Source organism: Gymnoscopelus microlampas (assembly GCF_963454915.1).
Source record: "Gymnoscopelus microlampas genome assembly, chromosome: 7".
NCBI lineage: Eukaryota > Metazoa > Chordata > Actinopteri > Myctophiformes > Myctophidae > Gymnoscopelus > Gymnoscopelus microlampas.
Genome location: NC_139944.1, coordinates 56,423,707 through 56,488,064, shown reverse-complemented (window position 1 = coordinate 56,488,064; position 64,358 = coordinate 56,423,707). Strand labels below are relative to the sequence as shown.

The 64,358-nt window shown below is 40.9% G+C and overlaps 2 protein-coding genes across 2 annotated transcripts; both read left to right on the top strand.

Moving 5' to 3' along the window:
- Window positions 1-8,391: 8,391 nt before the first annotated feature.
- LOC311048668 (UV excision repair protein RAD23 homolog A-like) lies at window positions 8,392-9,279 on the top strand (the record flags this gene model as incomplete). Its single annotated transcript, XM_084061929.1, has 1 exon — window positions 8,392-9,279. The coding sequence occupies one exon, from the start codon at window positions 8,392-8,394 to the stop codon at window positions 9,277-9,279; it is 888 nt and encodes a 295-aa protein (XP_083918055.1).
- A 5,093-nt stretch (window positions 9,280-14,372) lies between these two features.
- Window positions 14,373-59,033, top strand: LOC311048667 (uncharacterized protein; the record flags this gene model as incomplete). Its single annotated transcript, XM_084061928.1, has 4 exons — window positions 14,373-14,459; window positions 14,651-14,813; window positions 49,059-50,020; window positions 58,809-59,033. The coding sequence occupies exons 2-4, from the start codon at window positions 14,651-14,653 to the stop codon at window positions 59,031-59,033; spliced, it is 1,350 nt and encodes a 449-aa protein (XP_083918054.1). The 5' UTR covers window positions 14,373-14,459.
- Between the last annotated feature and the right edge of the window lie 5,325 nt (window positions 59,034-64,358).

Here is a 64,358-nt window from a genome sequence, read left to right as displayed (position 1 = left end):
GAGCGAGCAGTCCCCACAACATGATTTACCATTCTGTGCCTATCGGTGCATTATAACTCAAACGTCGCTGAGTATAGGCTCGAGCGAACGCCACAACGTTCGGGACGGCGACTCGTTCGCTTTAGCTCCCTCGGTGGTCCCTCACGTGGCTCCATTTCGCTTGAGACCGCGCTCCTCCGAAATGGTTTAGTCAATGGAGGAGATGCGAGGCGGCTATGCACGGATTTTGGAGTTTTCCAGGTGTCTCTGTACGGAATGACATCCGCGCAAATGTATACAAGGTTGTGTGAGATCGGGTTGAAAAAAAAGTATGAAGGCCGGTTCATACTTCATCGCCCGACGGTGTTGTGCGCTGAACATCGCCGAACTACGAGCTCTCACAACAAACGTGCGGTGGAATGCGACGCGTCGCGAGCTCGGCTGTTTTTCTGCGCGCGAGGCCGTTGCGCGACATTAGCATAAATTAGGCACGATTGTCTCTCTCAGGATGCTATTTATTTCCTTGCCTATAGCCACACTGTGGCGCCGATGCTGCTGCGGCGATGCTGCGTTAGCATTTGGCGTCTTTGATGGCATAATGTAAAAAGGTTATGGGTTATAATGTTATAAAAGGGCCTTTGACTGCAATACCTCCGACCAGAACACAAAAAAAAGAAGAAAAGAAACAAACATTTCAGACCAAAAATGAGGAGAGCAATAAACTGAAATGTTGTGACGGCCATATTTACCTCCAGCACAATCACTGCTACTTTATGAGCTGATTCCAGTACCTCACCTGACTTTGAGAAATGAATGTTAACCCCCCCACACAGACCTGCCCTCCCTCCCCCCCCCCCCTTTTGTTTTGCTCGATCTTATTATCTTTATTTGATTTCCTTTCTCTTTATATCATTGCTGTTTCTTGTCTTTTATTTTGTTGTTGTTTTTTTTAATCTTCACTACTTTCAGTCTCGTCATTCTGAGCCACTCATCAAATCTCGTTGTGTGACAATACGTGAAGCTGAACCTTTGACTCGTTTTTAGGCCACGTTTTGGCGACGACGGTCCCAGTGTCGTTGCGTTCTCGCCTTTTATTCTGGGTTTGAACGGAGGGCGCAGCAGTGATTGCAAACGCTGCAGTGTGCATGCCAGGTGGCTAGGTGGAGCTAGTGTGACGCGCTGCCAGATAGACCAGTCCACGCCATGCGTAGAACAACTTCCGTTTGGTTGCCATGTCCGCGTATTATAAGCGACTTTGGGCTTGTTTCTAAAGTTTAGTTGCTTATTTGGGCTTGTTTCCTGATGTTGTTTAAACCAGTGGTTATTAAACATCTACAGGGCAAATTATGTATTTGTCCACAAAACCCCCCCATTTCTTCAAAATGTTCCAAAATTACCTATTTTTATTTTCTGAAGATAAATAGCAGATCTACAAGCTCACAACGCCTCGCATCGCGACGCGTTGTGAGCTCGGCACAGAGACGCGACGCAGAGCGTTTTAAAAGATTTCCACTCTGGAAGGGGGGGGGGGGGTGGGTTTCACTTTATCGCGCTTTCAACCCCTGATAACGCGTTGCCGTCTAAACGGAATAATCTGAATCTTTTATTTTGCCGTTTTCTCCAGAGAGCGTTGTGGTCTTAACGGGGGCGTGGCCTCGGTTGTAAGGAAAGGATTTGAACTTCGTCCTAACACCTTGTGACAGGATCATCTCCAGAGCGTATGCTATGCTATTCACGTGCAGATTGTTCAGCCGCCAATCCTGCAAAATAACAGGTACATTTTCAAAAGGATGCACTTTTTTTTATCGTAATACCAGCTGCAACCTATAATCTGCGCTCATCGTCAATAAATCGTGGCCAGACGTCAATGCAATCTTCACAATCTGACAAAACACCAGAAATAAACCAGTCAGTAACTTTGAGCAAAAGTAAAAAACGTAACCAAGACGGTGCTTCCATGTTGATCTTGGACTTTGTGTGGCCAGTCAGTGACGCCGGCTTTGACATCAGTCCTCCGTGACATCATCCGTTATCTATGACATCAGTCCTCCGTGACATCATCAGTCAGTTATCTATGACATCAGTCCTCCGTGACATCATCAGTCAGTTATCTATGACATCAGTGCTATGATGTCAGTTATCTGTCAGCCATCTCCATATTTGGGCAAAAGTTTCATCCCAATCCGACGTCCGTTCACTTCCAGTATAAAATGTACGGATTTCAAAAGTTAAATGTTTTAAAAAAAAAAATATTCAGGGATTTATTTATACGTCCTTGGCCTTCTGTCAGCGTGCACCAGACAGACGTTTGGTCCTGATCGCTCCGGTGATTTGCGAGATTAGCCGCGGACACACACACACACACACACACGCACACACAGACCCTCTTCTAGATGGCCCAAGGGCCACGCCTTAAAACAAGGCGTTAACGAAAGAGAATCCGTTGCCTACCCGTGTTGGGATGTGTGGATAGGTGTGGATAGGTGTGGATAGGTGTGGATGCTGGAGTAGAAGATAAATGTTTGGAACTGGGTATTATAGGGCTGATGGGCTTTATCAATATCGTGATATCAGACTAGATATCTGGGATTTAGGATAGTGGAATATTATGATTTGGCATAAGTGTTTTTTCCTTCTGGTTTGAAATCACTTCAGCCTATATCTTATACTTTCCAAAATGTCCGGTCCAAGCTGTGGATCGGCGATTTTCGAAACATTTTTGAAAGAACTTTTTTTCTTTAATCGTCACAATATCGAGGTATTTGGTCAGAAAATATTATGATATTTGGGGTTTTTTCCGCGCCGAGCCCTACTGGGCATCACTCTCACTATTATGTCGGACATTACATTCATATGGAAAAAATCTACCTTTTTGCTTGTCAGTATTTCTTTTCTTTTTAAATATGCATTCTTTTTCTTTTTTTGCCTCTCAAAAGAGTGATTTATAGTCTTGTTATTGAATACTCAGGAAGAATATTGTTACCTCAAATTGAAACAAAAAAAAAAGAAGAAGATAAATAAGAATGTATGTGTTATTATTACCTTAGGGTGTTTTTGTAGGGAGCTTTAAGGAGGAGGATTGTAAAACGGAGTCTTTTATGGCGTCGTTGAAGATTAGCATACCGCTGTTGTCGGGTAGAATAACCAAGTACGTCCATATTTTTTTTGTGTAAATTATAGCTCTACTTCATCAAGAGTGTCGCACATAAGTAGTGAGACTTGCTTATAGATGGGCTATTCTCACTATTGCTTAATGTCAGTGGTGTAAAGTAACTAAGTACATTTATTCAAGTACTGTACTCATCGCAAATATTGTACTTTTTCTCCACTACAATTATTTGAAAGCTTTAGTTACTAGTTACTTTGCAGAATATAATTATTACATTATAAAACATACATGAACCACTTTAGCCCTGTTTTATACATATTTGAAAATAGCAGATCTACAAGCTCACAACGCGTCGCAATGCGACGCGTTGTGAGCTTGTAGATCTGCTATTTTCAAACATTTTAGTACTTTTGCTTTTGGTACTTTTAAGTACATTTTGATACCAATACATTTGTACTTTTTTTTTTTATTCCGGACTTTTACTTTTACATTTAATTACTTTTTCCACCACTGTTTAATGTTTTTTTTTATTTTTTATAATAATTAAAAAGTACCGGTTTTGGACGTACAAGGTTCTCCTGCCCAACAGCAACGATACACTTCAGGGAAACAACAAACTTATATTATAGGGCCTTTAATATTCAGCAAACAAACACGCACATTCACACACAAACATGCATGTATTGAAACTTTACACATACCACTGTCTATCTCACACACACACACACACACACACACACACACACACACACACACACACACACACACTGCCTGATGGCTCGGGGAGAAAAAGAAACTTGAGGTAGTTTTTTTTTTTTACCACGGCCTGAAATGTTGAATGTAATTCTGATATTTTTTTAAAGGACAATACATGCCATTAATGTACATGGATGATGTTTTTAGATATATTAAACCTATTTTCTTCATGTATAGATGTATTTCTCACTAAGTGTTATCATAGCTAGCGGAGGGGAAAAAAATGTTTTTTTTTTTTTTTTTTGATGGACAAACCGACAACAACGGAAGTTAAAGCACTCGTGACGGACAGACACAGAGAAACGACATATCGAGACGACGTACGCATACAGACAGATTATCATAGATTAGATTTATTATTAAATGTCTTAAACTGTGTTGACCTGCATCCTTAATAGTCCTTTAGGGCTCTTTAGCCAGGCTTTATAGTGTTGTGTTCCGATACCCTGTCAGTATTATACACATAATGTGGGAAAAGGTAAAGCCTGATTTATGCTTTGAAGAAATAAGAAAGAAAAAAAAAAGCACAAATTAGGCTTAAAGACTCGTCATGATAATATGCATGTTGTCAGTGGTGGAAAGTAATTAAGTACATTTATTTAAGCACTGTACTTAAGTACAATTTTGAGGTATTTGTACTTTACTTGAGTGTTTCCAATTTCCAATACTTTTACTTCTACTCCACTACATCTACATTATTTGAAAGCTTTAGTTGCTAGTTACTTTTCAGATATAAATGATATGATATAATGAAACATACATGAACCACTTTAGCCCTAGTTCATACCTTGGCTATTTGAAAATAGCCGATCTACAAGCTCACAACGCGTCGCATCGCGACGCGTTGTGAGCTTGTAGATCTGCTATTTTCAAATATTTTAGTACTTTTACTTTTGGTACTTTAAGTACATTTTGATGCCAATACTTCTGTACTTTTACTCAAGTACATTTTGAATTCTTGACTTTTACTTGTAACTGAGTATTTTTATACTGCAGTATTGGTACTTTTACTTAAGTAAATCATTTGAGTACTTTTTCCACCACTGCACGTCCTCTCTGTCGGGACAGCGTCCTTGTATCTTCATATTTCATCTTTTTTTTTCCATTTTCCTGAACGGTTTTGAGCGTACAAGGTTTAAACCCGACAGAGACGATATAATATAATACTGTACACCAGGTATAAATACTGTAGAAGAAATGCCATACTGTTTATGTCTGTCAGATCTTATACCCTTTATGAAATGTCAAAATCAAACTTAATTGCTTTAACCCATTAAGGCCTGAGGCCGGTTCTAAAAACGGTTTTCTAAATCCAAAACGTTTTTTGAAAAAAAATATAAAAAAATATTTTTTCACGATTTTTCAAAAATAGCAGATCTACAAGCTCATAGCGCGGCACTCGGTGCCGCGCTATGAGCTTGTAGATCTGCTATTTTTGAATAGCCAAAGAAATCTAAAATGACACAGGGACGTGTGTCCCCGGTCTTAATGGGTTAATTGGTGAAGAATATAAAATATTTCTTTTGACAAAATGTTTTACATAAAGTCAGGAATAGGCCGAGTACCAAATCAAATGTAGCCCAGGTGCAAAACGTCACGTCTCACATGGTCTATACTGCCTCACATTTGACTTTGAATGACAATTGATGACAAGGAGGTTCACAAATAGTGATGAATGTTTTTTTTTTCTCCAGATCTTGGCATTCGAGGAACAAGCGCTTATATTATAGCTACGTTTGAATGCTCTTCGATTCTACCGCAAAGAATGTGTTCAATAAAATGAAACAGTGGTTCTCGAAGTGGGGGTCCTCGAGGGCGTTCCAGGGGGTCCTCTGTTAAATGATAGATAGTTAGGAACAAACAAACATGGACGCTTAACAGGCCTGTAACTCTGTAACAAATGGAGTTATTGGAAGCAGTGGTTCTCAAACTTTTTCATGTCAAGGACCCCCCAGAATGATATGTATTTGGCCGTGGACAACCATCTCAAATATTTTTTCCCCAGAAGCAAAGATTTGAGTTGCAAATGTTCGCTTAAATAAATACATTCAAAGATTTGCACAAATTCTCACGATTCAAAATAAATAAATAGCAGATCTACAAGCTCATAGCTTGTATATCTGCTATTTTTGAATAGCCAAAAGTATAAAAGGTTAAAGTGGTTCAAATTATTGTGATGCTACTATACATTAACACATTTTGCTGGGGACCCCCTGGAAGCCCCCCCCCAATGGTCTAATGTGTACCTAAGTGGGGGTCCCTTGACATTGAAACGCTGTGAGAATCACTTCACACGTTGCTTTTTAAAATGTGAATAACGATATACGCAGTATTATCTACCCGGCTTACTTCAATGTCACAGAATTCCTTCACATTATGTGATATTATTAATAAGATTCACTGCAGTAAAACATAAAAATAAATCACAGACCCAACCGGCGTTGAGTTTGTCCAACAAAATGTGGGATTTCAATGTTTATCTTTGTGATTTCAGTAGTTTTGACTGTCGTTATTGTTATCTTGTACTTTTTCTCTGTAACCATTTCTACCTCATTTTTGAAGACACTTGTACATGATGGAAAGAATGTATTTCATGTTCATTTCACGTCAGTCATAAGGAGCGATGTTGAGAACTCTTGAACTTTGTTATAGTCTACCTCAAAAAGGACTGTACTTCATGGAAATAAAGATATTATACCAAACAACTCTTTCACCGTCTTTTTTTTTTATCTTTAAAATTCATGATGTATTTTCTGCTGTGTGTGAAATGAGTGCAGTGGTCCTTTATCTCATCATGACACCAGTCAGTGGTGGGAGAATCTACAAGCTCACAACGTGTCGCATGGCAACGCGTTGTGAGCTTGTAGATCTGATATTTTCAAATGATTTTATACATTTTGAAAACATGAAATTGAGGATTTCTGCATAATGAGTACTTTTACTTTTGGTACATTTTGATGCCAATACTTTTGTACTTTTATTCAAGTATTGAATTCTGGACTTTTACTTGTAGCAGAGTATTTCTACATTGCAGTATTGATACTTTACGTGTATTTTTTCCACCACTGTGTGTGTGTGTGTGTGTGTGTGTGTGTGTGCGCGCACACACACACACACACACACACACACACACACACACAGCAAATACAACAGTGCCACCTACTGTTTTATTTTATTTTCTTTCCCTATTAAAAATAAGCCCATTTACAAAACATGAATGCCTTACTGTAGTTTAAACAATGCATTGCCTTTGTTCTAAAGGTCTCATGTAGTGATAATAACTCCTGACGGAGTTGTGGTTCTTATTACAAAACATGCACTAATCTGGATGGAGAGTGACGGATTGACAGCCGTCACTCTCCCGGGACTGACTGATGTCAAAGTGGATTGTGTGGGCAGTGTTGTTACTAGATGGGAAATGTTACGTTATGGTGCCGGAGGCCTACATCATCATATTTTAAAGAAACACTAGGTACAAATATATAGTATACATTTGTAATCTCACAAAATAGCGTGTTTATTGTAAGAAGAAACCTTGTTTGAGACTCCTATAGTGTATGTGAGAAAAACACATCAGTGTCACATATATACATACGTTGTGTGGAAACAGACAACTTCCCTTACACAAATAAATGGTAAATGGTGCATTTATATAGCGCTTTTATCCAAAGCGCTTTACATAGATTGTGCATTACATTCACCCATTCACACACACATTCACACACACATTCAAACACACATTCAAACACACACATTCACACACACATTCAAACACACATTCAAACACACACATTCACACACACATTCACACACACATTCAAACACACATTCACAAACACATTCAAACACACACATTCACACACACATTCAAACACACACATTCACACACACATTCAAACACACATTCAAACACACACATTCACACACACATTCAAACACACATTCAAACACACACATTCACACACACATTCACACACACATTCACACACACATTCAAACACACATTCACACACACATTCACACACACACATTCAAACACACATTCACACACACATTCACACACACACATTCAAACACACATTCACACACCGATGGCGGAGGAAACCATGCAAGGCATCAACCTGCTCATCAGGAGCAATTAGGGGTTCAGCGTCTTGCTCAAGGACACTTCTACACTAACTCTGGGGGAGCAAATATAAGCCTGGGACTGGACTGGAGAGACACGACCAGTGTTTTTAATGCCTCCCACGTACAGATCTAGGGCATTATTGAATGACCATACATCACGGACGGTGAAATTACAGTACAAATATGATCATTGTCGTATCGTATTATCTGGCAACACCGATTCCGGGTCTGAATGCACCATATATGGAAGGCCATACATCACCAACAAGTCATGATGAATGAGATCTGTAGCAAATATATATAAAACTCCAAAACAAGCACAAGGTTGCATAGTTACAGTAGCTCACACACAGTAGTAGACAGTTACACCCAGAGAGTGTTCCTGGGACTCCAAGGTGTGGATAGATAACGGACCAAAAATGCAGATTACCTTGAAGACGCTTCAAGAGCAGACGTTTCAAATAGACATCGATTTAGAGGAGACGGTGAAGACGCTGAAGGAGAGGATCGAACACGCCAAGGGGAAGGACATCTTCCCGGCCGACGGGCAGAAGCTGATGTACGCCGACAAGATACTGAGCGACGACACGGCACTCAAAGAGTACAAGATCCACGAGAAGAACGTGGTTATAGTCATGGTGGCCAAGCCCAAGCAGGGTTCTTCTTCTGCCTCCTCGGCGCCGGGCCATCCCGACTCCCCCCTACCAGGAGGTGGCGCTGTGCCGCCGACAGAGGACAAGAAGGACGAGGTAACGGCCACGACCGCCGCCCCGAGGTTTACCGTCATCTCGAGTGCCTCTGAAACCGGAGCAAACGGCACGTTGTTGGACGAGGCCATTTCGGCCATGGTGATCGGCCAGTCTCACGAAGCCATCGTGGTGGAGCTGATGTCGATGGGGTACGAGCGGGAGCGGGTGGTGGCGGCCTTGCGGGCCAGCTACAACAACCCGGACAGAGCCGTGGAGTATCTGCTCACGGGCTTCCCGGACGACACAGGAGGAGGGGCCGACCTGGTGTCCTCCTCTCAAGTCAGAGGAGGAACTCCGGCCGTGAGTCTTTCCAGCATGATCGCCGGCGGCTCCTCCTCGCAACAAGGTTACGGTGGTGGTGGCGGCTGCAACAACAACCCCCCCGAGCTGCCCAGCCAGCTGACGCCCAAGGAGAAAGAGGCCATTGAGAAGCTAAAGGCCCTGGGGTTTCCCGAGGGAATGGTCATACAGGCCTACTACGCTTGCGAGAAGAACGAGAACATGGCCGCGAACTTCCTTCTAGAGCAGAACTTCGACGATGGCTCCATTGAGCCATAAGTTCATAGTTGTGCCCCCGTTCCCGATGTGTTGCAGTCTTTGAACGGTAATTGTTGAGGGAATTCTCAGAGAGAGAGAGAGAGAGAGAGAGAGAGAGAGAGAGAGAGAGAGAGAGAGAGAGCGCATGAAGAACAGAGTTGTCAGTTGTTAGAGGATAGCAACACGCTTAGTGACTGACCAGAATGCAGGACTAGTTGAGTCCCCTGGAGATTTTGGAAAAGGTTGGAAAATCGCACTATGTTTCCCCTCTCCCCTGCGGGACGGGACGGGACGGGGGGGGGTTAGGGGCCAACTGGTGCCATAGGATAGTCATGGGGATCCAGGGAAGCCTACGATGGAAGGAATAGCCTCCCGGCCACTCTAAGGGAAAACCCCACCTTGTGTAGTTTTAAAACACAACTGAAACAATGGTTTGAAATGACCATTGATACACTTTTAATCTTAGACGTCTCACAATAAGTTTTCTATTGACTAGGTATCAGGCTATTCAGTAGGTATTTAGGTTGTTAGTTAGGCTTAAATTAGTTTTATTTGTAGGCAGTTGTATGTAGTTTTTTTCTCTATTTTGTCATGTTGCCACAGTATGTGTATGTGGGACTATGGATGGAAATGAGCTTCTAGCTAAATCCTGCATGTACATGAAATAATGTGTATTGATTGAAATGTTCATTCATGTCCACTGGCCTGTAAATAAAGTAGTATAGGAAGGTAAGTAAAGTAAAGTTGGTTTGGTTTTTCCACATTGGTGATGGGATGTTTGAGCAGCAGATTGATGGAGGCCTTTCTCCAGCACACCATAATGTTCCCTGAGGACTTGGGCAACAGCGCCACCAATGGACTGGTAACAACAGTTCAGTCAGATAACTCACAAATAGGTTGAGACCAATAATAGCTTGAGAACGTTTTATTTATAAAAGAATAAGGTTAGATTTAGACATAGTTTTACTGAGGTTAAGGTTAGGAATAAGGTTAGGTTTAGACATAGTTTTACTGAGGTTAAGGTTAGGAATAAGGTTAGGTTTAGGCATGGTTTTACAGAGGTTAAGGTTTAGGAATAAGGTTAGGTTTAGACATAGTTTTACTGAGGTTAAGGTTAGGAATAAGGTTAGGTTTAGACATAGTTTTACTGAGGTTAAGGTTAGGAATACCTGGTGGCGACCGATCCGAGGTCGCTGGATTTGAACCAGGGACGTGCATGTGGGGGCGTTCTTGTAATCGACCGGTGTCTTTTCAGCTTTTTTCGCTCTACATTAAACAGCTTTGCTGAAAATAGCCGATCTACAAGCTCACAACACTTTGTTAAGCTTGTAGATCTGCTATTTTCTGCGAAGGTCCCCCCCCCCCCCATAATTCAGATGCCGGGGTTTAAGTGGTTAATATGGAGACATGGTGAGGCCAAACGGTGGAAAGGTGGAAGCTGGTGTCAAGATCACAAAGCACCTAAGGTATGCAAGAATGACTTTGTCACAGCAAGGATTCCTCCATCTTACAATGTCATGAAATTGCCCAACCTTTATTTTTATTTGTTTATTTATTGTCTCCATTACTGATGGACGGACACGGGGACGGACGGACAGGGTGTTAAACATAGTCTCGGCCTTTGGCCTGGCCAAGACTATGTTTTGCACCCTGTCCGTTCGTCCGTGTGTCCGTGTGTCCATGTGTCCGTCCGTCCGTCCGTCCAACTGTCTGCGAGCAGCCAATCTCCGGCAGTGTTGGTCCGATCGCAGCGAAACTGTGCACGCACACTCCCTGGATGCCAGTTTTTCAGATCAGCCTGTTATGGCGCCACCAGGAGGCCCATTATTTTTTTTGTATTACAGATTTTGTCCAAACATCACACAAACGGGTCTGTCCGATTGTTCCTATTCCTTCCTGATTGGCTAACTAACATATTGTCTTATTATTATCTACCGTTTTCATCAAAATGCCTCAAATCATGAATGAAGCTTGCAATTTCTGTAAAACTTTGCACGCACATTCCCACTAGGCCGAGGAAGAAATGCCACCCTTTTCACATTGGCCTGTTATTGCGCCACCAGGAGGCCACAATAACCTACCTGACCTGGTGGAGACCTGTGCTCCAAGGAGCGCTTTGTCTAGTTTTTTACATCCCCAAAAGAGGGTACAGTATACTCCACAGTCCTGCCCAACAACTGATGCATCTGACCTCCAAGTGACAATATTAAAGGAAAGAGGGGAGAGAGAGAGAGAGAGAGAGAGAGAGAGAGACAGAGAGTATTCAAGTTTTTTTCCCCGACAATGTTTTATTGACGTTTGCCCTTTGCCAAGGTTGTACGATCCTATATTAGCTTAAACTTATGTATTATATATAAACATAAATAATATATATACATACATACATACATACATACATACATACATACATAGATGTGTTTTCACTCAAGCATTGAGGTATGAATGAATCCACACGCACTCACACAGACATAATATATATATTATATATATTAAATATATTGTAACATAGTTTCAGGTTATTGGTAAAACTGACAAAGACACTTAATTTATAAATGAGTTGTAGAAAATTAAATGAATATAAAATGATAAACAATGTGGTGAATAAATGAATGAACAGAAGTCCTGTGAAAGATCAAAAGGATCAGAGAATCTGTGATCTGCTTGTTGAGACTCTTTGATCATCGATTAGTTTTCCCTTGCAAAGGAAGAGGAGGAGCTTAGCAACACTTGGGTCTAATGCTAATGCTAATGCTAATGCTAACAACAAGACTCGTCTGCGGTTTTGTTTACGTTTCGTAACCCTGGTGATTATTTATCTGCACTAAGCGGTGAGTCAAAGCTGTGTTTATTATTATTGTTCATTAGATAGCCTTAGATTAAGACTATAGGGGTCTTCAACAGGGGGTCCGGTACCCCTAGGGGGGCCTCAGAGTTACTACAGGGGTCCGCCAAATCTTTGTGTTATGATTTTTTGTTTTATACCTTAACCACTTGAACCCTAATATCCCTTTTCTGAGGAGAACTTGAGCCAAAAATAGCAGATCTACAAGCTCACAGAGCTTGTAGATCTGCTATTTTTGGCAAAGAGGTGTAGAGGAAAAAAAAGAGCAGACCAAATGAGGAAAAAAAAGTTTAATCTGAAACACAATTTTACACAATATAGAGGGGGTCCCTGCTTCATCGCTCTCTCAGCTAGGGGGTCCTTGGCCTGAAAACGTTGAAGACCCCTGTCCTAGATGTATTTTATAGATTTGGACATTTTTATATCTAGGAGAGTCTTAGCTGCACCACCCCCCCCCCCCCCCACCCAGTCTGTCCTGGAATGTCACCAGTAAAGCCCGTATTTCTCCAAACACGTACAAATACTAAATATAAGGTGTTTACCCGCTTGATCCAAATGTTAACTAGGTGTCCGGTGTGTTTGTGTAATGTATTAATCCATATGTTTCAATAAAGAAGTGTTTTAATCCCGTCTGTGGCCGAACGCCATTTCCCCCCTCGTTTACTTCCTGTTTACATTGAGTGTAATTCCAGCTTTCACCAGATGCGCCCCGTCACTACCGCCCATTGGGAACTTCTGACAGAATCGGCCACAGACGGGATTAAAACACTTCTTTATTGAAACATATGGATTAATACATTACACAAACACACCGGACACCTAGTTAACTTATAGGTCAAGCGGGTAAACATCTTATATTTAGTACTTGTACATGTTTGGAGAAATAAGGGCTTTACTGATGACATTCCAGGACAAACTGGGGGGGTGGAGCTAAGACTCTCGTAGATACGAACGTAAAAGTCAGACTCGATAAAATACATCTACGATAGTCTTGATCACAAAATGTTTTAAATGAACAGATCTACAAGCTCACAGCATGCTTTGAATGAGCCGATCTATAAGCTCACAGCCTGTTTTAAATGAGCAGATCTACAAGCTCACAGCATGTTTTAAATAAGCAGGTACAAGCTCACAACACTTTTTAAAAGAACAGGTCTACAAACTCGCAACAAGTCGCATCGCGACACTTTGAATATTGAAAATTGAAATAATATATAATAATAAATATTGAAATGACAAAATGTTTACCAATGACTTTGTGTATTAACAATGTATTTATTTTAGTTTGATTATTTGAATGTATGTTTATTCATTAATAATAATACTTTAATGGAGTGGTTCTCCACCTTTTCTGGCCGAGACCCCCCAAAATAATAATATTTGAACTGGGACCCCCCAAAATAATCATATTTGAACTGGGACCCCCCAAAATAATCATATTTGAACTGGGACCCCCCCCAAAATAATCATATTTGAACTAGGACCCCCCCAAAATAATCATATTTGAAATGGGACCCCCCAAAATAATCATATTTGAAATGGGACCCCCCAAAATAATAATATTTGAACTGGGACCCCCCAAAATAGTAATATTTGAACTGGGACCCCCCAAAATAATAATATTTGAACTCGGACCCCCCACCCTAACAAGCACTTGTAGAGGTGAGGGTTTACGTAGTTGATTCAGAGCTCCGCAAATTCAAAGGTTTTCTTTTTTTACCGATACTGGGTTCCCAGATTGTAGTTTGACTCTGTTCCACAGATAAATACATGAGGCGTTGTGAGCTTGTAGATCGGCTATGTTCAAATTTTTTGCCTCTTTCTAATCTTAGGTAATATTTGACCTATATATTATTTTTTTATAGTATAGTCTGTTCATTACTTTTAAAGCAGTAATGGTCAAAAGTAATCAATATGCAAATACCCTGTATAGACTTATGCTGTATGTTAGTTTACTGTTGAGTGAGAGAAAACAGTGTTGCACATCAAGCTAATCATCTGGGGACCCCCCAAAAATCATTTGGACCCCCTGGGGGTGGACATCAGTGTTGAAATGAAACATTGTAACCGTAGGCTACCTGTGTACATTTGTGAAAATGCTACATTCTCTATGAAGCTGCCAGAGAGAAAGGCAGCAAGCGTATTGAAGTCTCCTCTTTTCAGGGCCTAACATTCTCAGCTGGTTGACAAGATGGAAGGAGCTGCATGGATGCATTGGGGGGCTGTGGAGACCAGAGAGACTGGCCTGGAGACGTTCACAGGGGGAGGAGGAGGAGGAGGAGGAGAACATATTAGCACCCCCCATGGCCTGGAGGATCACAGTGATGGGAAAGTGGCTGGACATCCCAGTGAAACAGAGGTTAGTGGATTCAATGTGATCTCCTTCCTTTTGGAAAGGTTCACCTAGAATGACATGACCAACATAGCCTGGACACCGTGTGTGTGTGCGTGTGCGTGTGTGTGTGCGTGTGTGTGTGTGTGTGTGTGTGTGTGTGTGTGTGTGTGTGTGTGTGTGTGTGTGTGTGTGTGTGTGTGTACTGTATAAAGCAGATGTCTACCAGTGATGTCCATCTATCCAGTCACAACATGTTTCCTCAGCACTGCATGAATTCCTACGACTCAGCAGCCCTGAGTCAGGACCTGAGCTCTGCTGCCCCCTGGAGGACTGCTGCCTGCATGACTCCCATCTACTGCACTGACACTGAGACAGGCTGTGAGTAACACACACACACACACACACACACACACACACACACACACACACACACACACACACACACACACACACACACACACACACACACACACAGAGCCTCAAACCAATCTTTGAATACCTACTGTATGTCATTAACCACATGAACCCTAGCATCCCTATTCTCATGGGCTTGTCATTATAGCTGAACATTTGCCTCAAATAAATAGCAAAATTCAAAAAGTTCAAAGTTGTAGAGCTTGTGAGCTTGTAGATCAGTTATTGCCGGTGTAATGGTTACTAACCATTACACCAAATCTTTTGGGAAACCATTACACTGAAAAGGTTTTTTTTTTTTTGTTTTTTTTTTGGAAAAACATGTTCAGAACCCAAGATATCAATAAGATTTGAAGATGTGCAGCTCCATCCACTCCTTGTTTAACCTATAACTGAAAAAGACTGTATCTCGCTTCCTAAGCACTTTTTGTTTTTTTTGTAAAAAGAACTAGTATAGTACAACGTAAAAAAATAATAATTCTGGCAATTCTGGCACTCAATGAGTTAATAAAGGTCTATCAACCTCATAGACACATGAAAAACAGAAAAAGTGCAAAACCATGGCACAACCTATTTTAAGTTCCATGTGTACACTCAGAGTCATGTGGGTCTGGGGCCTAATGCGTACCAGAATGAGTCCCTCAAATGTAAACGTTTGAGATTGGACACACCTGTTTACTGATTTGTAGGTCAGTGCGATTGCATAGTACCATGGTTCTCAAAGTGGGGTCCGGGGACCCCCAGGGGTACTTGAGGGGGTTCCAGGGGGTACCCAGCTAAATGATGGACAGGAACCAAATGGACCCTTATGGGTCTGTAACTCTGAGAGTGTACAAATGGAACCAAATGGACCCGTTAGGGTCCATTTGGTTCCATTTGTACACTCTCAGAGTTAAATTAACATTGATTTTATAATATGAATTGGGGTCCCAGAGGTATAAATGCCATTAAATGAGGGTCCGTAGCCTAATGCATGTCAAACTGGGGGTCCTTGAAATTAAAATGGTTGAGAATCACTGCTAGAGCCGTAAAAAAAAACTTCTCTTATGGGGGTCCCTGGCATATCTTTTGAAATGGGGGTCCACGGGCTAATAAGTGTCAATTTGGGGGTCCTTGACATGAAAAAGTTTGAGAACCACTGGCATAGTACACACACATTTGTGTCGCTTGACGATGTAAAAAGACGATATACACAGCGGTGCACATAATAATAATAATAATAATAATAACTTGGATTTATATAGCGCCTTTCAGAAACCCAAGGACGCTTAAAAGCACATAACTGGTGCGCAGGTGCACATGCCCGTCGCCAAAATAAATGCTGCGCGACACATCAGACGACGCGAGGCGCTTTTGCGTACCAACAGCTGGGACAGGAATTTCAAAGCTTTCATTTTTTAGCAAAACTAAAAAATAAAAGCCTGGAGATCTAGGCTAGGAATTTACTTCCTGAAGCCACACTCACACACGCACGGTGATGCACGGCCATACACAATACACACCCATGGGGAGGAGGCGGGAGGTGGAGGGGACGCATGCTGCAATGCACGTGATTGTGTGAGTGTGGCCCCGAATCCTGACCCAGTCAGTCCCGCGACTCGCAAGAAGCAAGCTGCTGCTGGCTGGGTTGCAGGCACTCGTCACCGATGATGAACGCGCCGTGATGGTGCAAGATATGCCGTGAACGTCCCAGTCTGGCTGATAAAAGCAGCGCAGCACAGGGCACCAACCTAGGGGAGAGCACAAAACGGCGAGAAGAAAGAAAAAACGGCGGGATTTAGGCGCAACAACATTGAAACGCACCGGTGGAGCGTCCTTATTTCTCTCGCAGCACCCCCCCCCTATTTACCATTTATTTGGTGCGCACCAAGTAACATCTCCAGGTGCTCTTCTGAGAACTAGACCAAAACATTTATGTGAACCCCTGGATATACAAATCATTCTAAAACAACAAGTATAAGAATCAAGCTGATACAATCAGATAACACACTATGTTAAACTTTACCTCTTCTCACCTCCTAGATCTCTCACTCCTTCCAGCGCTTAAAGAGGAGGTTTCCTCTGAACAGCAGGAGAGGAGTCCCTGTCTGGTCCAGGTAAAACTAGAACCTCCACAGATTAAAGAGGAACAGCAGGAGAGGAGTCCCAGTCTGGTCCAGGTGAAACTAGAACCTCCACAGATTAAAGAGGAACAGGAGGAGAGGAGTCCCAGTCTGGTCCAGGTGAAACTAGAACCTCCACAGATTAAAGAGGAACAGGAGGAGAGGAGTCCCAGTCTGGTCCAGGTGAAACTAGAACCTCCACAGATTAAAGAGGAACAGGAGGAGACGAGTCCCAGTCTGGTCCAGGTGAAACTAGAACCTCCACAGATTAAAGAGGAACAGCAGGAGGAGTTACTTCAAAGACCAGAGGAGGCTGCAGGGTCATCGTTGACATTACTAACAGTGAAAAGTGAAGATGATGATGAAAACAGAGAGACAGAGCCTCTAGCCAGCACCTCAACCTGTGTCATTACACATGTTGCTGTGCCTTGTGTTGTGTTTTCATACGTTCAGTTGTCTTTGAGCAACAAGTTGTCTCAGAACATGACATCGTCAAAACAAACACCATCCGTGAGGAGTCAAACAGGAAAGCAAAAAGAAAGAAAGAAAGAAAAAGGAAATAGCTTTTGTTGTACAGAGTGTGTCAAAGTCTATGCTACCGAAGGTCATCTGAAAAGACACATGAGGATTCATACAGGGGAAAAGCCATTTACTTGTTCAATTTGTGGCCAAAGATCTAGCAGTCGTCAAAATCTGCAAAAACACATGAGGATTCATCCAGGGGAAAAACCATTTGTTTGTTCGGTTTGTACCAAAAGCTTTAGCCAACCTGAAGTTCTGAAAGTACACATGATGCTTCATACAGGGGAAAAGCCCTTTGCTTGTTTGTTTTGTAACAAAAGCTTTAGACTACATCAAAAATTGAAAATGCACACAATGATTCATACAGGTGAAAGGCACGCCTGCGCAGTTTGTAGTCTAACCTTTAGCCGAACTGAAACTCTAAAAGCACACATGAGGATTCATGGGGCGGCCATAGCTGAATGGTTTCCCGCCTAGGGAGCCAGAGGCCCTGGTTGCCCCAGGTTCGATTCCAGGCCAGGTCAGCATATGTGTCGATGAAATGAAATTTGTCCCTGAGCAAGACTCTTAACCCCTAATTGCTCACAGGTTCTCATTGGAAACAAGACCGCAAGGACTTTCATGAACGACCTGTTGAAAAGGAATTATCCTTATAATTATTATTATCATTCAGGGCAAAGTAGTCCCCCCAGGATTCCGCAGTGAAAAAGTCTTGATTCCGCGCAGAAGAAAAGTTTACAATTCATTTTGTTGCAGTAAAAGTCAATACGTCTCAAAACACTGTTGTCCAGGATGGGACAAAAAGTTGTTTCAAATACTTAAAAGTAATTAAAATGAGTTAAAAAATGCCTCAATACTAGCGCCCACACATTAAATAGAGTAGTACCGTCTGAATGCCAGCGCCCACACATCAAATAGATGTGTACCGCCTGAATGACAGCACACACTCATCAGAGTAGGCACCGCTTACTCACACTGGGTGTGATTTATTTATTTTGCTGTGATTGTGTTATTTTGATTATTTGATTAATGTATATGTGTTGTGTATGGTTTGTGTTAATTTCCATATTATTTTGACTTAGTATTACGTGTGTTGTGTTTATTAATCTTTGTGTTGCTGCCACGGCACCCAGAACCTGTGTTGCCTTGATTTTAAATAGTTTTTAGTCTTAAGCATTAATACACTACCTTTAAAGCGTGTCTTACTATACTACATTTAGCGTGACACAAAAAATACTGGAAATCAATATCTTTCAAAGTGGAGTCAGTTGCTGTTGTGTATGTACCAGTCACAGTGGCTGATGGATTCTAAAACCTTTTGCACAAAACATTAAGTGACCCAGCAGTATGTTTATAAACAAACGGTTAAAGGTATTTATTCACAGATAAAGGGTCTTTATTCAGTTAAAGGGTATTTATTCACAGTTAAAGGGTCTTTATTCAGTTAAAGGGTATTTATTCACAGTTAAAGGGTCTTTATTCAGTTAAAGGGTATTTATTCACAGTTAAAGGGTCTTTATTCAGTTAAAGGGTATTTATTCACAGTTAAAGGGTCTTTATTCAGTTAAATGGTATTTATTCACAGTTAAAGGGTCTTTATTCAGTTAAAGGGTATTTATTCACAGATAAAGGGTCTTTATTCAGTTAAATGGTATTTATTCACAGTTAAAGGGTCTTTATTCAGTTAAAGGGTATTTATTCACAGTTAAAGGGTGTTTATTCAGTTAAAGGGTCTTTATTCAGTTAAAGGGTATTTATTCACAGTTAAAGGGTCTTTATTCAGTTAAAGGGTATCTATTCACAGTTAAAGGGTCTTTATTCAGTTAAAGGGTATTTATTCACAGTTAAAGGGTCTTTATTCAGTCAAAGGGTATTCATTCACAGTTAAAGGGTCTTTATTCAGTTAAAGGGTCTTTATTCAGTTAAAGGGTATTTATTCACAGTTAAAGGGTCTTTATTCAGTTAAAGGTATTTATTCACAGTTAAAGGGTCTTTATTCAGTTAAAGGGTCTTTATTCACAGTTAAAGGGTCTTTATTCACATCAAGAGAAGAGGAAGTGAGGGTAGGTGATGTGGAAGTGAGGCCAAAGTGTGAGGGTGAGGCGAGCTAGCCACAAGCAACTTGGAGGCCATCCCAACCTGTATGTTGCAATTCCTTCCATTGACGGCTCTATTCATGAGACACCAACTCACCAACAGGCCTATTGCACCTCCACAGACAGCTTGGGTTATCCTCCTTGTTTCTGTAAAGGCTTTGTTTCACAAAAATCCACTATTGTCATGTTATCAGCAGTTTTGTGTAAATAAGCTCTGTGAATCCATATAATTCTAAGTGTGTTTATTTTGCTGTGTTTACACCTGCATCAATCTGGGAACCCAGAGCCAACTGAAAAGGAAAAACAGCGACCTCTGCTGTTTGTTCCTATGTCAGTTGGCTCTGGGACAATGACGATGCAGGACCCGTGCGCAAGGAAACCGGGGTTTTGGTCTGCCTTCACCGCTCCACTTCCGGGTGGTGCGACTATGTTTTCATTCCCACTAACAATATTTCTACACGGAACACCACTTCTCCCAGAGAACATGGATGGTTTTGGTTATAAGCCCACTTGTTTCTATGATGAAAGTGTGACCAAGGCCGAAATTGTATCACATTTGACTTGCAATTATCTTGCGATATTGCACACTCTGTTTGTTCTTAATAAATAGTTCAAAATCAAACTCACAACAATAAAATATCAATGCACAGTAAAGTGCTGGGTGCGTAATTATTGTGAGCCTAATCTGAATTGTAGTTTGTCGACAACGCCACCTTTTTTATAGAGGATGGTCCCCTTTAAATACACTTTTAACTTTCACAGGCTTCACAGGTTCGAGTTATGGTAAGTTCAATACTTGTTAAGAGAACACACACTTTAAAATCCCTTAAGAGACTGGACACGGATTCAGTGTATCAAACAGGTTAGTAACATTTATTGGGTCCCTAATACATTGGCATCTGCGCCTTAAAAACAATCAAAATAAACACTATACTAATAAAACCTAACTAAAACACACAAAGCAATAATTTACACAACAACTATAAAATTAATTATAAAGTTGTGCAAATTACGCTCCGTTATGGTCCAGTCTCGCTCTCCGTGGTCATCTGGTTGGGTTTTGGTTTCGCTCTCTTCCTCCCCTTGGTTCGATGGCTTTCCCTCTTTGTTCTCTGTAGTAGGCACACCTCGGCTTCCAACTCTCGGTGGCTGGTGTGACTACACTCACGTCCTTTTATGTCTCCTCCGTGCTCTCCACACAACATCTCCCGCTGCTGTTATTCTGAAATAGCCATTACAGTTTGTATCTTTTTTGTTGGCAGTCATGACAGCCAGTTCCCACCTGATGTCATGTGTGAGTTCAGACTGCTCCACACCGTACTGAATAACTGCTAGCTTGCATAGTGTCTTCAGTGTTGGACTTAAATCTAAGACATACAGGTCATCACCATTACCATCCATTCCTCCAAAGAGGAGGATACAATCTCCCACCATGCAACAAGCCATCCAAGACATCCCACACGGGGCTTTCCCTTTGGGCTCAATCTTCTTCCATGAGAAGGTCTGTGGATTGAATTTCCACACATCATTGAAGGTATGGTCTGAGTTGTCGCGTCCACCAAATATGTAAAGCTCTCCATTGTAGGTAAAGGCTGAATGAGCCATGCGTCCTTCTGGAAGAAGCTGTGCAGAAGAAGTCGTGCTCAGCCAGCAGTTGGTCTCTGTGTCAAACACTCTGATGTTGTTGTCGTGGCCCGGATCGCCCCCAAATACAAACATCTTTGTCCCAATGATGGTGGCAGAGTGAATTAATGAAACAGATGGTGGAGTGCCTGTGGTGTTAATTAAAGACCAGACCATTGTGGTGGTGTCAAACTTGTGGATGTCATTAGTGTCTCCAGTCAGCCTGGTTTGCCCTCCATGGATATACATGACCTTCCTCAAGACACAGGCTGAGTGGTGCTCCCTCTCCTCCGGAACAGTACCAGACATATTGGGCTTGGACCATCTGTGGTTGTCAACATCAAATGAATAAAGCACGTTGCACCAAGGATATCCCCCCCAGACGTAGACAATATCTTCCACCAGAACAGCTGTGTGGTACGTGCGCACGCAGGGAACCTCAAGGTCACGTTCTCCTCTTCCATCTGTCCATGGGGGCAACTTCCTCCACCGTAGAGACACTGTGTTGAAAATGTGGACTTCAATCTGATCACTGTTGTTCCGCAAGATTGTACTGCAAACATCAAATGAGTACAGCTTGTGTCCAACTACCACAGCAGCTGGGCCGGAATGCCTACGTCTCCCTTTCAGATGTATCGTCCAGTGAAACATTTCACACACCAGCACCACTTTGAATCAGAGCAACTAATTAAAAGAGAAGTCTTTAGAAGGTAGGGCAATTTGTCTCCAAAAGTTCCTGACTGCTTGGCCAGGGCATCCAGGGTCCTTTTATACTGCTGGCTGTGCCCCTGTCACTATGGTGGTGTCAGATAGTGTCAGACATCTCCATATATGGAGCTGCCTATATCAGTTATGCCCAAATATGGGACCATGACGTCAGTCCTGGACGCGACGGATATCTCCATTTTCGGAGTTTCTGGGAAGGGTTCGCTGATGTCAGACTCCATATCTATGACACGTCTTGGGTCTCTATGACGACTTCGTCGGTCGATCGTCTCCATTTATGGGGATCTCCATATATAGGCCAGTACTGGCAAGTATGCCCTGAACGTTCGTAACAGCTGCCCCACGGATTTCCCGTGGAAATACGTCCAAAGTCAGAGAACATTTCCTTGCCTATGCCTGTGCCTCTGTAACAGGGTTGTTATTGTGTTTGAAGTCCGTCAAAATTCACGTGTATTCTGTTACTCTATGCAAGGCTCCCTTTTATTTTCCCTCTGGTGTAACTGCGCCCCCTTGTGGCGGGTGGTGTTTATATTAGTCACTGGAAACCAGCAGCCCCGCCCCCTTAAGCTGCTGAGTTTCCTGTTATGGTATGTGTCACACACAGCTCCGCGATTTGTCATGTATTAAGTTACAAAACGCTAATTTCACTTAAATCAAAGTATATGTTGAGTGATATGAATGTTGTGGACATGTTTTGCAATTGTCAGTGAGATGAAAATTGTGCTGTTTTGTCTTTTGTTCTGACGTGATACGCTGCAAGCAGCATGGTATTATTGCACAACAGTAATGGCGGTCCCATTTGAAATGTGTTGTTTCTGTTTTGATGTTTAGGGGCTGTGTCTTGATTATCCACACCACCAACCATTGATATTATTTTAGGGCACTGGTTCTCAATGTCAGGTCCAGGGACCATCAGGGGTCCCAGTGGACCCTTACAGGTCTGTAACTGTGAGAGTGTAAACATGGAACCAAATGGACCCAGGGGTCATCACCATGCTGGCTTGTTGTAGACATTTTTGTCAAAATTCTATTGTTGCCACAGACATACAAATGAGTGAACAATAATATTAACTCATATACTGCCTAGAACGACTAAAACGACTTCTGTCCATAAGCCATGCCTGCCAAGAACGACTAAAACGACTTTTTAAAAAAAAAATAAAAATTAAAAAAATATTTTTTTTATTTTTTTATTTTTTTAGATTTTTTTTTTTTTTTTTGACCCAAAGACCAAGGAGATATGATTTTTCGAAGATATAGACTCCCATCCACTTCCTTGTTAACTTAAAACTTAAAAATTCTGTATCTCGGCTCCTGAGTACTTTTTTTTTTCAATGAAAAATCTTGGCGGTGTTCAAACAGGCCAGAAATAATTCTGGCAGTGAATGAGTTGTTAACAGAAACACATAAAGAGCTATAGCCCTAATATACTGTATAGTACAGTGTTCAAGGGACCTTCTGGGTTCCTTGAAGAGTTAAATGAACACTGAGGATTTTAAAGTGTAGATCATTTACAACTTTTTGTATATTGCAAGAATAATAATAATAAATATAGCTGCAAGCAGCGATAATACGGGGCCAGACATGGAAACTAGAGAGAGAGAGAGAGAGAGAGAGAGAGAGAGAGAGAGAGAGAGAGAGAGAGAGAGAGAGAGAGAGAGAGACATGGAAACGGAATAGATTGAAGACAGAGAGAGAGCCATGGAAATGGTATAGATTGATGAGAGAGAGAGAGATGGAAACAGAATGGATTGATTGGACATCTCAACCTATTGCCATTAACAGGAATCGAACTCTCAACCTTCGGACTAATAGGCTGCAACACTACCTATAGTGCTATAGCTTTGTCCAGGCTGATGTTGTCTGTTGAAGATCATAAACTCTTGCCTTCTGTCATGAACCAAGCCAACACTAAGATCACTCGTTCACAAACCATTTACCAATAGAGAAATCCTTGCAACCGAAAACAGTGAAGGCAGCCGATCTACAAGCTCAGAAACACGTTGCTATCTGAAAAGTGTTGAGATTGTAGATCGGCTATTTTCAGAATGAATGTCCTACATTGAAAAAACATACTCTCAAATAAGAATTTCAGGTTATCTTTACCATTTGCACATTTATTCATTGATACAGTCATGTTGTTTGCAATTCAACTTAAATGAACCAAGTGAGGCTTGAACTGGTGACCTGCAGATTGTGAGGCACTCATTTAAGGGAGACGCCATTGGACCAACAGACAAGGAAATATGAAAAAGGAGATCAGACAGATGATACAGTTTCACGCAAATAGTTGAAAAATCCTGTGTTTAAGTGTTTTTCAAACTGCTCAAAATTGCGGACAATCTAAGGGCGGAGCTTACTGGTCAAAGCGATAGATGTGTTCCTCATGAGTCAAGGCACAAGTGTAAGTAAGTTTCACGACTTTCGGCCAAACGAGGCATGACTTTTGCCTGTTTAAAGTTTGCATATTCAAAAAAATGCTATAGCGCCCCCCTTGGGCCAATTGGAGTGAGATTGGTTTCAGTGATATTTAGAATGACTCTCTACATTACTGCAACGTTTCAAAGAAATGTGAGTCTTGCATGTATGTGTTAGGGGCAGATGAATAATTTTCATAAAACTGCAATAGTTAAAATCTATTTCCTCCTGGGATTTTTGAGCAATCTGCACGAAGCGTTTAACACTTGAACTTTGGACCACTGCCTACAAAAATTTGCAACGGATTTTCCATAAGTGAAAAAATGCAGAAGTTAGGAGCCAATGACTGTTTTTCATATAATTCAAAATGGTGGGAGATCTAAAGGTCAGAGGTCAAAAGAATGTGAATGTGAAAGTTGTTCATCATGAGTAGACGCATGTGTGTATCAAAGTTTTATGGCTGTAGGTTAAACAGGGCATGAGTTGTACCTGTTCAAAGTTGGCATTTTTCAATTGAGTGCTATAGCGCCACCTTTTGACGAATGAGTGTGAGAATTATTTCTTGATCGTTTTTCATGACCATCTACCATATGGCCGAAAAGCGACAGCACGGTTCAGCCAGAACTGCGAAAAGTGGCAGAAACAGAATAATGCCAATAACAAAACAGGTCCAGAGCTGAGCTCTGGCCCCGTAATCAAGTCACACCTGGACTTGTCTCAGGACACATACCAGTGTGTCTCAGCACACCGTTTGACCTAGAAGAAAAGTCAAACAGTAACACCTGACCAGCCTGATGCAAACAAATATGTTTTCACTGCCAACAGTTTGTCTTGTTGTATTCATGAGGGTTTTATCACAAATAAATCCCCTGATGAAGACATAAGTCACAACAGTAGCAGCAGTAGCCTTTGAAATACATTATTTTTTGTATCGAGGCTGTTTGTCTATTTTACATTTCCTCCTCAAAGACAGCTTTTTAAAAAAACGTGGCCTAAAAAATAAAGATGTTTAAATAACAGATATATATATTATGTCTAAATAAAATGTCTACCAATATATAACCAGACCTCTGACTCCTATAAATAGTCCAGAGAACAGAAGCAGTGAAGTGTTTCACTCAAGCATTGAGGTATGGATGATTATCCGTGCAGTAATGAATGCAGTCCACTAGGGGGCACTATCACACAGGAGAAACAACACACACAGTATGTAGAGCAGATATGAGCTCTGAACACAACAGTAAATAGAAAGCAGACTTTCTACAGGTTGACCTTCTGTGGAAAACCACCAAGGTTACTACCAAGATAATCTATAGATCTGATATCCTTTAAAACCACCAAGGTTACTACCAAGATAATCTATAGATCTGATATCCTTTATATATTGTATATACTTTATCATAGTTTCAGGTTTGGTAAAACTCACACATTAAGATACTACATTTATAAATGAGTTGTAGAAATTAAATGAATATAAAATCATAAACAATGTGGTGAATAAATGAATGAACAGAAGTCCTGTGAAAGATAAGAAGGATCAGAGAATCTGTGATCTGCTTGTTGAGACTCTTTGATCATCGATTAGTTTTCCCTGCAGAGGAAGAGGAGTTTAGCACATGGTTTAGCAACACACTTGGGTCTAATGCTAATGCTAATGCTAACAACAAGACTCGTCTGCGGTTTTGTTTACGTTTCGTAACCCTGGTGATTATTTATCTGCACTAAGTGGTGAGTCAAAGCTGTGTTTATTATTATTGTTCATTAGATAGCCTTAGATCAAGACTATCGTTGATGCATTTAATCGATTTCGACATTTTTTATATCTACGAGAGTCTTAGCTCTACCCCCCCCCCCCCCCCCCCCCGTTTGTCCTGGAATGTCACCAGTAAAGCCCTTATTTCTCCAAACATGTACAAATGCTAAATATAAGGTGTTTACCCGCTTGATCCAAATGTTAACTAGGTGTCCGGTGTGTTTGTGTAATGTATTAATCCATAAATGTTTTAATCCCGTCTGTGGCCGATTCTGTTGGAAGTTCCCAATGAGTGGTAGTGACGGAGCGCATCCGGTGAAAGCCGGAATTACACTCAATGTAAACAGGAAGTAAACGAGGGGGGGGGGATATTGTTTGGCCACAGACGGGATTAAAACACTTCTTTATTGAAACATATGGATTAATACATCAAACAAACACTTCGAATACCTAGTTAACATTTGGATCAAGCGGGTAAACACCTTATATTTATTTGTACATGTTTGGAGAAATACGGGCTTTACTGGTGACAATCCAGGACACACTGGTGGTGGGGGGGGGGGGGTTTAGACTCGTAGTCTTGATCTAAGGTTAATTTAAACCAGTTTTCTGAATGTTAAGGAATTTGCCCTGATAGGAATGTTTATTGTTAGCATCGCTAGCACAACAATGCTAGCTTTACAATGTGTTATCAGAGTCATAATGTTTGTATGGGTGGATTCCATCAACACACTATGTTATCAAGCTGTCATAATGTTGTTTTTATGGAAAGTATCTTGTAAATATTGCTCGTTGCAGGTTGTGTTTTTTGGACTTTAATTGTTTCTAAAGTGTAGTTGTTTATTTAGGCTTGTTTCATAATGTTGCTTAAACCAGTGGTTCTCAAACATGTTCATGTCAAAGACCCCCAATTTAACATAAGCATGAACGTAACTAAGGACATGTACTCATGAGTACAATTTTAAGTTTATTTTACTTGAGTATTTCCAATATACTTTTAAGTGAAAAGGTTCACCTAATATGACATGACCAACATAGCCTGGACACCAGGTTGAACATGCTCAGTGTTCAATCGAGGAAGCCTTTATGACCACGGCCATTAAATATCAACCACTCCTACATACCATCTCAGAGCTGGGCTATTATAGGTGCAGACTATTTGTTTTTATATTTGACAGCCTAGGACAGTGGTTCTCAAACTTTTTCATGTCAAGGACCCCCAAATTGAAAGTTATTAGCCCGCGGACCCCCATTTGAAAAGATATGGGGGTTCCTGCCATAAGAGAAGATTTTTATGGCTCTATAGCAGTGATTCTCAACCGTTTCAATTTCAAGGACCCCCAGTTTGACACGCATTAGGGCTACGGACCCCCATTTAATGGTATTTCTATCTCTGCGACCCCAATTTATATTGTAAAATCAATGTTAATTTAACTCTGAGATTTGTGCACTCTCAGAGTTACAGACCCATAAGGGTCCATTTTCCTAACTATCCATCATTTAGCTGGGGACCCCCTGGAACTCCCTCAAGGACCCCTGGGGGTCCCCGGACCCCATTTTTAGAACCAACGGCCTAGGACATTATACCCACAGACTGGTTGTTAGAGTGTTTCAACAACTTGGGATGCCCAAAAAGGAGTCAAAAAGGCTGTCAAAGTACTGTACTGTCTCTGCTATAAGTGGCTCCACATATGGCGGAGACGCTGTTACTTATACCCATAGAGCAGGGGACTTCAACAGGGGGTCCTCAGAGCTACTATAGGGGGTCCGCCAAATCTTTGCGTGATAGGATTTAGTTTTTTTACATTAACCCCTTGAACCCTAGAATTCCTTTCTGAGGGGAACAATAGCTGAAAATAGCAGATCTACAAGCTGTTGTAGATCTTGTAGATCTATTTAATTCTTCTAAATGTGATGTTGATTGAACATTATACTACCACTGTATTGTTGAAGCTCTTCAGTGATCTTCTCTGTGGTATGTAAGGTTTATGAATGAAAACTAAATGTTATTTATTCTATTTCCACAGAGCACCACAGGGAGAGATTTACGCTATCAAGAGAGATGGCCTCCAAAAGATCATTAACATGGTCAGAGGAACAGAGAGAGATGGACCAGAGACATGGACTGTTTGATGCAATGCTGCAACCTGTATCAAAGTTGTACAGGATAGGTATGTACTGTTTTATTAACTGGATGTTTCAACTGACTACTACAGAGAGAAGTCTGTATTTACAGAATCATATGTTTATAGTAGCCGATCTACAAGCTACGTGCTATACAGTATTTTAAAGACAGATCTTATTCAATTCAATTTAATTAAAGTGTCAAATTACAACAAGTTGTCTTAAGACACTTTGGGGCCTTCTGCCTCTTTTTTGCTAATTTGCTAATTAATTACTAATTGCTAATTAAAGCTATTTTTGGCAAAGAGGCTATAGGTGTAGAGGGACAAAAGAGCAGACTGAGTAAAAAAAAGAACTTTAATCTGAAACACAATTTTATATAATATATAGTGGGGGGTCCCTGCTTCATCTCTCTCTCAGCTAGGGGGTCCTTGGCCTGAAAACGTTGAAGACCCCTGCCATAGAGTACTGAGTGACATGCTAATTGTATCATGAAGACATATGTCATGGTTTTATGAATGTAACCTTAACTATACCTTTAATATGTGTGTCCTTGTAGGCTGTCCTCTCCAGCCTCTACCAACATTAGCAACTACAAGCAATCAAGCTGAAATGGCTGAATCCGCCGTAAACGATTTTTGCCGTCTCTGCAATTGTCGGAAAGGCGCTCGTTTACAGCACACCAAGAACATTTACGAACGTGAAGGACCTGACAACGAAAGCATATTTCAGCGCCTGTTGTCAGTGGGTCTACAGCTGCAGCCACAGGACAACAAATCATCTCGTATTTGCAATCAGTGCTTCAGACTAATTAAAACAATAGAGGAGTCGTTATTAACACTCAACAAATGGAAACTTTCTGAAGAAACTGGTCCCGAACCGCCCGCTAGTAGCCAACCCACAACTACTACACCCAAAGCTACACCACCCCAAACAGACGAACGGAGTGGAGAATCGCCTTCTAAAGCACCACGGACAGGGAAAAGTCAAAGGCACCATCTCCCAACACTCAAAACCCCCGGGACAGTCACAAGACAAAGTGAGACAGAGGTAAGAAGTTCACAACGATGTACTAACGTAATGCTTTTCACGATCTTATTTGTCAGTATCAGAGGCAATTCTGTGGCTAAATCTAAATCACATATTAACTAGATAAAGTCACAGGTCTCCACCAGGTCATTGAGGTTATTGTGGCCTCCTGGTGGCACTATAATAGGCCAATGTGAAAAGGGTGGCATTTCTTCCCCGGCCTTTTCATGGCAATCAGCAATTGTATTCATGATTTGAGGCATTTTGAGGCACACAACAAAAAATGTGTTTAGCAAAAATCAACAGAAGTGTTTCACTCAAGCATTGAGGTATGGATGATTAATTAATTTGAAAAGCCAATTTGAAAAGGTTGGCATTTCTTCCTTCGCCTAGTGGGAATGTGCATGCAAAGTTTCACGCCGATCGCACGCTGCGTTCATGATTCGAGGCACTTTAGCTGTGATTCTTAGTCAATCAGGATGGAATATAAAAAGTCAGACAGATCTTGATCACATGACTATAGAGATACTGTGATTTGCATGATGTTTGGACAAAATCTGATGGAGTAATATCAATTTATTTTCGAAAGTTTGCCTCGTGGTGGCGCTATGAAAGGTAGATGTGAAGAATGCAGGGCAGAGGTTTTTCCTTGGCCTCTAGGGAGTGTGTGTGCAAAGTTTCACGCAGATCGGCCTGTTATAGCGCCACCTTGAAGCTCATTATCAGACTCCAATTTTATCCTTCAACTTCTTGTTTATGCCCCAAAAATGACTGGATATACAGGTTTTGGAGCAATTGTAGAAATCCTAGACCTTAATTGTCGAATGTGTTTAAGCATGTTCTAATCATGTGTATTTTACTTTTTTTACATTTTGGAAAAAAATAGCCAACTTAACACCGTGGTGCCCACTCTGCCTTGGTGCCCACCTGTCCTGTTACCCTGAGGTCCCCAGTTGAACCGGCGTCCTCTGAGCGGTCGGTCCCAGGTATTTCTGGGGACCAGGGACACGAATAAGAGAAGATTTGTGTTCAGAAGTATTCCACATTCTTCAAGATTTTTGTTGACATCTTGCAAATAAAATTCAAAAACGTCTGTTTTAATGACTGAAGCATAACATAGGGTTAAAGGTTTCATGACGTTCAGTTTTACCACACATTAAAAGTCTTTGTCATGGTCCTTCAAACGTGTATAGAAAGTTTTAACAAAAAATTCACTCCATTGATCCATGGCAGGTGTTTTTCTCTCACATAAAGCCTTTTCAACTGCAATGAAAAAAGAAATCTTTGCCTGCGGGTGTCGCTGTTGAGGGATTTTGCCTGTCAATCATCGCCTCTGCCCCCCCCCCCCCCCCCCCCCCCAAGGAAAGGATAGGGGAGGGGAGGGGCGAGGAGGAGAGTAGGCGGGATTAATCGGCTGTGACCTCACTGCCGAAGGGCCAAGCTCAGATTACTTTTCAGTCAAATTATTCAGAAAACCCCAGACCACAGAAAATCCACTGAATGGGTGTAATTTAGGACATAAAACCCCAAAAGAAACATAAAAAATTAAAAAAGTGAAAATGAATGTCATAGAACCTTTAAAAAGTCTTTGAGCTGCTTCCAGGGGGTCCCCAGCAGCAAATAGACAATCTACAAGCTCACAACCCGTGGTACTGAATGTTTTATGGCAGGGCAACGTACAATACAGGTGCTGAGCGCTCCGGTTCTCCATTTATAGATGTCCCTATCAGTGACACCTATCAGTACAACATGCAGCAGCATCCATTCCACAAACGACTTGTTTGTTGCAACATTTATGAAAATATTTCCTCTTCACTGTTTGACTCTAATTAACTTTATTATGAATCATAGTTCACCTCTAAATGATTAATCACTTGTTTTTTGTTGTCAGGACCTGAGCTCTGCTGCCCCCTGGAGGACTGTTGCCTGCATGACCTCCATCTACTGCACTGACACTGAGACAGGCTGTGAGTCTCTCACACGCACGCACGCACGCACGCACGCACGCACGCACGCACACACACACACACACACACACACACACACACACACACACACACACACACACACACACACACACACACACACACACACACACACACACACACACACACACACACACAGAGATCTCCACATTAATGGTCAAACACCTCCTAACTCCACTTGAGCTCTATGTGGGTAAAGTGATGATGGGAAACGTAAAGAAGAATCCTATAGCTGAAATGATAAAAGCAATAAAAAAACGATAAAATGAAAATCATGAGGTCAAAGGACAGAGAACAGACAGCCGATGAGGACAAAAAGATGGAAGAAAATATTACTATGGTCATATTGAAGCCAAAAGGACTTAAAAAATAAATGATCCTAAAATTAATTTAGTATGTATATATATTATTTTTAAGTGAGTCGTGTTGTGATGACCACACACCGCCCACTTCACACTGGGTGTGATTGCTTTTTTAACTACTGGATCTTTAAAGACTGCATTCTGGTGCAACCTATCTGCCAGTCTTATCATCTATTATTGTGGCAGATCTATTTAATTTGGCCACCGACTCTGTTTTCAGATGAGGAGCCAGAGCAAAACATCTTTGTAATTTTTTTTATTCAAGCAGACTGTGTCTGTATGCTGTCAGTCTTGTTCCAAGTGCCCAGTACCTTGTTTATAGTTAGGAACCAAATTAACCCTTATTGGTCTGTAACTCAGAGTGTACAAATGGAACCAAATGGACAGGTCCTTTTCAGTTCCATTTGTACACTCAGAGTTATGTGGTACCGGGGCCTAATGCGTACCAAAATGAGTCTGTCAAATGTAATGGTTTGAGATTGTAAACACCTGTTTATGGATTTGTAGGTCAGTACAGTTGCATAGTACTTCATAGTAATTCATCTTTAGAACTGTACACAAACAGTATGACAAGTGTCCCTTGACAATATCAAAATTAAGTTTAATTGTCTCCCTGTCTCGCCCACTCTCTCTTGCTCCTTCAAGTGCTTAAAGAGGAGGTTTCCCCTGAACAGCAGGAGAGGAGTCCCAGTCTGGTCCAGGTGCAACTAGAACCTCCACAGATTAAAGAGGAACAGCAGGAGGAGTTACTTCAAAGACCAGAGGAGGCTGTAGGGTCATCGTTGACATTACTAGCAGTGAAAAGTGAAGATGATGATGAAAACAGAGAGACAGAGCCTCTAGCCAGCACATCAACTGAACACATGAAAACACAAGCTGATGTAGAGGACTGTGGAACATCACAAGCAACTATTGATGTCGAGCTCCTCTCTTCACACTGTTCTGAATCTGATACTGAAGACAGTGATGAGCGGGAGACCAGTGAACAGCAGTCAGCTTTAAACACACTGAAATCACACAACACACAACACGTGGAAGGACAAAGATTGTCATTGAGCAACAAGCTGTCCCAGGACCTGAAATCATCAAAACAAACACCATCCATGAGGAGTGAAACAGGAAGGAAAAGCTTTTGTTGTGAAGTCTGTGGCAAATCTGTGGCTGATCTGAACAGACACCTGAGGATTCACACAGGGGAAAGACCATTTGTTTGTTCAGTTTGTAGCAAAAGCTTTAAACGATCTCAACATTTGAAAGTACACATGATGATTCATACAGGTGAAAAGCCCTTTACTTGTACAGTGTGTTACAAAAGCTTTACACAAGCTAACATTCTGAAAGAACACATGAGGATTCATACTGGTGAAAAGGCCTCCTGCACAATATGTAGCAAAGGCTTTAGCACTAGTTCTAACTTCAAGAAACACATGAGGATTCATTCAGGCGAAAAACCCTTTGCTTGCACAGTTTGTAGTCAGAGCTTTAACCGAGCTAACACTCTGAAAGAACACATGAGGATTCATACTGGTGAAAAGGCCTCCTGCACAATATGTAGCAAAAGCTTTAACACTAGTGCTAACATGAAGAAACACATGAGGATTCATACAGGTTAAAAGCCCTTTGCTTGCACAGTTTCTAGTCAATGCTCCAGAACTGGTTGTGCTGTCTGTAACAGGACTTGGTATCACGTCGCTATGGACACAGTCTTCGTCTTAAATGTGAACAGAATACTTCTGTCTTCCTTCATCTCAGTAGCTTCTAGCAGCTGGTCTTTAAATAAAAAGAAGCATAATTAAATTAGATTGTAAAAAAAACTAAAACTGGATGTAACCGTATGAACTTTAACTCCTATCTCATCTATATCACTTTCTTTAAAAAGGTCAGTATACTTTTCTGTTTGCCCATGCCTCTATTTTATATTATATTTTATTATTATTTACTATGCTCAAGTCTAACTAGTTTTAATTGTATACAAATCTCCTTTTATAATGAGCTTCAATAATGCTATCAGGCCCTGACCCTACTTTGAGAATCCCTTTCATAGTCCATGTAACGTGGTTACGTAACTGTAAACTGCAGTAGCAAACAGCTTGGGCTATCCTCCTTGTTTCTGTAAAGGCTTTGTTTCACAAAAATCCACTGTTGTCATGTTACGAGAGCAATATTCTGTAAATAAACTCTGTGAATCCATATCATTCTTCTAAGTGTGTTTATTTTTGCTGTGTTTACACCTGCATTACCTGTGTGCACTCATTACCTCTCCAGTGGTTTTGAGGAGAACTTGATTTAAATCACTCAATGTCCTTGATCCTTGTTCTTTGAAATGAAAACAGAAAACCTTTCTGTTTGTCACTGCCTTTTACTGAGGTTATTGATTCTGCTCTCATTTTATTTTATTATTATTCTAATTCTCAACTCCTTAACTCATTTTAATTGGATACTAATGTGCTTTTATTATGTGTTTCTGTTGCACTAGTTCTGTACTGCTCTTAATGTTTTGTCAAAATCTCACAACACTTGTATTCATAATGAAAATATCAGATATACAAGCTCACATAGATCTGCTTAAACATTTGTGGGAAAATAATACAAATAAATACCCATAATTGTATTAAATTAGATTTAAAAGGTTCACCTATAATGACATGTTGAAAGTGATTAGATATTAGTTTTGCTCACTGAGTCTCAATGTCAGGTCTGGGGACCATCAGGGGTCCCAGTGAACCCTTACAGGTCTGTAACTCTGAGAGTGTTAACATGGAACCAAATGGACCCAGGGGTCATCACCATGCTGGCTTGTTGTAGACATTTTTGTCAAAATTCTATTTCTGCCACAGACATACAAATGAGTGAACAATAATATTATCAGAAACACATAAAGAGCTATAGCCCTAATATACTGTATAGTACAGTGTTCAAGGGACCTTCTGGGTTCCTTGATCCATTTGGGGGTCCATGAAATGAAAAGGGTTGAGAACCACTGTTCTAGGGTATAGCATTAATGTACCTCTGTATTGGGAAATGAACTGATATAGTACATTAATTATTTAAGATCATTTACTACTTTTAATATATTGCAATAATAATAATAATCCCAAGTCACACCTGGACTTGTCTCAGGACACATACCAGTGTGTCTCAGCACACCGTTTGACCTAGAAGAAAAGTCAAATAGTAACACCTGACCAGCCTGATGCAAACAAATATGTTTTCACTGCCAACAGTTTGTCTTGTTGTATTCATGAGGGTTTTATCACAAATAAATCCCCTGATGAAGACATAAATCACAACAGTAGCTGCAGTAGCCTTTGAAATACATTTTTTTTTTTTTTCATCGAGGCTGTTTGTCTATTTTACATTTCCTCCTCAAAGACAGCTTTAAACTTGCTTTATTTTTCAATCAGCAGAATCTTTTCAGTCCATGTATATTAGAACTTACTGCAGTGACACCTGAACATTGAGGACCATATAATACCATGTAAGCTGTGGTAGACTTTCAGCGTGGCCTAAAAAATAAAGATGTTTAAATAACATATATATATATATTATGTCTAAATAAAATGTCTACCAATATATAACCAGACCTCTGACTCCTATAAATAGTCCAGAGAACAGAAGCAGTGAAGTGTTTCACTCAAGCATTGAGGTATGGATGATTATCCGTGCAGTAATTATTAATGCAGTCCACAAGAGGGCAGTATCACACAGGAGAAACAACACACACAGTATGTAGAGCAGAGATGAGCTCTGAACACAACAGTAAATAGAAAGCAGACTTTCTACAGGTTGACCTTCTGTGGAAAACAACCAAGATAATCTATAGATCTGATATCCTTTAAAACCACCAAGATAATCTATAGATCTGATATCCTTTAAAACCACCAAGGTTACTACCAAGATAATCTATAGATCTGATATCCTTTAAAACCACCAAGGTTACTACCAAGATAATCTATAGATCTGATATCCTTTAAAACCACCAAGGTTACTACCAAGATAATCTATAGATCTGATATCATTTATATATTGTTAATACTTTATCATAGTTTCAGGTTATTGGTAAAACTGACACATTAAGACACTACATTTATAAATGAGTTGTAGAAATTAAATGAATATAAAATCATAAACAATGTGGTGAGAATAAATGAATGAACAGAAATCCTGTGAAAGATAAAAAGGATCAGAGAATCTGTGATCTGCTTGTTGAGACTCTTTGATCATCGATTGGTCTCCCCTGCAGAGGAAGAGGAGGAGCTTAGCAACACTTGGGTCTAATGCTAATGCTAATGCTAACAGCAAAGACTCGTCTGCGTTTTTTTTTACGTTTCGTAACCCTGGTGATTATTTATCTGCACTAAGTGGTGAGTCAAAGCTGTGTTTATTATTATTGTTTATTAGTTTATAATAATGTTTGTGTATTTATTGCTGCTCCCCGTTAGCCACCGTTAGCATCTAACGTTACAACGGTGTAGTCTTAGATCAAGACAAGACGATGTTTTACATGTTTATATCTACGAGAGTCTTAGCTCCACCCCCCCCCCAGTTTGTCCTGGAATGTCACCAGTAAAACCCGTATTTCTCCAAACATGTACAAATGCTAAATATAAGGTGTTTACCCGCTTGATCCAAATGTTAACTAGGTATCCGGAGTGTTTGTGTAATGTATTAATCCATATGTTTCAATAAAGAAGTGTTTTAACCCCGTCTGTGACCGAACGTAATTTCTTCTCCCTCGTTTACATTGAGTGTAATTCTAGCTTTCACCGGATGCGCCCCGTCACTACCACCCATTGTGAACTTCAGACAGAATTGGTCACAGACGGGATTAAAACACTTCTTTATTGAAACATATGGATTAATACATTACACAAACACACCGGACACCTAGTTAACATTTGGATCAAGCGGGTAAACACCTTATATTTAGTATTTGTACATGTTTGGAGAAATAAGGGCTTCACTGGTGACATTCCAGGACAGACTGTGGGGGTGATGGGTGGAGCTAAGATTCTTGTAGATACGAAAGTAAAAGTCAGACTATTAAAATACATCTACGATAGTCTTGATCTAAGGCTAATTCAGACCAGTTGTTTGAATGTTAAGGCACACGTTTTAAATGAGCAGATCTACAAGCTCACAACACGTTTGAAATGAGCAGATCTACAAGCTCACAACACGTTATAAATGAGCAGATCTACAAGCTCACAACACGTTATAAATGAGCAGATTTACAAGCTCACAACACTTTTTAAATGAGCAGATCTACAAGCTCACAACACTTTTTAAATGAGCAGATCTACAAGCTCACAACACTTTTTAAATGAGCAGATCTACAAGCTCACAACACTTTTTAAATGAGCAGATCTACAAGCTCACAACACGTTGCATCGACACATTGAATATAACAATGAAATGACAAAATGGTTACCAATGACTTTGTTTATTAACAATGACATTTAGTTTGATTATTTCTTATATATATATTTATGTTTATTCATTAAGATGCATACTTTAATACAGTGGTTCTCAACCTTTTCAGGCCGAGACCCCCCCAAATAATCATATTATAACTGGGACCCCCCAAAATAATCATATTATACCTGGGACCCCCCCCAATATAATCATATTTTAACTGGGACCCCCCCCAATGTAATCATATTTTAACTGGGACCCCCCACCCTGACAAGCACTTGGAGAGTTGAGGCTTTACATGTAGTTTGACTCTGTTCCACAGATAAATACTCGAGCCGTTTTGAGCTTGTAGATCAGCTATTTTCTTTGCCTCTTTCTTAGGTAATATTTGACAATTTGGCCAATGCTTAACAATGTTTTATAGTATAGTTTGTTCATTACTTTTAAAACAGTAATGGTCAAAAGTAATCAATGTGCAGATACCCTGTATACACTTATGCTGTATGTTAGTTTGTTTACTGTTGAGTGAGAGGAAACAATGTTGCACATTAAGCTAATCATCTGGGGACCCCCCAGACTCATGTGGGGACCCCCCTTGGGGTGGACATCATTGTTGAAATGAAACATTGTAATCGTAGGAAAATGCTACATTCTCTATGAAGCTGCCAGAGAGAAAGGCAGCAAGCGTATTGAAGTCTCCTCTTTTCAGGGCCTAACATTCTCAGCTGGTTGACAAGATGGAAGGAGCTGCATGGATGCATTGGGGGGCTGTGGAGACCAGAGAGACTGGCCTGGAGACGTTCACAGGGGGAGGAGGAGGAGAACATATTAGCACCCCCCATGGCCTGGAGGATCACAGTGATGGGAAAGTGTCTGGACATCCCAGTGAAACAGAGGTTAGTGGATTCAATGTGATCTCCTTCCTTTTGGAAAGGTTCACCTAGAATGACATGACCAACATAGCCTGGACACCAGGTTGAAAGTCTTCAGTGTTCAATTGTGAATCTACATTTATTTTAATTATGATATAACTATAGTCTAAAATGGAATAGTCACTACGTCTTCTTTTTTTTACTCTGTGTGCACGTGCATGCGTCCAGAGAAGTGTCTGTATTAGAGACAGTCTGCACCTTTGAGCCCAGCCTAGAGGAAACCTTTATGACCACGGCCATTAAATATCAACCTCTCCTACATACCATCTCAGAGCTGGGCTATAGACCAATCCACAGACAGCCTGTAGGCAGCCATAGCTGCGGTGTCAACGCTCCGCACCGCAACATCACAGCAATGGCAGCTACAGGCAGCGCGTCTGTGGATTTGTCTATAGGTGCAGACTATTTGTTTTTATATGTGGCAGCCTAGGACATTATACCCACAGACTGGTTGTTAGAGGGCTTCAACAACATGATGACCAAAAAGGCTGTCAAAGTACTGTACTGTCTCTGCTATAATTGGCTCCAGATATGCTTATTGTTACACATATGGCGGAGAAGCTGTTACCTATACCCATACAACAGTGGTTCTCAAACTTTTTCATGTCAAGGACCCCCAAATTGACACTTATTAGCCCGCAGACCCCCATTTGAAAAGATAAGCCAGGGACCCCCATAAGAGAAGATTTTTACGGCTCTAGCAGTGATTCTCAATCATTGTAATTTAAGGGCCCCCCCGTTTGACATGCATTAGGCTATACGGACCCCCAATTAATGGCATTTCTATCTCTGGGACCCCCATTACATTACATTACATTACAGTCATTTAGCAGACGCTTTTATCCAAAGCGACTTACAATAAGTGTATTCAACATAGGTAGGGAACGAAACTACTAATCACCAGAGGTCTTAAGTGTATTTCCTGTAAAAACAAGCAACCAAGAGTATACCTAGCGCTAAGGTAAAAGTGCAATATATCAGCTATCTACTTTCAAGCACATGAGATAAAATAGCCAAATCAAATGAGCACGAGCTAATCAATCCAATACAACAATAGTTCCTAAACTAGTTAACAACAAGTAGGCCAGGCAAAGAGGAAGGGTAGTGTTTCCTGAAGAGGTGGGTTTTCAGCCTGCGGCGAAAGATGGGCAGTGACTCTGCTGTCCTGACATCAGTGGGAAGTTCATTCCACCACTGTGGGGCCAGAACAGAAAAAAGTCGTGACCGTGTCGTGACCGTGTCGACCGTGTCAATTCATATTATAAAAGCAATGTTAATTTAACTCTGAGAGTGTACAACGGGTCCATTTGGTTCCATTTGTACACTCTCAGAGTTACAGACCCATAAGGGTCCATTTGGTTCCTATAAATTATTTAGCTGGGGACCCCCTGGTATCCCCTCAAGTACCCCTGGGGGTCCCCGGACCCCACTTCGAGAACCAATGCCATAGAGTACTGAGTGACATGCTTATTGTAACACATATGACATGTGAATGTAACCTTAAATCCAGCGTAGCGATAGTTCAGGCACGGAAGGCAGGATGTGTACACTGTTAGCTCACTCTCCCCTGGACCCCCCCCCCCCACGCCCACCTCCATTCATTTGCTAACATGTTAGTTCATACATACACCCACAAGTCAGTCTGTCTCTCCACGTTCAACCTCACTTCATTCTCATTCGCTACAATGTAACTCACACACGCCTTCATTCCCACAATGCATCTCAGGAGGTCTTTTTAAGCAGACCAACATCTCTGTTTGTTCTACATGCTCAACATTGTTTTCATTGATTGATTGAATACTTTATTATTACATACAGGGTTTTTTTTAAATCACAGGACAGTACAGTTCGATACAAGGTCTGTTAAGAGGATTAAACCCAACAAAGCACTTTGGCTTGTTGCCATTGGGGTCCTTTGTACTCAATTCACAGAAAAAGAAAAGGCTATGTCATCTACGTTCTGTAGCTGTCAGTGTTCAAACTCCCTCCACCTCCCCGGCCTCCTCCCTGTGGCATTTAGTTTACATATTAATGTATGATTCTTTGGCTTGTGCTGTGATCTGTGGTATCTTAAATATGCATTGAAAGGTTCAATATTATGTTCATGTAATAACTGTGTTTTAGGCTCTGCTTTGGGGGGTTTGTGATCTCTGATTCTGTGTCATGCTTACACAGGTAATCTATAGTATCACAGGAGCAGAGTCACACCGCCAAACTGAATGCAATAACTGATCTGTACCTTTAATATGTGTTTCCTATGCTCACACATGGATACATTGTTATATATACTGTGTGTGTGTGTGTGTGTGTGTGTGTGTGTGTGTGTGTGTGTGTGTGTGTGTGTGTGTGTGTGTGTGTGTGTGTGTGTGTGTGTGTGTGTGTGTGTGTGTGTGTGTGTGTGTGTGTGTGTGTGTGTGTGTGTACTGTATAAAGCAGATGTCTACCAGTGATGTCCATCTATCCAGTCACAACATGTTTCCTCAGCACTGCATGAATTCCTACGACTCAGCAGCCCTGAGTCAGGACCTGAGCTCTGCTGCCCCCTGGAGGACTGCTGCCTGCATGACTCCCATCTACTGCACTGACAGTGAGACAGGCTGTGAGTAAATGCTAAACTTCCAAAACTTGTTAGGTGCTCTCAGACGCGAACAGCCTTTTTGCATGTAGTTTAAGCGCAAGGGGGGGGGGGGGGGGCGGGTGGGGAGAGAGTCAGTGCGCTGAAGTCAAGGCACAGACTACTGTGTTGTTGACAGACAACGGATGCACGCTTATGAGAAACAACACAAATAAAACCTGGCAAAACCGTTGCGTGCATTAGAGCAAGATGAGGATAAATGAAACATTCAGTCTAAATGTCCAGTAATTCGCAACTACTACCACTAATTTTTTATTTGATACTTTACATTTCTCTAAATATTATAAACTCTCAGGACAGCGTAATACAAATATAATTTATGAAAAGGCTACTATAGGCTACAGTGAAGTCGGACTGAATGACTGAAACGTTTTTTCTTTTTTAACTCTCTTGGTGATTATCTGGCACTGTAGTTGTGAATTATTAGCAAACTGGACATTTAGACTGAATGTTTCCTTTATCCTCATCTTGTGCTAATGCACGACTTCACTGTAGCCTATAGTAGCCTTTTCATAAATTATATTTGTATTACGCTGTCCTGAGAGTTTATATTATTTAGAGAAATGTAAAGTTTCAAATAAAAAAGTAGTGGTAGTAGTTGCGAATTACTGGACATTTAGACTGAATGTTTCATTTATCCTCATCTTGCTCTAATGCACGCAACTGTTTTGCCAGGTTTTATTTGTGTTGTTTCTCATAAGCGTGCATCTGTTGTCTGTCAACAACACAGTATTCTGTGCCTTGACTTCAGCGCGCTGACTCTCTCCCCGCCCGCCCCCTTGCGCTTCAACTACATGCAAAAGGGCCGTTCGCCTCTCAGACGGCCAATAGGGACAGGCTGTAATTGCTTCTCCTCTGTCTTCCTGTTGAGCAGCCTTGAAATGAATGGACAGGGATTTAACATAGTTCCTCTAGTTCATATAGCTTAATGAAATGAACTCATCAAAGGCACCGCTCACTTCACACTGGGTGTGATTTTTTCCCCTTGTAAATAATTCTCTCTCCCTCTCTCATGTTGTGAGCTTGTAGCAGATCTACAAGCTCACAAGCTCACAGAACGCGTCTGCTTTTAGATCTGCTATTTTCAAATAGCCTAGTAACTAAAGTTTTCAAATAATTGTATTGGAGTAAAAGTACAATATTTGCCTCTGAGATGTAGTGTAGTAGATGTAAAAAGTATTGTAAAATGGAAATACTCCAGTAAATTCCTCAAATGTGTACTTAAGTAGCCTAGCTAATTAGCATCAGGATGTACCCGACTTTTTCAACAGAGGACTACCAAAAATTGCTGCAAAGGATTGCAGTGCTGGAAACGGAATTACACCGTTTAAGAGTGAATGTGGAAGTGAATCAACATTATGGAATTCCACAGTCTCAGAGCAACGGACAAGACCATGCCAACAAGCAGCCACCTAGTGTGGTTTCCGAGAAACCCCAGGACAAGGCATTCTCATGGAACACTTTTGGGGCAAAGCCAAAGGATTTGAAGGGGCGAATAACTGGCAGAACTCGGAGCCCTGTGATTACAGATCTGACCGGCTGGCCTGCGCTACCACCCGCGCGTCACCATCATCGATGCCCCCGGACACAGGGTACCGCGTCTTCTACCCCCCTTCAACAGTGGAAAACTGCCAATGGGAGATCTACAAACAAATCTCCCAAAACATCGAGTGCTGAGCGTCAACAGTGGAAAACTGCCAAAGGTAGATCTACAAACAAATCTCCCAAAACATCGAGTGCTGAGTGTCCTGTGCAGCTGGGAAACAGATTCACCCCATTGCTCCAGGACCCCAGATGCCCGTCTGATGGCAGACAAAACAAATCTTCTTCACCCAGCAGGGTAAGAACCAAGAGTAACTCAGATGAAAAAAGGCTATATGGTGAGCCTGAATTTCTGATCATAGGGGATGCCGCTGTTAAAGATGTTAAAAGCATGATAAGAAGAAAGGCAAAAGTGTTATGCTTCCCTAAAGACAAAGTCTCTGACATGAATGACAGAATTCTGAATCTTATCGCTGAACACCCAACGGTGAAAACCCTGATCTTGCACGTTGGCACATGTGATACAGAGAACAAACAGTCCGAAATCCTAAAACAGCATTTCACAGCCTTATTCAGCAAAATCAGCTCACTTGATGTAAAGGTGTGCATCAGCGGCCCACTACCACCTACAAGAGGCGGCGATGAACGTTTCAGTAGACTGTCTGCACTGAGCAAATGGCTTTCAATTATGTGCACCAACAAATCTGTACATTTTATTGACAATTTCAATTTTTTTTGGGATAGAAGACATCTTTTTTCTTCGGATGGCCTTAAATTGAACAAGCTGGGAACAAAATTGTTTATGTCAAACATTTTCTACAATGTTCCCCTGTCTTCGTCAACCTCTGCCAGAGCACAAGCTTCCATAACAACAGATAATGCTGCTGCCGTTGAAGAATGCCAAGGTGAATGGCTCTGTGTGGACGAATACGCTGTCACACCACCCCCCACCGCTGCTGATGGTGGAGGAACATCAATAACAAATGAACTCTCTGATAGTGAAGACTCGGAAACAAAAACAAAGGACAGTGTGCTGAAAACAACCGCTGATAACAGCCTAAATCCACAGGAGGAGATTGCCACGGCCCCTGACGTCGACTCTGCAGCCACGGTCATGCTGGAAGAGGAAGGAGACAAAGAGGAGTCTCTCAATGAGGAAGATTATCCAACGTCATCACCTTCCTCCTCCTCATCATCTTTTTCCCTGTCCCCAATACCTCTTCTGGATTTCACCAGTAGCATGAACGACTTGATTAGAGCGGGGACTAGACTCACCCCCCAAATCAAACGCCAAGCACCAACCGTGCCCTGCCCCCCACCCATCGCCCCTCGACGGAGCCATTGCAAGAACAAGAACGTCCTGTCGGCTTCCCTACGTCTAGAGAATACATTTGATTGCTGAGATAGGCAGGGTCCATTATGCATAGCCAAAATCATGTCTGGGCCCAAGGCTATTTTAGTTAGCCTTGTAGAAAACAAGGTTTACAATATTTCCACTGTTATCTCAAATAGAGTTCCCAGGACAAGGAGTGACTTTAAACGCTCTGCAAATACAGCAAATTTAACAGGCATTCCATGTAGAGGCAACAACCAAGTAGTTGAATGCCTTAAGCTAAACTTGGCCCTACTTAACATCAGGTCACTTAATCACAAGTCTTCCTCTGTAAATGATATCATCTGTAAAGAGAAACTAGATATTATCTTTCTAACAGAAACCTGGCTTGGTTCTGATGGAGCGGTGCTCTTATCTGCAGCATGCCCACCAAAGTACAGTTTCATTCACTCAGGACGTGAGGGAAAAAAAGGAGGTGGTCTGGCGAATATCTTTTCTGACACTTTAAAATTCAAACCTCTGACAAACCTTGGCAGTTTTAAATCATTTGAATACCAGGCCACCATATTGGAGAGTCAATCGTCTGTGCTTATGATTAGTATGTATCGACCTCCAAAGTGCAGCAAAGCCTTATTTCTAACAGAAATATCAGAACTTTTATCTATCTGTTCCACTAATTATGACAGAACTCTGATTACTGGAGATGCTAATTTGTATGTTGACATTGTTTCAGATGTTGTGGCTATGGGTTTCCTACAGTTACTGCACAATTTTGACTTTATTCAACATGTTGTTGGGCCAACACATAAACATGGCCACACCCTGGACTTGGTGATCACTAAAGGTTTGAATATCACTGTTGACAGTATTATTGATAAGCCCGAACTAACAGACCACTATTTATTGTGTTTTTATATAACTGTCTTTGATCTAAGGAAAAACAATACAGAATATACTATAAAAAAACGTTTTTTTAGCTCATCTGCAGCAAACGAGTTTCCTCGTCATCTGGCGTGTGTGCAGGTGCCCCCGCTACTTGATGCTCCCTCAGTGAATGATATGGTTCAACATTTTAATCTCAAATTAGAGTCAGCTCTCGACATAGTGGCTCCTATGAAAACTAAAAAGAAACTTAATTCTAGAGTAACACCCTGGATCAACGAGCACATGCGCTCACTCAAGAAAGAATGTCGTAGAGCTGAGCGAATTTGGAGAAAAAACAAACTCACTGTCCACCTAGAGATTTTTAAGAAGTCAACAGTGGCCTATAACAAAGCACTGCGCTTGGCAAGGCAAGCATATTTTTCAGGCATTATCAATGACAACAAGCAAAATGCCAGAGTCTTATTCTCTACCATTGAACATCTCTTAAACCCCCCCCCAGGCTTACAAGGAGTCGCTCCCTGCTTCTAAAGCTAAGTGTGATGAGTTTGCGTCCTTTTTTGCAAACAAAATTTTTAGCATTCGAGCTGGTATTATGAATGCTGCTGCTAGCACTGCAAATGCTGCAAATGGTGCATGGTGCAAAAACGTAGATCACTCCAGAGGAAGTCTAATATCTTTCTGCACAATTAATGAAGAGGAACTCCGTAAAACTATATCACAGATGACATCATCATCTTGTTCACTGGATGCAATACCCACTCCGTTTCTCAAAGAGGTTTTAGACAGCGTGATTGGAGATATCCTAAGAATTGTAAACAGCTCTCTACTTTCAGGCGTCTTTCCAGACTCACTGAAAACGGCTGTAGTCAGGCCGTTACTCAAGAAACACAACCTTGATCCATTGGTGCTGGGTAATTATAGACCAATCTCTAATCTGCCATTTCTGGGAAAGGTCTTAGAAAAAACTATCTTTCATCAACTGGATGTGTTCCTACAGAACAATAAGGTTCATAACAAATTCCAATCTGGCTTCAGGAAAGGTCATAGCACAGAAACAGCACTTGTAAAAGTAATTAATGATCTTAGGGTGTCCGCTGACAACAAAAATATATCTGTTCTCCTACTCCTTGACTTAACCGCTGCTTTTGACACGATTGATCACAAAATTCTACTACAACGCATGGAGTACTGGATTGGTTTGTCAGGCACAGCCTTGTCTTGGTTTTACTCTTACCTAACAGGCAGAAGCTATTTTGTCAGCCTAGCTAATTTTGACTCAGACAAACATGACATCTGTTCTGGTATTCCACAGGGCTCAATTCTGGGTCCCTTATTGTTCTCCCTGTATATACTACCACTGGGAGAACTCATCGCCGATCACGGAGTGAACTTCCATTTCTATGCTGATGATACCCAGCTGTATCTTTCGGTAGCTCCAGACGACCCCTGCGCTCTAGACCCATTGTTGACCTGTCTGTCCAGTATAAAATGCTGGATGAGTGAGAACTTTCTTAAGCTAAATGAGGATAAAACAGAAATTCTCATAATTGGCTCCAGTGAGCAGAGAGAATTAATAATAAGTAGACTTGGTAACCTGGCTGTAGAAAGTAACACCACAGTAAAGAACCTGGGGGTTATTATCGACTCTGAATTGAATTTTAATGCACACATTAATCATGTCACCAAGATTGCTTTCTTTCATCTTAGAAATATTGCGCGAATTAGAGACTATCTGTCGTTAGACGACGCAAAAACGCTGATCCACGCTTTTGTTTTCTCTCGGCTTGATTACTGCAATGCACTCTACTCTGGCCTGCCTAAGAAAACAACTGACAGATTACAACTTGTTCAAAATGCGGCAGCCAGAATTTTAACTAAAACTAGAATGAGAGAACATATCACTCCAGTACTAGCTTCACTACACTGGCTCCCGGTTGTTTTTAGGATTGATTTTAAAATTCTTTTAATAGTTTATAAAGCTCTAAATGGTCTGGCACCTTCCTACCTCTATGACTGCCTAGAGAGACATGATCCAAACCGGACCCTCAGGTCTTCAAGTGCTGACCTACTCGAGGTGCCTAAAATGACATATAAAAAATACGGTGAAGCAGCGTTCTGCTTTTACGGACCAACAGTGTGGAATAAACTCCCATTACACCTAAAACAGGCAGCCTCTGTCGATAGCTTTAAAGCACAGCTCAAGACCTATTTCTTCACTCTTGCTTTTAGCTGACTCTTTGGTTGATTTTTAAGTCCTCACTGTATTGCCTATTTTAATGTTTTATGCTTTTGCTTTTATTTTATTTTATTTTTTGTTTGCTTTATTGTTAAATTGGTTGTAACTGTAACTGTATTCTTGCTCTGTAAAGCACTTTGCGCTGCATTTCATGTCATGAAAGGTGCTATACAAATAAAGTTTATTATTATTATTATTACAGTACTTGAGTACATGTACTTGGTTACTCTACGCCACTGATATTAGTAACTCGTATAAAATGTACGGCACAATGTAGCACACATCCAGCACTGAAGAATGACATTTGTATTTGTGTTTTCATCATATGGGGTGGACTCTATCCGTGGTCCATTTGGTGCTGATTCCAACCATTTTATAGACCATATTTATCACTGGAATATCAACATTGCTAACAATATTTATGACACCTGAATATCCCAACGGTAATCAATTGAAGGTCTTTGGATTATCCATCTATCCAGACAGACAGACTTTCTGACTGTTAACAAAAAAGATATGTTTTTATGAATATCTAAGATATTAATAAAATATCTAAGATATTAGTAAACAAGTTAATCATGTTCACACTGGCATGCCTGGTTTCCTCCTTTTTAGGCCAATGGGCAACTCATTTAATCAGTGGATTAATTCATATATGATGTTGATTGAATTTGCACGTATCGCGATTTATACTTCGACGTACAGTGGGTCACACGTTTTACAAGCCCACAACATGTTGTTTGTGCGACATGCTGTGAGTTTGTAGATCGGCTATTTTTGACACCCAGCGTGTAGCCATAACGCATTGAATAAAACGTTCTTCTTTTGATTCATTTAATTCAGCAGTAACACATATAACATACCAGTAAGACTCCCTAATCGGGAGATAAGCGACCGTAGGTCACATGTATACAGAAGAGGGCTGTAACGGCGATTGGTTCCTAGTTGTGTGGGCAATGGATAAAAGCTGCGGGAAGGTTTCAGCAGTCGTATGGCAGACCAAAAGCAAAGGTGTGCAGGCAAGAGCTGTTGGTGTGTGTGTGTGTGGTGTGGGAGAGAGAGTGTGTTTATAGGGGAAAGGAGGGATTGTTTGTGGGGGGCAAGCCCCCGAGTTACGGCATTTTATGTGAGCTGCAGTGGCAGGGGGTCCTCCACTGGGGGCGCCACCACTTTTGCATCCGTTCTGGAGCACCAGGAGTGGGTGGTCCCCGGGAATGCCCCGTGAGCAGCCCCGTTGGGGTGGTCGTTTGGTAATTTGTCCACATGTGCTCATTTTTTACACTTGGGGGTCCCCGAGGCAGCTGGGGAGCTCCGGGGGTCCTTGGAGGGTGTAGTTTGGCAGGTAAGGAGTGTGTGTGCAAAATGTGGCATGGATCGGGGCAATGGGTGCGGAGATATGAGCAGGGCAAAAGTGTGACGTGTGTGACGGAGTGACGGAGTGACGGACGGACACCTGGAGCAGCTTTCTGTAGTAAGTGCGACCTACGGTCGCAATAAATGCATATGTGTGGCTTTGTCTTCATGAGGCCATCACCTGTACTTGCCTGGCAGGTACTCAGGGGTGAAAGTGCGTCGGAACGGGCCGATACGGCGGACCTGAACGTCGTATCGGCGAAGAGGGGCTTTCAAAAGCCCATATTATAACCTGCCATGATGAATGTCCAACAATAAAACACATGTACTAACGTTAAATCAACATAAGTGTTAGATTTCTTATGAAGTGCTTCTAAATCGCTCCAGGGTGTTAGTGTGAACCTAATCCGTGTAGTTTGTGGTGTTTAATTACTCCACGTAGATGGTCTGTTCACTCGCAAGCTGCTGCACAAGGAAAACATACAAGGAAAAACACAAGGAACATACACAGTACAGACACAGTACACATTACACAACAATACAAAAACACAAGGAACATACACAGTACATACATAGAAACAAGTACTCCCTTATCTTTCCTAGTCTAAAGACTCTCTATAGGGGAACCTTTTCTAATAGACATGATTTTGTTTTCTGCTTAAAAGATTGGTTGTCAGTTTGACACTATTTTCAAGGTTGTTCCATTGTGTGGCTCCTATGTAAGTAAATGATTCTTTGCCAACTTTATAGTTAAGAACCAAATGACCCCTTATGGGTCTGCAACTCTGAGAGTGTACAAATGGAACCAAATGAACCCTTATGGGTCTGTAACTCTGAGAGTGTACACATTGAACCAAATGAACAGGTCCTTTTTAGTTCCATTTGTACACTCTCAGAGTTATGTGGGTCCGGGGCCTGATGCGTACCTAAACTACTCCATCAAATGTAAATGTTTGTCAGTACAGATGCATAGTCCTTGTGAACTAATTCATACTTAGAACTGTACACAAGCATTTTGACAAGTGTTGCTTGACAATGTAAAAAGACTATATCAAAATGATTACAAAATAAGTTTAAGAATCAAACTGATACAATCAGATAACACACTAAGTTAACTTTACCTCTTCTCACCTCCTAGATCTCTCACTCCTTCCAGTGCTTAAAGAGGAGGTTTCCCCTGAACAGCAGGAGAGGAGTCCCAGTCTGGTCCAGGTGAAACTAGAACCTCCACAGATTAAAGAGGAACAGGAGGAGAGGAGTCCCAGTCTGGTCCAGGTGAAACTAGAACCTCCACAGATTAAAGAGGAACAGGAGGAGAGGAGTCCCAGTCTGGTCCAGGTGAAACTAGAACCTCCACAGATTAAAGAGGAACAGGAGGAGAGGAGTCCCAGTCTGGTCCAGGTGAAACTAGAACCTCCACAGATTAAAGAGGAACAGGAGGAGAGGAGTCCCAGTCTGGTCCAGGTGAAACTAGAACCTCCACAGATTAAAGAGGAACAGGAGGAGAGGAGTCCCAGTCTGGTCCAGGTGAAACTAGAACCTCCACAGATTAAAGAGGAACAGCAGGAGGAGTTACTTCAAAGACCAGAGGAGGCTGCAGGGTCATGGTTGACATTACTAACAGTGAAAAGTGAAGATGATGATGAAAACAGAGAAACAAAGCCTCTAGCCAGCACCTCAACTGAACACATGAAAACACAAGCTGATGTAGAGGACTGTGGAACATCACAACCAACTAGTGATGACCAGCTCCTCTCTTCACACTGTTCTGAATCTGACATTACTGAGGACAGTGATGACTGGCCTTCACACTGTTCTGAATCTGATACTGAAGACAGTGATGAGTGGAAGCCCAGTAAACAGCAGTCAGCTTTAAACACACTGAAATCACACAAGACACAACAAGTGGAAGGACAAAGATTGTCTTTGAGCCACAGGCTCGAACAGAAATCGAAATTGTTAAAACAAAAGCCATCCATGAGGAGTCAAACAAGAAAGAACATCTTTTGTTGTACAGAGTGTGGCAAAGTTTGTAGTCACAAGGGTAATCTGAAAGCACACATGACGATTCATACAGGTGAAAGTCCCTTTGCTTGCACAGTTTGTAATCAAAGCTTTAGAGAAGCTGGAACTCTGAAAACACACATGAGGATTCATACAGGTGAAAAGCCATTTGCTTGCACAGTATGTAACAAAAGCTTTAGAGGAGCTGGACATATGAAAGTACACATGAGGATTCATACAGGTGAAAAGCCCTTTGCCTGTACGGTTTGTAACAAAAGCTTTAGAGTAGCTGGAAATATGAAAACACACATGAGGATTCATACAGGCTGTGATGGCTGACTCAGCAGCCACACATAGAGACTATAATGTATGGTAATCTTCCTTTCGCTTTATATATTTAGTGTGTTTAGTTGTTCATTATTAACCAGTTGAAATACATAATTTATTGTTTAGTTGTTTTCTATGAGTTCATTTATGAGTTTTTCTTTGAGTTACCAGTTCTGTGGGAGGGGCTGACTGACATACATGAACATTATGGGCTGGCCAAAGCAATGGGGATTAGCTGCTCCAGATCTACAGCTAATCTGGAGAAATTGGACTGCACCACAGTCCATTTGTACCATGGGGTGGGGCAGGGGTTTTGAGTGTGTGTTTCAATGGTAGTCTTTGTCTTTTCCCCCTTTTGTTTTAACAATGGTCTGACCCGTCCCTATATATGTCCACCTCCTGTGTCATTTTGGTTAGTTCAGTTTTCAGTTCAGTTGTGTTGTTTAGTCCAGTTTTCTGTTTAGTTATTTAGTTTATTTTCTTTTGTGTTGAGCACATTTTTGAGCACATTTTTGTTATCTATTGAACCATTTTTCTGCAACAACGAAAAAAGAAAAGAAAGAAAAATAAATTAAAAAAGAACAATATTTTAAAACCAACAAAGTTTCCCCTGTCTCTCCCTCCGACCAACTCGGTCCCTGACACAGGCGAAAAGCCCTTTGCTTGCACAGTTTGTAGTCAGAGCTTTAACCGAGCTAACATTCTGAAAGAACACATGAGGTTTCATACTGGTGAAAAGGCCTCCTGCACAATATGTAGCAAAAGCTTTAACACTAGTGCTAACATGAAGAAACACATGAGGATTCATACAGGCGAAAAGCCCTTTGCTTGCACAGTTTGTAGTAAAAGCTATAACCGAACTGACCATCTCAAAGTACAAATGAGGATTCATACAGGTTAAAAGCACTTTGCCTGCACAGTTTCTAGTCAATGCTCCAGAACTGGTTGTACTGTCTGTAACAGGACTTGGTATCACGTCGCAATGGACACAGTCTTCGTCTCAAATGTGAACAGAATACTACTGTCTTCCTTCATCTCAGTAGCTTCTAGCAGCTGGTCTTTAAATAAAAAGAAGCATAATTAAATTAGATTGTAAAAAAAACTAAAACTGGATGTAACCGTATGGACTTTAACTCCCATCTCATCTATATCACTTTCTTTAAAAAGGTCAGTATACTTTTCTGTTTGCCCATGCCTCTATTTTATATTATATTTTATTATTTACTAGGCTCAAGTATAACTAGTTTTAATTTTATACAAATCTCCTTTTATAATGAGCTTCTTTAATGTTATCAATGTTTTATGCAAAGCACACGTGTACAGCACAAACCTATACAAAATTACTAGTGATACTATATTACTTTAAAACTAGAAAGTGTGCTCCTCGGAGCACAAGTCTCCGCCAGCAAATATTGGAATTTATTCCAAGATTGGAACTTTTTCTGCTAATATCTCCTGACTAAATGTTAGCTTGGCTGATGGCACTGATGTCACTTAGAAACATGCAATGCAATGTTTCGAAGTGATTCACCTATTTATAGGTATGTATTTCGTCATGCGTCTCGCTAGCCAATCAAAGCACACCCTTTCAACATATTGTCACGTGTCACGTGAAGCTTGACCAATGTTAGCTTGGTGGAACCAAAGGAAATCAAACGAAAACACACCATGCCTTCGGCCTGGCGGAGACAACCATGCCTTCGGCCTGGCGGAGACAATAAAATTCTACACAATGCTCCCCTTTCATTACATTGTTGAATTGATCCATGTATTATTTATGTAAATAATAGGGTCCGCCCCTGACCCTACTTTGAGAATCCCTTTCATAGTCCATGTAACGTGGTTACGTAACTGTAAACTGCAGTAGCAAACAGCTTGGGTTATCCTCCTTGTTTCTGTAAAGGCTTTGTTTCACAAAAATCCACTGTTGTCATGTTACGAGAGCAATTTCTTGTAAATAAACTCTGTGAAACCATATCATTCTTCTACGTGTGTTTATTTAGCTGTGTTAACACCTGCATTACCTGTGTGCACTCATTACCTCTCCAGTGGTTTTGGGGAGAACTTGTTTTAAATCACTCAATGTCCTTGATCCTTGTTCTTTGAAATGAAAACAGAAAACCTTTCTGTTTGCCACTGCCTTTTAGGTTATTTATTCTGCTCTCATTTTATTTTATTATTATTCTAATTCTCAACTCCTGAACTCATTTTAATTGGATACTAATGTGCTTTTATAATGTGTTTCTGTTGCACTAGTTCTGTACTGCTCTTAATGTTTTGTCAAAATGTCACAACACTTGTATTCATAATGAAAATATCAGATCTACAAGCTCACATAGATCTGCTTAAACATTTGTGGGAAAATAATACAAATAAATACCCATAATTGCATTAAATTAGATTTAAAAGGTTCACCTATAATGACATGTTGAAAGTGATTAGATATTAGTTTTGCTCACTGGGTCTCAATGTCAGGTCCGGGGACCATCAGGGGTCCCAGTGGACCCTTACAGGTCTGTAACTCTGAGAGTGTAAACATGGAACCAAATGGACCCAGGGGTCATCACCATGCTGGCTTGTTGTAGACATTTTTGTCAAAATTCTATTTCTGCCACAGACATACAAATGAGTGAACAATAATATTATCAGAAACACATAAAGAGCTATAGCCCTAATATACTGTATAGTACAGTGTTCAAGGGACCTTCTGGGTTCCTTGAAGGTGGTCTGTAAGGTTCATGTGTACACTCTCAGAGTTAAATGAACACTGAGGATTTTAAAGTGTAGATTTTGGATCCCAGAGACAGCTAATTGTATCAAAGGAAGGGGTCCGTAGTGTGATCCATTTGGGGGTCCTTGAAATGAAAAGGGTTGAGAACCACTGTTCTAGGGTATAGCATTAATGTACCTCTGTATTGGGAAATTAACTCATATAGTATATTCATTATTTAAGATCATTTACTACTTTTAATATATTGCAATAATAATAATAATAATAATAATAATCCCAAGTCACACCTGGACTTGTCTCAGGGCACATACCAGTGTGTCTCAGCACACCGTTTGACCTAGAAGAAAAGTCAAATAGTAACACCTGACCAGCCTGATGCAAACAAATATGTTTTCACTGCCAACAGTTTGTCTTGTTCTATTCATGAGGGTTTTTTCTATAATCCCTCATGTCTATTTTACATTTCCTCCTCAAAGACAACTTTTTTATTTTTCAATCATCAGAATCTTTTCAGTCCATGTATATTAGAACTTACTGCAGTGACACCTGAACATTGAGGACCATATAATACCATGTAAGCTGTGGTAGACTTTCAGCGTGGCCTAAAAAATAAAGATGTTTAAATAACAGATATATATATATCATGTTTAAATAAAATGTCTACCAATATATAACCAGACCCCTGACTCCTATAAATAGTCCAGAGAACAGAAGCAGTGAAGTGTTTCACTCAAGCATTGAGGTATGGATGATTATCCGTGCAGTAATGAATGCAGTCCACTAGGGGGCAGTATCACACAGGAGAAACAACACACACAGTATGTAGAGCAGATATGAGCTCTGAACACAACAGTAAATAGAAAGCAGGCTTTCTACTGGTTGACCTTCTGTGGAAAACCACCAAGGTTACCACCAAGATAATCTATAGATCTGATATCCTTTAAAACCACCAAGGTTACTACCAAGATAATCTATAGATCTGATATCATTTAAAACCACCAAGGTTACTACCAAGATAATCTATAGATCTGATATCCTTTAAAACCACCAAGGTTACTACCAAGATAATCTATAGATCTGATATCCTTTAAAACCACCAAGGTTACTACCAAGATAATCTATAGATCTGATATCCTTTATATATTGTTAATACTTTATCATATTTTCAGGTTTGGTAAAACTGACACATTAAGATACATCATTTATAAATGAGTTATTGCCTAGAAAATTAAATGAATATAAAATCATAAACAATGTGGTGAGAATAAATGAATGAACAGAAGTCCTGTGAAAGATAAAAAGGATCAGAGAATCTGTGATCCGCTTGTTGAGACTCTTTGATCATCGATTGGTCTCCCCTGCAGAGGAAGAGGAGGAGCTTAGCAACACTCGGGTCTAATGCTAATGCTAACAACAAAGACTCGTCTGCGGTTTTGTTTACGTTTCGTAACCCTGGTGATTATTTATCTGCACTAAGCGGTGAGTCAAAGCTGTGTTTATTATTATTGTTCATTAGATAGCCTTAGATCAAGATTATCCTAGATGTATTTTATAGATTTTGACATTTTTATATCTACGAGAGTCTAACCTTATTCCAAAAGTCTTACCCCCCCCCCAGTCTGTCCTGGAATGTCATCAGTAAAGCCCTTATTTCTCCAAACATGTACAAATGCTAAATATAAGGTGTTTACCCGCTTGATCCAAATGTTAACTAGGTGTCCGGTGTGTTTGTGTAATGTATTAATCCATATGTTTCAATAAAGAAGTGTTTTAATCCCGTCTGTGGCCGATTCTGTTCGGGGCGCATCCGGTGAAAGCTGGAATTACACTCAATGTAAACAGGAAGCAAACTAGGAGAGAAAATGGCGTTCGGCCACGGACGGGAAAACACTTCTTTATTGAAACATATGGATTAATACATTACACAAACACTCCGGACACCTAGTTAACATTTGGGTCAAACGGGTAAACACCTTATATTTAGTATTTGTACATATTTGGCGAAATACGGGCTTTATTGGTGACATTCCAGGACAAACTGGGGGGTGGAGCTAAGACTCGTAGATACGAAGTCAAAGTCAGACTCTATAAAATACATTTTCGATAGTCTTGATCTAAGGCTAGTGTATGAGGTTATTAAATGATAATGTGTGTGTGTGTGTGTGTGTGTGTGTGTGTGTGTGTGTGTGTGTGTGTGTGTGTGTGTGTGTGTGTGTGTGTGTGTGTGGTTAACTTATGACTGTGCATTTGTGTTCATTCCTTCAGCAACTACATTTGTTTGTGATGTAACATAAAAAAATAGTGACATATGGTTATTAATGTTTATGTTCATTTCGAATTAGAATGCATGTTAGTTTGATGATTACATCTGGATACAGGATAGGTGGCACTAGGGACATCTGGGCACCAGTAATGGTAACATTAGTAATGTTATGTAATGTATACATGATGTGAACATGCATGGTACATCAGAATAATAAAAATAAGTAATGTAAAGTATGCATGATGTGAATATGAACGGTACATCATTATCAGACTTAATTGTATCCTTCAACTTCTTGTTTATGCCCCAAAATCACTGCATATACAGGTTTTGTAGCAATTTGTAGTAATAGCAAAAGAAATATTAGACCTTCATTGTCAAATGTTTAAGCCTGTTCACATCATGTATACTTTCCTTTAATACTTAAAATCTTTTTTTCAAATATTCAATTTTCATTTTGGACAAAATAGACAATTTTACATCGAGGTGCCCAGATGTCCCTAGTGCCCACCTATCCTAATTACCTTTCAATTGGATGTTTATTCATTAAGATTCATATTATTTATCTGATTAGTTTACCCTGTTTAAGCCAGGGTGAAAAAAAACAATATAGCCTACTAAGAAAATATACAAAAAACTGTAACAGAACTTCTAACTTCTATAACTTATATATATATATATATATATATATATATATATATATATATATATATATATATATATATATATATATATATATATATATATATGTTTAATTATTGATTTACTATTATTATTTTATCCATTCATTATTCCTCTTATTTGAGCATTACATTTGTTCTGTATGACTGTAGTGTGAATCAGTTAATTATTAGGGCACAGTGTTATGGTTGTGTGTGGATGGAGTGTCCTGGCAGAGAATGTAAACATAGACTATGAGGCAGATAAGGAGCCATCTGCACCATGTTAACTGTTCAGCCAAAATACTGTGTCAGGTCCGTCTGGTTACATAGTCAGGGGATATTAGCAGAATATTTTCCAATCTTGGAATAAATTCCTTACCAAAAAAAATCTTCACCAATGTGTTTGTAAAGGTGTCTAGTAACACATCTCACAAAGACTGAAATTCAGTATCCCTAGGAGAAATTTTGACAGCTCCTCAAAGTCATCATCATTTGTTTTGCACCAAAACCACTCCTTGGGCTAAAAACGGCCATAGCCATGTATACTTTTTGTGTAAAAAGCCCATTGAGATTGGGCCGTTTTTAGCCCAAGGAGTGGTTTTGGTGCAAAACAAATGATTGCAATGGATTCAGAATCATAAAAACACCCTAGTTTGACACCTCACATGCTACTTAAAACAGAATTAAATTTAGATTTTTTTTTTAACCAAGGTTATGGTGGGTACCCCAACTTTAAGGAGCTGTCAAAAATTCTCCTAGGGATACTGAATTTCAGTCTTTGTGAGATGTGTTACTAGACACCTTTGCAAACACATTGGTGAAGATTTTCTTTGGTAAGGAATTTATGCCAAGACTTTTTTAATATCCCCTGACTAACAGTATCCTTGGGGTTAACCTTTCCTCCTCCTGGAACTCAGGGACGTGCACAGATAGACTCTAGGTGGTGCTAGAGCACCTGCTCTTTGCCCTCTTGACCAGAAGTGCCCTTTTGAAAAAAAGAAAAAAACAGTTTTGTTTTTTTTCAGTTTACAGCAGGGGTCTTCAACAGGGGGTCCGGGATCCCTAGGGGGTCCTCAGAGTTACTACAGGGGGTCCGCCAAATCCTTATGTGATATGATTTTTCTTTTTACCATAACCACTCGAAACCTAGCATCCCTTTTCTGAGGAGAACTTTAGCCAAAAATAGCAGATCTACAAGCTCACAACACCTCGCGCTGCGCGGCGTTGTGGGCTTGTAGATCGGCTATTTTTGGCAAAGAGGTATAGGTGTAGAGGGAAAAAAGAGCAGACCAAGTAAACAAAAAAAAGTATAATTTACTTGAGCACCTGCCCCTCAAAATGTCTGTGCACACCACTGCTGGAACTCTGTGTGTAGTTTTTTCACCAACACTGGGTTCAGTGTTAGCCCTAGAATGGCTGTGATATTACATACATGTCATGTATTCCAGATGCACAGCCATAGATCACCCCTATGTCCTCCCGGGTAGCAGACATTTAAACATGTGACAGAGAGTATTGTTTGTGTGGGAGTCAGTGGGACACGTTCCCATTGCTGAGGGAGGGGTAGTCTGAGAATGTTGATGGAATTAGCTCACCGTTATCTAAACTTAGAAATAAACATTTCTATCCTAAGTTAACGCTTAGCTTGTAACATCTCTGCTTTGCCCTCAAGTGACTCTGCTGTTTACTGGTCTTTAGCATGTGAAGAACTCTGTGTTTTATTTGAATGCAACTTTCCAATAAGTAGTACAGATCAAGGAACCTTTCCTATCCAGAATTGTCCTGTATTGGTTTGACTTTTGAAAACCAGAACCCAACTCAATACTTTGTGAACTTGACTGTTGGTTCTGTACTTGGTCTGCTCTTTTTCTTCCCTGTACACCAAAACTCTTCGCCGATCTACATGCCCACAAGATGTAGATCTGTTATTTTCGGCTAATGTTCCCCCCAGAATAGGGTTCAAGTGGTTAATGATAGTCCCTATCACACAAAGAGTTGCCGGCCCCCCATTGCAGTATCTCTGAGGACCCCCTGTTGAAGACCTCTGTGGGCTAGACTGACATATGGGTCGTCACACCCACAGGTGTGATTAATTTGGTATAATGCTCCTGATCCGAGGGTAGTTGTCACATGGTTACAGGTTCACTTGAAATGAAATAAAACCAAATGGACCCTTATAGATCTTTAACTCTTGAGAGCGTAAAATGAAACCTGAAATTAAAATTGGTTTCATTTTACACTCTAAAAGTTAGATTATTGTTAAACATCTGTATTACTTAATAAAGTAATAGCTATTCCAATCACAATGTGGTTCATCGTCTCACTATGTGGGATGTGCAACAAGAGATAAGAACGCTGCTCAGTCCCACATAAAGTGGGACACCTGGTCCCCCTAGTGGCTCTACATGTGTACTCCAGTTCACCCAATAATGAATTCTTGTGACTTGGAGTCAGATTATTGTCTTCTAGTTTCATAGCCATTTGAAAGTTCTGGCACAAAACGTGCGTTTAGTGAAATATCTCTGCCTGCAACAGGGCCCGAAATGACTGCAGAACCTTTTGGGGGGCACATACTGTACGTATGGGGCAAGGAAGGTAAATGAAGGAAGGGGTGCTGGGCATGCGCCATGCGCCAGTGAGTACACATCAGTGACATAACTTTAAAGGCTTCTGCTACCCGGGCGGGCATGGGGTTGATCTATGGCTGTGTATCTGGAATATATTAAATGCATTTAATATTACAGCCATTCTAGGGCTAGTTCAGGGTCAGACTCCCGTTGTCTTCTGAGGCAACCGGACGCTTTACGTTTTCTTTTAGAACTTTGGCTTATTATCATTTCAATCCATTTCTCTCTTTCGTTTTCATATCATCTTTTCATTTTATTATTGTAACATTCTCAGCTGGTTGACAAGATGGAAGGAGCTGCATGGATGCATTGGGGGGCTGTGGAGACCAGAGAGACTGGCCTGGAGACGTTCACAGGGGGAGGAGGAGGAGGAGGAGAACATATTAGCACCCCCCATGGCCTGGAGGATCACAGTGAAGGGAAAGTGTCTGGACATCCCAGTGAAACAGAGGTTAGTGGATTCAATGTGATCTCCTTCCTCTTGGAAAGGTTCACCTAGAATGACATGACCAACATAGCCTGGACACCAGGTTGAAAGTGTTTAATTAAGCAATATTACACGAGAGGGTGTGCTTTACCGTCATTATTGGCACACCAGTGATGCGGTCAGGAACGAGGCGGAGCCGAGTTCCGCAAGCATCACTGGAGTGCCAATAATGTAGGTAAAACACACCCTCGAGTGTAATATTGCGATTTTACAACAATTACCAACAAAACGCATCCAAATGTATTCATATTGTGGGGCAATTCATAATAAAAATGTTTTGCTATTGTCCGTTTCCCTGTAAAGAGAAGAGTTTATTTGACTGAGACATTAAATAGTCCCTGTAGCAGCGCTCTGAGGCACCGTCTCATCAACACAGCTGATTCCAGTAGGCTATATGCTCCGTCGTACGACCGTGTCACGTGGCCAAAATAACTGATCTACAAGCTGACAACGCGTCGCGATGGCAACGCGTTGTGAACTTGTAGATCGGCTATTTTCATTAACAACATAGTCCATTTTGCTGTTTGTTCTCCGGTGGCGGCGGTGGGTCAGGCTACTGTCTGTTTGTTTTCCTACCGTGGGACAGCGTGACGTCACAGCACAGCTGTGGCATATATGGTCTAATCAGGTGCGGACTGCAGTGCGGAGTGATTTATTAATGTGATTAGGCCCGTGCTATCATTGCTTGGTCGGAACTACCTGTTGTATAATTGAAAATATTTCAGTGTTCGACTGTGCAACTAAACTTCTCAAAAAAAGTTTGGAAAGTTTGGTCGATTATATCTCCCCTTCAATAATACTAAATGGTATTGTATTTTATATCGTTGATTAGTTACCTTTACAACGAGGTATATAGTCAGGGGATATTGGCAGAAAGATTTCCAATCTTGGAATAAATTCCTTACCAAAAAAAATCTTCACCATTGTGTTTGTAAAAGTGTCTAGTAACACATCTCACAAAGACTGAAATGCAGTTTCCCCAGAAGAAGTTTTGACAGCTGCTTAAAGTTGGGATACCCACCATAACCTTATGTGGGGAAAGAAATCAAAATGTAATTCTGTTTTAAGTAGCATGTGAGGGGTCAAACTAGGGTGTTTTTATGATTCTGAATCCATTGCAAGCATTTGTTTTGCACCAAAACCACTCCTTGGGCTAAAAACGGCCCAATCTCAATGGGCTTTTTACACAAAAAGTATACCTTGAAAAGGTTTTTTTTGGTAAGGAATTTATTTCAAGATGTTTTTAATATCCCCTGACTAATAACTTGTAAGTATCGTGCAATCGTGGAATGAGCTAAACGTGTGTGTAGCGCCCCCACAGATTTAGCATAAATCATCCAATATGCTTCTGTTGGTAATCACTCTCGTTTTGAGTGACCTACCAGCACACACCTGCTGGCCTGGCAGGTGTTGTTGTCTGGAGAATACACAAAGTCAACAAAGTTGCAGGACCCATGCTCAGGACCCACCCAGCACACCCACATGAGAATGATTACCAAAATACAATATCAATTGGTATTATTGAAGGGGAGAAATAATCAACCAAAGTTAAGTTTGTAACCTTCTTTTAAGGAGTTTAAATTGAATAATCGTCTGTGTGTGTGTGTGTGTGTGTGTGTGTGTGTGTGTGTGTGTGTGTGTGTGTGTGTGTGTGTGTGTGTGTGTGTGTGTGTGTGTGTGTGTGTGTGTGTGCGTGTGCGCGCGCGTGCGTGTATTATAAAGCAGATGTCTACCAGTGATGTCCATCTATCCAGTCAGGACCTGAGCTCTGCTGCCCCCTGGAGGACTGCTGCCTGCATGACTCCCATCTACTGCACTGACACTGAGACAGGCTGTGAGTAACACACACACACACACACACACACACACACACACACACACACACACACACACACACACACACACACACACACACCATAAAGTTTAAACCAGATTTCAATTTTTTTTATTATTATTTTTAACAATTATTTAGAGTAGTAGTTTTCCCCCCTTTTCTCCCCAATTTAGTCGTTATGCCAATTAATTCCTCTCCAGTCACATGTCTGTGTTGTCACTGCTGTTGTGTCCTACTGACTCACCTGCCAGTGAGGAGCCCCCACCGGGAGGACATAGAGCCTTTGTTTTAATCCTCCCGCACAACACTCCCCGCTGACAGTCAACATTTTATACTTCACTCTCTCAATGTGTGAATAATGTCCATTTCCTATATGTGACTCAATGTGGTAAAATATACACATTATTGGAAATTGATCAGGCTGATTATAGTCCAATCAGAATGTAAATATGTCTGATCTGGACACTGCAGAGCCTCAAACCAATCTTTTGGTGCACTGGTCACTTCACACGACACCACAGTGTTCAGATTATTTTTTTGGGGCAGAATCACGTGCACGCACATGCATGGATGCGTGTTTACGCTAGAACATGTTCCCTCGAATCTGGATTCATGAGTCAGGTACCCAAATAGTTACTTTTCACAGCAGGTTTACAGGCGAGTGTTCACATGTATCCTCACTCCTCAGTCCTCACATACACGCTGTATGAGCAACACAGCATTGTGTCTACAGTAGGCCTACTGCTGCCCAGTGCTGCCAGTATCCTATCTGCTACAGTAGGCCTACTGCTGCCCAGTGCTGCCAGTATCCTATCTGAACGCTAAAAGAATGGCTCAGCCACCGGTGAAGAAGAGAAAGATACTTTGTTCAAAGCTAACTTTTTAGTTTCAGCTCCTATAATTCAAGGCATTCCTTGAGAATATTTACAAAGACTGAAACAAAGTTAAGTGGATGAACTCAGATAAATGAAGGTTCTGTTTTAACAATGAAGTCACTATTTTGTCTTCTGTGGTTCTCAAAGTGGGACCCCCCAGGGGTCCTTGAGGGGGTTTCAGGGAGTCCCAGCTAAATGAGTTATAGTTAAGAACCATATGGACCCTTATGGGTCTGTAACATCAGTTAACAGTTGGACACAACTGTTAACTGATGTGTAGGTCAGTACAGATGCATAGTACTTGTGAACACTAATTCTTAGTACTGTACACAAACATGTTGACAATTGTCACTTGACAATATAAAAAGAAGATATACAAATCATTACAAAACAAAAAAATAAGTATAAGAATCAAACTGATACAATCAGATAACACACTATGTTAACTTTACCTCTTCTCACCTCCTAGATCTCTCACTCCTTCCAGTGCTTAAAGAGGAGGTTTCCTCTGAACAGCAGGAGAGGAGTCCCAGTCTGGTCCAGGTGAAACTAGAACCTCCACAGATTAAAGAGGAACAGCAGGAGAGGAGTCCCAGTCCGGTCCAGGTGAAACTAGAACCTCCACAGATTAAAGAGGAACAGCAGGAGAGGAGTCCCAGTCTGGTCCAGGTGAAACTAGAACCTCCACAGATTAAAGAGGAACAGCAGGAGAGGAGTCCCAGTCCGGTCCAGGTGAAACTAGAACCTCCACAGATTAAAGAGGAACAGCAGGAGAGGAGTCCCAGTCTGGTCCAGGTGAAACTAGAACCTCCACAGATTAAAGAGGAACAGCAGGAGGAGTTACTTCAAAGACCAGAGGAGGCTGCAGGGTCATGGTTGACATTACTAGCAGTGAAAAGTGAAGATGATGATGAAAACAGAGAGACAGAGCCTCTAGCCAGCACCTCAACTGAACACATGAAAACACAAGCTGATGTAGAGGACTGTGGAACCTCACAACCAACTAGTGATGACCAGCTCCTCTCTTCACACTGTTCTGAATCTGACATTACTGAGGACGGTGATGACTGGCCTTCACACTGTTCTGAATCTGATACTGAAGACGGTGATGAGCAGGAGACCAGTGAACAGCAGTCAGCTTTAAACACACTGAAATCACACAAGACACAACAAGTGGAAGGACAAAGATTGTCTTTGAGCCACAGGCTCGAACAGAAATCGAAATTGTTAAAACAAAAGCCATCCATGGGTCAAACAAGAACGAAAATATTTTGTTGTACAGAGTGTGGCAAAGTCTGTGGTCACAAGGGTAATCTGAAAGCACACATGATGATTCATACAGGTGAAAGTCCCTTTGCTTGTACAGTTTGTAATACAAGCTTTAGAAGAGCTGGACATCTGAAAGGACACATGAGGATTCATACAGGTGAAAGTCCCTTTGCTTGTACAGTTTGTAACAAAAGCTTTAGCCAAGCTGGATATATGAAAACACACATGAGGATTCATACAGGTGAAAGTCCCTTTGCTTGCACAGTTTGTAACAAAAGCTTTAGCCAAGCTGGATATATGAAAACACACATGAGGATTCATACAGGCGAAAAGCCCTTTGCCTGTACGGTATGTAACAAAAGATTTACCACTAGTGCAATAATTAAGGTACACATGAGGATTCATATGGGTCAAAAGCCCTTTGCTTGTACAGTTTGTAATAAAAGCTTTAGACAAGCTGGAACTCTGAAAACACACATGAGGATTCATACAGGTGAAAAGCCATTTGCTTGTACAGTATGTAACAAAAGCTTTAGAGGAGCTGGAGATATGAAAACACACATGAGGATTCATACAGGTGAAAAGCCATTTGCTTGTACAGTTTGTAATAAAAGCTTTAGAAGAGCTGGACATCTGAAAGGACACATGAGGATTCATACAGGTGAAAGTCCCTTTGCTTGCACAGTTTGTAACAAAAGCTTTAGCCAAGCTGGAGATATGAAAACACACATGAGGACTCATACAGGTGAAACGCCATTTGCTTGTACAGTTTGTAATAAAAGCTTTAGAGGAGCTGGATATATGAAAACACACATGAGGATTCATACAGGTGAAAAGCCATTTGCTTGCACAGTTTGTAATAAAAGCTTTAGAGGAGCTGGAGATATGAAAACACACATGAGGATTCATACAGGTGAAAAGCCATTTGCTTGTACAGTTTGTAATAAAAGCTTTAGAGGAGCTGGAGAGATGAAAACACACATGAGGATTCATACAGGTGAAAAGCCATTTGCTTGTACAGTTTGTAATAAAAGCTTTAGTCAAGCTGGATATATGAAAACACACATGAGGATTCATACAGGTGAAAAGCCATTTGCTTGCACAGTTTGTAACAAAAGCTTTACAAAAGCTGACACTCTGAAAGTACACATGAGGACTCATACAGGTGAAAAGCCATTTGCTTGTACAGTTTGTAATAAAAGCTTTAGTCAAGCTGGATATATGAAAACACACATGAGGACTCATACAGGTGAAAAGCCATTTGCTTGTACAGTTTGTAATAAAAGCTTTAGAGGAGCTGGACATGTGAAAACACACATGAGGATTCATACAGGCTGTGATGGCTGACTCAGCAGCCAC